At 42.5% G+C, this 72,089-nt stretch overlaps 1 pseudogene across 1 annotated transcript; it reads left to right on the forward strand.

Annotated features, from left to right (window-relative positions):
* Window positions 1-8,561: 8,561 nt before the first annotated feature.
* On the forward strand, window positions 8,562-37,374 carry LOC147883987 (uncharacterized; annotated as a pseudogene). Its single transcript, XR_015543620.1, has 9 exons — window positions 8,562-8,642; window positions 19,159-19,218; window positions 19,430-19,599; window positions 34,862-34,949; window positions 35,144-35,523; window positions 35,942-35,975; window positions 36,345-36,526; window positions 36,757-36,816; window positions 36,924-37,374. The product of XR_015543620.1 is annotated as an uncharacterized LOC147883987 (transcript).
* The last annotated feature ends 34,715 nt before the right edge of the window (window positions 37,375-72,089 follow it).

Raw genomic sequence — 72,089 nt, forward strand, 5'->3', positions numbered from 1 at the left:
AAGTAATTACTAGCATTATCAATCCAAGAGGAAGCAAGCCATCATAACCTCCTAATGAATCGACTCCTTTGTCTCGTGGGGGTGGAGGAAGCATTATCAATCCAAGAGGAAGCAAGCTACAAGCAAGCGACATGTACAAAAAAACCTACGTCGACACCTACAAAGACTGAGATGCAACACAACTCACACATCAACACACATAGGCATCTCTAGGTTCTTCTTCTTCTTTTGGGAGAGAAAAAGAGCGTTGTTTTATTGTTGGATTAAAAAAGAGTTCATTATATACACCTCCTTTGAAAGGAGTAAACCAAAACTATAGAAACCAGTGTAGCCAAAGTAGAATCAACTAGGAAACAACAATACTAATGTCAAGGGAAATGCTAAACATAGGACCATCCAAGGGGGGGTGCTTTTGCAAAAGGATCAGCCAAAGTGAAGGTCTTCACAAAACATTATGAGGTCAACAAGCAAGCACCCATCAGCCTTTCTCTTCTTCCTTGGGGGGATGGAGTATAGTCTCATGCAAGTCCTAGTAGCAGCAGGTTCCTCACTTTTTTTGTAGTAGCCACATGTTCACAAGTAAGAGCCACATCTTTCCTGACATTATCTGTAAACTTGTCAATGACAATTGCTTCATCATTACAATTGAATTCTCTGAACAAAAAGCCTAGGGCAACAACAAGTAAATCCCGATATAGACATGGAACATGTGTATTCTGAGACATTTGAGAGGCGTGTATCTAGAGACATTCAAGTATCAAGCACATCCTGAGACTTTCATGGAACTTCTTCTTTAACCATGAAAAGAGGGGGGATGTCCTAATTTTACAGATATTCTGATAGACCTTTGCAGTTGCTAAAACCCTTGCAATGATCTTCTACTTCTTCCTGCAAGTGGGCAAGTGCTTCATTGTAGTTGTATATATGTTGGTCAATTAGGCACTTGGCCTACTCACATGATAAGCAGACATATTAGTAGTCATTACTTTTGAAAGAGAGAACTATTTTTTCCAAATCAGCATGAGAAAGAATCAAGGGCATTGATAAATTCATTCTGAAACTGATAGACATCTATTTTTTGTCTCTCGTCTTGATTCCAAGGATATATGGATCATCAATATATAAAATTTCTTTGAAATTTTAGACTAATTTCTTTTGCCCCAAAAAAAGAGCATGCTTCGTCATGATCAAATTTTTGGGCCAAACTAGTGCACAGTGAGTTCAGTAGCATCAACAAATTGGCCTAAACATTAAAGATGTTCTTTGAAACTAGATAAACCAAAACAATTGACCCCCGTAGCCTCAAGGGGAGTCTCCAAGTACGATGAACAACTAGTTTAGGGGAAAGAAGGCAAAAAACATTATAGCCTTGTTCTAGACTGCCGGAGAAAGTATGCAATTCAAGAAGAGGGGGGAGATGTCTTCAAGGGATCTTTGAGCCCTTTCCGCTATTTCAGCTCCTCTAGCACCAATCCATACCGCTTTATGAATGACAAGCCAAAGAAGGCAATAATGCTTCTCTGGTATGTCAAGGTCCTAAATTATGCAAAATCACTTCTTCCAAACATCCTGACCATCATGTCTCATCCATCTTTTGTTTAGAACTTGTGCTAAGTTGATTGGATGGAGAAAAACCTATAGTATAGGGAGAAGTCTTTTTTACCTTTCCAATTAAACTTGTAGAGGTAGTCTATTTGTCTACCTCCCATCCAAGTTAATGAGTCACTTCCTAGACCTTAATTCTCTCTTTGAGAAGAGTAAATCAAAGCAATTTCGACGATAGCCTTGTAGTAAAACTTGGTCATTTTTCAAATTCTGTGCTTCTCTATCCCGTAAGGCATTCCAAACATGTATTCCCTTTTTATTTAACTGTGGAGCATGTTTAAAATTTCCATCCCTTAAGGGGGAGTATTTCAAAGTAACAAAAAACCAAATAGAATCATTTGAGGCAAAAGTTCATGTTTTCCTAGAGAAGCCCTTCCATATGATCTTAGTTTGAGTACCTCGCTATTGTCTTCTTTTTCTCTCATTTCCAAGGTCTGAGGGTGTTGGTCACCTAGCATAGCTGTTCACAAGTTAGCATAGGTCGACGGGTTGTATTCCGGGGAGAGGTGTAGGCTAAAGCATGGAAAATGGTTCTACCAAGAGCTAGGCGAGGAAGAAGAGTTGATCACATGGAATTGTGGAGGTTTTCTCCTCCATGGGAGTTCAAGGGTTTAGAAAAGGGTTTGCAGTGTTTAGAAGAAGGATAGGGTTGAGGAAGCTAACTAAGGGTTCTAGGGTTTAGAAGGAGTCCACGGTTGAGAGAGGGTTGCAGGGTTGAGGAGTGGAGAGCTAGTCTCCTTCACTGATTCACAGGGAGGTTTAGAAGGAGGTACCAGGGTTCAGGAGGAGGAAGGGAGGAAGAAGGGAGGAGGAGGCGAAGGAAGGAGGAAAGAGGAGGAGGGAGGAGGAGAAGGGAGGAGGTAGGAGGAGGAGAGAGGAGGAAGAAGGAGGAGGGAGGAGGAAAGAGGAGGTGGGAGGAGGAGAAGGGAGGAGGGAGGAGGAGAAGGGAGGAGGAAGGAGGAGGAGGGAAGAGGAAAGAGAAGGAGGGAGGAGTGCAAGGTAAGAGCATGCTTGAACACAATCATGTGAGAAAGCATGGACACTTGGAGACTATTTACGCAAGAACACCAAAGTAGTACCGAACACAATGCCACTCAAGAGTGGGAGCTTCATTCGATAGAGAGATATTTATATATGAGGGTCCCTTCATTGGTGAAGGTACTTTGTGAAGGTACTTGTTGTGATGGTACCTTGCGAAGGTACTTGTGAAGGTACCTTGTGAAGGCACTTGTGGAGGTACTTGTGAAGGTACCTTGTGAAGGTACTTCAAAGAGTGAAGGCTTTTAGTCTTTCTCCCTCTAGATCTTGATTTTACAAGTATGATAAGATCGTTTCTAGAGAGGATTTTGGCTATCCTCATCCAACTAGATTTCTCAAGTTGTATTCCAAGCTCAAGATATTACAAGTAGAACTTTGATGCTACTCCACACATGCATTGATTAGCCCTTGGCGCCATAAAGGCAACATTCCCACCCTCTCCACATTTCCTTTCAAAGTCCAGATTTGCTAGTGACATAATTTTCCTATCCTTGTACACAAGGAAGGGCTATAATCCTTGCCATTGATGGAGCTTCTTTTTCATCTTTGAAGCCCCCACTCCCACCTTTCATAAATATGTGGAACCCCATAGGAATACCCAACAGCCTAAAGGAAACACCCTCAGCTAGCTAGTTGCATCTTGCATCTTTAAGTGCTTGAGGAATAGGGCCCTGGGACCATATACCCCAGTCTTGGAATATGGGAACATGTGGCTTGGTAGAAAGTTTCTAGACATAAACAATATGTTTCCCACTGATTTGTCTTCATTGTCCACAGTGCTATTCTTGTCTATTAGATCTCTTCACCATAGAGTGTTCAGAAGCTAAACCTTGACCTCCACCTTGGCTCAAGCATTAATTAGCAGAGTCTCCACAAATTTCTGGAAGTTGGGACCAACCCCCATATCTTGAAGGGATTGAATGATGAAGCCCCATTCCATCCTATCATTGGCTTTGTTGAAATCAACTTTAAAGAAGCAAATATTCTGGTTCTCTTCATGTGCAAGTTCAAGGACCTCCCAAAAAGGTGATGATGTCCTCAAAGATGTTCCTTCCTTTGAGGAAGCATTTTTGTTCTTCTGGAATCCACCTCTGCATTTTGTTTTTTTGCCATAGGGCTAGGGCTTTAGCTATGATTTTGTAGCTTCTATTAAGCATTGCCAAAGGCCTCCAATTAGAGATGAGGACATAGGTCCACCTTCAAGGATGAGTTTGATCATTCAAACATTAACCTCTCCCCCCCAATAAACCCATTTCCACTGATTCTTCCCACACATCCACCAAATTATGTCCCACCGAGTAAAACTCCACTGGAAGTTTGTCTTCACCGAAAGGTTTCCTTTTGGCCATCTCTAGCTTCTTCTTCTTCTTCCTTTTTTTCTTCCCATTGCCATCTCCTCCACTTAGCTCTCTTCCTTAACCTCTTCTTCATAGCAAGCCATGTAGCAATTAGCCACATGGTAGATCAGATTAACCTTCTCCATGTAGCCTTACCATCATACATGGATTCTAGATGGTAGATAAGCCACGTGGCATATTGGATCACACATAGGGGCAATTTCTGGCTACCACATCACCTTATCCTCCACATGGTAATCAAGCCACGTCAACAAGTATACATGGCAATAGGCCATCAACGCCTACTATGGCACTACCATATCATCATCAACATAGTCAGCTACCATGTTATCAAGTAGCAAGTGGTAGTGCCACATCGTTAGCTATGACACCTCAACACTACCATATCAACAACTACCTCATCTGCTAACTCAACATCCACATGGCACACTATACCTCACATAGTGCCACCTTAGCACATTGTGCTACACATGCATACTTTTGCTTCAACAGATGCATACATAATGCCACATCACCATTTTTAGTACTCTCTTGGATAAAGTTTGGCAAAATCTTCAAGTTGCCACAAATCTCGCCTACAAAAAGCAAAAATGCTTAGGTGGTCCACATGTTAGATATGATTTCTAACATCCACATAGTAGAATTTCATTCATTCTTATCTCACTGGAAGCACTCACGATTCATTTTAGCCTCTCAAAACTAGCACATGAAAGGACAAAGAAAATGAATCTTTTGCTCCACTTCTTGTACCAACGTGTAGTCTAGTTATAGAATGACATATCTTTAGAGGAGATTGAACTCCACAAGGCTAACTAAGCACTTGGTGGAATAATTTGATTAGTCCCTAACAAAGTCAATCCACTCTAGAATAAAATCTTTTGCTAGATTTCTAGTATTGACATGGAGTAGCAACAATTAAGACTGAAGGTCTTTAAGGCCTCAATTGTTTAATAGCCATAAAGGTATGAAGTGGACGGAGATTAAATCTCTGCCATTCGTTGTGGCCACTTTCATAAACGAAAAGTGGCTTCGCAATGTTAACCAACTGAACTAACCCAATAGAATCGTGCATAATTGGGTCACACCCAATGTTTAAATCACCTCTCGCAATTAAGATTTTCACCCAAGGTTAGTAATTTAACCTCTCCCTCCAGTTGCACTTTCCTAGCTAGAAACTGTACCACTACCCACACTTGTGCACTCTTGTTGATCCTATTTAACAAGGAAAAATTATTCTCATATTCAAGTTTCGCTTTTGAGGGTTGCAAACTCAGGTTGGGTTCACACCACCTGCTTGCCCATGAGGAGGAAATAAAATTGAAGGATGGCTGTCGGGTATGGTGGTTCACACAACCAAGCTTCTAATTTATGTCACTAACCTTTGATTGGTGTAGCAGTTGGAGGAGATGGAATGGGCCAATCGTGTAGTAGCTGGAGGAGTTGGCCATGGAGTGGGCGGCCTTCATGTGATGGACACAAATCAACCTAGAGGGAAGTTTTCCTTTTATGAGCCCTCATTAAGTTATGTGTCTTAATTCTAAGCGTTGATGTTTATGAGCCCACATTAAGCCATGTGTCCTAATTCTAAGCGTTAATATTTATGTTGATTTGTGATGGACACAAATCAACCTAGAGGGAAGTTTTCCTTTTATGAGCCCTCATTAAGCCATGTGTCCTAATTCTAAGCATTAATGTTTATGAAGATCGTTCTAAAGAAATATAGGTGCACATTTTAGTAAAGTCGCGCTTTTTGCGTTGCTCTTACTGTTCTCCTTGATCTAGGTTTCCCTTCTCGTCCTCGCTATTAGACTTGTCTTTCTCTAGAGTTTGTCTGCATCTTGTTCAAATCCTACATTTCATGCTGTGCAATAGTTCGGCCCTATATGGTTTGTGTTTGTGTGCGGGCCCATCCTTCCTATTATCTTACTCGGACCCATCCTTCCTATTATCTTTTTGAAATGTTTTTTTTTTGTTTTTATGGGGAAATTGAAAGTGCCAATAGTGGTGCCCCATATGGGATGACCAAGATAGAATCCAGAGCTGCGCCCGGGGCATGAACTCTTGAAAGTGCCAATAGTGCCCCATACCGATGACCAAGATAGAGCGCCTGGGACCGGCAAGCGGCCAGAGGGACACAGCCCATTTAAAGGCCGAGCTCCATCAATAGATAGAACAAACGGTGAGCAACAAACAGAAGGCGGCAGAGCGAGATAAAAGCCAACGCTTACTAATAATAAGCAGCCCTAGGAAGACAACGAGCTGAAGTCTCATATACATATTTTTTTGTTTGGCTGTGTTGCGGACCTCGAATGGCGCCCCCTTTGAAGGGGGAAGTGAGGCGATTGGCGGATGCATTTCCTTTGGCTGACGCGGAGAGGGCCTCCCAGCATGTCCAGGATGCTCTGCAAACTCAGCATCACACGCTTCAAACTCTGACCGGTTACCTTAAGGACAATCAAGAGCTCTCAAAGCTTACAGCATAGAACACTGTGTCTATGCAATAGATGTTGAGAAACAATACGCCTTATCTGAGTCTCTGTTCACACTCCTTCTTATATATAAAAGTTTGAAGCAGAGATGCCAGGCCTTCTGGCTACAAGGATTTGCTGCTTTGGAAGAGTCAACTACACTCGTGCATACAATCATGGCTGCATGCTCTGGTTTATAACGGGCCAAGCTCTGCAATCTTGCACCTCGGTGTGCTGTTCTTTCTGAGTTTGATACGGTTCTGAACTTAGCATCACATGCTGATGAGCTACGCCCGCTAGCATTTAGGTTGGTCCCTATTACTGTTGGCTTTCATGCCAATTCTAGCCAGCTGGTCTGCCTGATTGAATAGGCCTTCCTCCTGCTTCTTATGTTCTGTTGCCCCGCTAGGTGCTTGCATATGGCTTGAAATTACCTTTGGGCCCCTGCTTAGCTTAAAGACAGGCTTGAGAATCCAACCATGCAAAGGCTCTGTCCACATAGTGTGCCACATGCACCACTAGCCTTTTAGGATGCATTGACATGACGTTATTTTAATCACTAGGAGAGCATGTTTCTACGCAGGCAGAATACAGGTACGCAAGGTTCACTTTTGTCGTTACCCAATTCTGGGACTCCAGGACATCTACTTCATCGTACGGCTAGAACAGTGGAAATAGCAGAGCGTGAAGTACAGCATGGACCTGGGGCTAGAACAGTGGAAATAGCAGAGCGTGAAACACAGCATGGACCTAGCTGGCCTGCACCAAAGGAGCATTAATTATCAGGCAGCAAGGGGGCAGTTGTTGTCATGGGCATCCACAGCCAGCGGCCATGCTGGACTGCCACACAGGCAGCCAGCTCAGCACTCGCAGTAACAGTCGCAGCAAAGGTGCCACATCAGCAGCATCACGTCAGCAGCCAGTCAGCTGCCACATGGACTGGTCGGTGCCACATCAGCAGCCGGTCATCCATGACAGCCCAGTCGGTGGGCAGCAGTAGGGTCGGCCATTCTGTGTTGAGACTGACATCTCCAGGGCGCACACCAGCTCCCACGCAGCAGGGCCGAAGCAGGGGGACAGAGGGGGTAGACTGGCCGACCAGCCCCTGGCCGACCAGGTCATGGCCGACCAGCCCCTGGCCGACCAGCTGGTCGGTCCAGTTGGCTGACCGACCAAGCTGGTCGGTCTAGGCCAACTAGACCGACCCTCCTGGCCTTCCCTATATAAGGGCCCTCCCCCTTCCTCATTTTACTCACCCACTCCAGCAGCTCCTCAGGGCTCCAGTCATTGCCTGCTCCTGGTCGTCCCTACCTGAGCCCCTCAGCTGCCCTGTTGGCTGCCCACGCTCCCTCTGCAGATCCCTCCTCTTTCCCAGGCTCCTGCCTCCTCGCTCCAGGCTTCTTCAGTCTCCTTGTTCCCAGGCTCCTGCCTCTTCGCTCCAGGCTTCTTCAGCCTCCTCGTTCCCAGGGTCCTGCCTCCTCGCTTCAGGCTCCTCTAGCCTCCTCGCTTCAGGCTCCTCTAGCCTCCTCGTTCCTAGGCTCTTGCCTCCTCGCTTCAGGCTCCTCCAGCCTCCGTGCTCTCAGGCTGCAGCCTCCTTGTGCCCCTATCCTCTACTTCAGTTCAGCCCCTTTTGCAGCTCCTGTTTCTCATCCTGTTCAGGACTCTTTGTATTTCAGTTGCTGCCCTGGTTTATGGGCTGAGTTACAGCAGATCTGTTTGTGGCACATCTTGTTGTCTCTAGTGTTCTCTGTGTGATTCTGTAGCTTCAGTTTGCTTGCATCTTCCGCTGCCACTTTTAATATGGTATCAGAGCACCAGAATACTCTCTGATCTTGGAGCTCCTGTATTGATGAAGTTGAAGGAGCTTGTCCTCGTCGGCAACTCTCTTTCCCGCTGACTACAGAGCTCTCTTCTTCCCCTATATATATATATATATATATATATATATATATATATATATATATATATATATATATTTTTTTTTTTTAATTTTTTTTTTGCTGCCTGTCGGCAGCCCCGTTCTAGATTTCGATCTGCTCACCAGCCCCGTTCTCTTCAGCCCCTGGTTGCTGTCCACTCCTTGGTTTCAGTCATGGCTGCTGAAACAAAGGATTCTGCTCTGGATCTTCGCGTTCCCCCTATGTCCAGCTTCTTTCAAGAGTCTGACAAGCCTGTACGCATCCCCACTCTTCCTACATTTCCAGATGCTGGGTAGTTAGATGGGACCAACTATTCCCTTTGGAAAATTCAGATGGCATCTGTATTGGAATCTTATGATCTTGCGGAGTTTGTTGATCCCGGGATCCCTCGTCCGTCTCCTGAGGAGGATCCACATGCTTCTCTTATCTGGGACAAATTGAATGCTCGTGTGCGCTCGTTCATCTTTCTCAATTGTCAACCAGGGGTTCTCAATCATATCAAGCACCTTACTTCTGCACATGCTATTTGGGAATTCCTTGATGGCATGTACCTTCGCGTCACTCCCATGAAACGTATCTCCTTGGAAGTTTAGCTTCGTCGCCTCGATCCGGCTACTTCTCCTTCCATACGGGACCACATCAATAAAATGCAGAGCATGCATCAGGACATCCTCCATGCAGGCAAGGCTATCTCCTCCGAAGATATGGCTATTACTCTCTTATCTCATGTTATTACTGACAGTCGATACTCCGCATTCTATTCTTCTCTTATTACCTCTGGCCGCCTCAGCACCATCACTTGGGAGGAACTTGTCCCCATGATGATGGATCAGGAGGAACAGTTCATTAAATCCTCTGATGGTTCTCTGAGGCTCTTGCGGCCCACCATCAGTGGCCCATTTTTCAAATGGACGTCAAATCTGCGTTTTTGAATGATGGTGATCTTCAAGAAGAGGTATATGTGGATCAGTCACCCGGCTTCATTGATTCTCATTCTCCTTTCATGGTCTGTCGCCTTCGCAAGGCCCTCTACGGTCTCAAGCAAGCTCCTAGGGCCTGGAATCAGCGTATTGATACCTTCTTCTGCCGCCAAGGGCTTCATCGCTCTCTGGCTGATCCTAATCTTTATCTCTTTCATGAGGGACAGCTTCATACCTTCATCATTCTTTATGTGGATGATCTGATTCTTACTGGGAGTCATACCAATCATATCCTTGCCATTAAAGTTGGTCTTCAAACTGAATTTGAGATGACGGATATGGGCCTCCTTCATTTTTTCTTGGGTCTTGAGATTTGGCAGACCAAGAGGGGGTATTTTGTCTCTCAGCAGCGCTATGTTCACGAGCTCCTCGAAACTTTCCACATGGCTGACTGTCGGCCCATCACTTCTCCCATGGATCCCAACTCTAAACTCTCTGCTTCTGGGTCCACTGCTTATCTTGATGCCTCCCTCTACCGCCAGCTTGTTGGTTCTCTTATCTGGCTACTTAACACTCGACTGGATCTCGGCTTCTTTGTCGGCACCCTCAGTATCTTTATGCAAACCCCTTCGCTTTCTCATTGGCAGGCTGCTCGACGTCTCCTCCGCTATCTTCAGGGGACCTCTACTTTCGGGCTCCTATATACTGCCGGTGGTTCCTCTCCTTCCCCGCTCACTCTCCGAGGTTGGAGTGACTCTGATTGGGCTGGCGACCCCGATTCTCGCCGCTCTACCATGGGCTATGTTTTCTCCTTTGGCTCTGCGGCTATCTCCTGGTCCAGTAAACGCCAACCCACGGTCGCCCTATCCTCCACCGAGGCTGAGTATCGTGCTATGTGTAGTGCCACCTGTGAGGCTGTGTGGCTTCGGCGCCTTCTTCTCAATTGTGGTTTTCAGCAACCCGCTCCTACCACACTTTTTTGTGACAATCAAAGCTGTATTGCCCTTGCTCGCAATCCGGTTTTCCATGCTCGGACAAAACACATCGAAATTCAGTACCACTACATGCGAGAGAAGGTTCTTGACGGTACCATTTTGCTCCTCTTCAGCACCACTACCGACAACGTCGCCGACATTTTTACCAAACCTGTTTCCTCTCCCCTTTTCCAGCGTCATGCCAGCTCTCTGGGTCTTGTGCCACACCCTGGACTGAGAGGGGGTGTTGAGACTGACATCTCCAGGGCGCACACCAGCTCCCAGGCAGCAGGGCTGAAGCAGGGGGACAGAGGGGGTAGACTGGCCGACCAGCCCCTGGCCGACCAGTCGGCCCAGTTGGCTGACCGACCAAGCTGGTCGGTCTAGGCCAACTAGACCGACCCTCCTGGCCTTCCCTATATAAGGGCCCTCCCCCTTCCTCATTTTACTCACCCACTCCAGCAGCTCCTCAGGGCTCCAGTCATTGCCTGCTCTTGGCCGTCCCTACCTGAGCCCCTCAGCTGCCCTGTTGGCTGCCCACGCTCCCTCTGTAGATCCCTCCTCTTTCCCAGGCTCCTGCCTCCTCGCTCCAGGCTTCTTCAGTCTCCTTGTTCCCAGGCTCCTGCCTCTTCGCTCCAGGCTCCTTCAGCCTCCTCGTTCCCAGGGTCCTGCCTCCTCGCTTCAGGCTCCTCTAGCCTCCTTGTTCCCAGGCTCCTGCCTCCTCGCTTCAGGCTCCTCCAGCCTCCGTGCTCTCAGGCTGCAGCCTCCTTGTGCCCCTATCCTCTACTTCAGTTCAGCCCCTTTTGTAGCTCCTGTTTCTCATCCTGTTCAGGACTCTTTGTATTTCAGTTGCTGCCCTGGTTTATGGGCTGAGTCACAGCAGATCTGTTTGTGGCACATCTTGTTGTCTCTAGTGTTCTCTGTGTGATTCTGTAGCTTCAGTTTGCTTGCATCTTCCGCTGCCACTTTTAATATTCTGGTCGGTCAGTTTTGAGGCCTAAGGGGGCCTATAAAAAGCAGCCCCTTGGCCTTCATTTCTCATCCCACCTCAGGCCTTCCAACCTTCAGTGAAGCAGCACCTAGGCCTCCTTGCAGCAGACCAGCAGGGTAGCCTCAGCCTCTAGTGAGGATTCACCTTCTCTAGGTAGTCTAGTCCTCCAGTTTCGCAGTGAGGGTTTCAGCCCCTTCATACAGTTGTATTCAGCCCTTTGGGCATTCATTATTCAGTTGTATCTATTTCCTCTTCGGAGGTCCATTACATTCTCTCCCTCTGATTCTCTCACTCACATCCATAGCATCACTTTGTGTATTGAGTGCATTATCTTGCAGTTATGTATCTATTTCCTCTTCGGAGGTCCATTATATTCTCTCCCTCTGATTCTCTCACTCACATCCACAGCATCACTTTGTGTGTTGAGTGCATTATCTTGCAGTTGCAGTTAGTGAGCAGGAGAGAGAGTGAGGATAGTCTATCTCTCGCTATAGTTGTGGTCACTTCTAATACTCCCCTAGGATCTACAAAAGCTGGCCTTCCCCAATTATGTTGCTAGGAAAGGAAGAATTTCGGTTTTATTCGAACATGATTACTAATTTCAAGATATGAGACAAGGACATGGGACAAAATCTTTTGGGAGGAGGATACATAGCCAATGTGTGAACAACGAGTAGAAATGGGCCTACTCCAAGTGTAGGGAAAGATTCAGTAAGGGCCTGCTCCTTTTTTGGTATTTGAACTTTCTTCTTGATAAATCTCTGTTTCCTGTCATCACAGCCTCATTCATTGTCAGGACCACCTTGAGCTTCTACCCTGGCCACGGGCCCAGATTTCATGTATTAGATTTGATATGATATGATTTTGTTCAGTTCATTGTGAGTGTGATGCCCAATTAGAGGCTCCACCCTTTCAGGTCATTGTATTAGGCTTCTTTTAGTCTCATACACGCTTCGATCTTTTGAAGACTTTTAATAAACTCTCTCTCTCTCTCTCTCTCTCTCACACACACACACACACACACACACGCACACACACACACACACATATTTTGGTGAAAATTTTGATTGCTTTATATTACAAGATAGCTATCCCAAAACTGGGAAGTTGAAAGATTACATCAAGAGAAAATCTCCGTGTAGGATAAATATACGTCATAGTCTATGTTGTGAGTTTGTAGACAATTGAAGAGCGATTGCTGCAAAGAACGACAAAAGAAAAAAAAAGTAGAAAAAACAGGATCACCAAAGACTCTGTGGTCTATCTTTCCAAAGAGTCCAGAGTGCCCAGTACGAACCCAGGTAAAGAACAACAAAAAATCCAGCCGTCGAGGATAGATCCCAAACAGCTAGAAAAGCTTTCCAAAAGAAGCCTTAGGAAATCTAAGTCGCAATCTCTGCCGAAGGATGCCCAAGAAGCTCCGTGTCTCGGGGCAGTGCCAAAAAATATGAGATACAGATTCCCTCGGAGCCAAACACCTATGACAAATAGCTGGAACAATACGTATGCATGATAAAAGCTGTCCAAACGGAACTACCCCCAATAGAACACACCATAGAAAGACCTGTTGTCGTAGAAGGACCTTGGAGTGCCAAATCTGTTTCAATCTTTTCCTTCATCATTTGACGAGCCGATGTAAACACCAAATCTGATTAGCCCTGTCTGATGCCCAAGGTGGAGACAGCAGAACTTTATATAATAAAGATGAGACTTTATATAATAAAGATGAGACTGTAATATAAGACAGCTTCAAAGGATGAATGGACGAGTGTTTTGGAAGAAGAGTCCAATCCTAAAGCCTGTCTTGAAGTTCTAAAGGCGGTATTGGCTGAAATGGCTAAAGCATCCGAGTAATGACCTGCCATACAGGACGATAATGCATCCCTAAACCATATTTTCTAGTAGCCAAAGGAAAGGATAAAAGAGTGCCATCATTTTGAATTGACATCTGCGACAGAGGAGATCCCTTTTGAATTAAGAAAATGTGAGCATCTGGGCTCATATAAAGCCAATGGTGGAGAAAAAACCCATGACCAGTGGATGCTCTTAGCTCTCAATTAGTTACCCTGCAAGGAGTCCCAGCCATGCCAAGCCAAATGCGAGAGAATATGTTTCCAATCCAAAAACATTTGAGAAACAAGAGGGCAACCTTTAACCTTGCCTTCGATACTGCCCAACAGAAAATCCCACTGAATAGGTTGCCAATAGCCAAAATTAGTAATAGTAAGTTGAAGAAGTAAGTAGCGCATCATAGCAGCCCAAGGGTAATCACCATGTAGGAATTGCAGCATCATTTTCCCTTTATGAGCCCGAATTTGCACATGAATGTTGAGAATATTCAACCCTCCATGCAATTTTGGTGAACATAGTTGCTGTACTGGAATCAAGCGCAAGCTTTTCCTACCATGCTTTGAACGCCATAAAGTTTCCATGATGGCGGACATAAAGGATGTAAGATCTCCTTTCTCAAAAAAGATCAATGGCAGATAAAATTGAATCTAGGCCACCAAAATAGATTGAAAAATTTTGAGCCAGAGATGCAAAGGCCAAGTAGCTAACTTCCAATATTCCAGCTTTTTCTTTAATTTGGCAAGAACCCAATCAATCTGTTGACGACGGGTAATTGACCAACCCAAAGAATAACCAAGATGACGTACCAGCTGATTGGGTGGGACAATTTCCCCCGGCCATACTAGACTATGCCAATCTTTAGAATGCAAAGGCAACAAGCGAGATTTCTGAAAATTGAGATGAAGGCCAGCAGCCAGCCCATACAATGAGAGAGCTGCATAAGCGAAGAAAGGTCCCTTTCAGTATTCCGTGGCACCAAAAAGGAATCATCCGCATAAGCCTGAGCAACCAGAGGGCTACTTCCAAGAACATGCAAGCCATGTAACATGGTAGTCACCACCAAATGGTCAATATATTGAAGCATAGGATGTGTGGCTATATTATATAGAATAGCACTAAGAGGACAGCCTTGGCGAACTGAAAACGGAGTGTCCAAGATTTAGAAATATCCCGCGACAAGTTGCATGCAGCTTTGCTGTTACTGTAGAGCCAAAAGATGATATGCTGCAATTTCTGACCAAAACCGAAAGCTCGCATGGTCTGAGCTATAAAATTCCATTGGATGGTGTCAAAAACCTTTGCAAAATCTACTTGCAACTAGAGAATATCCTATTCTGTATACTTGGCATAATCAATCCCAATATAGGCATTTGTAGTTTTGTCAGTTATATGCCTACGAGGAATAAAACCATACTGCACCGGATGAAGGCCATCATGCAAATATTCTTTGATATGATCAACCACCATTTTGGTGACGATCTTATAAATAACAGGCATCAGAGGGATAGGCCTCCTATCAGCCAGGGATTCAGAGATTGGCTTCTTGGGCAGAAGTTTTACAAGAATCGTGCATGTATTGATGTTGCCAAGCACTATTTATCATTTGCAGCAAAGGAGACTTGAGAAGATCCCAATATGCCAAGAAGAATTCCCAAAGCATGTGTTGGTGAGAAAATGGGAGTGACATGCTGTAATAATCGCTGCCTTGCTGAAATAACATGCTTTCGATGAACATCCTTTATCCAAAAAACCCCTTTGCCGTGCCCATGTCTCCCATTTAGAGATTTTTCCGTTGTCATTGCATTGCAAACAATGTTTAGCTTGGCATAAAATCTGATTTTCTTCCATAGAAAGATTTTTTATACGACTCAGCTCAGTCAAGGATTAGCATGAGCAACATTCTCTCTCAAAGTCTTCATGTAAGCTTTTCCATAATTGCGAATAACTGCTTGCATTCTAGCAATGAAAGCTTCCCAAGCAATGCCAAAGCGATATTGTTGTGATAAGGGGTGGACAGCCTCATAAACCATGGCCTTGTATGCATCATGTGCCAAATAACTATTATTGACAATGAGTAGCCTTCTTTGAATAAGCCGATCATCAAGCATGTCATGAAGAGAGATCCTCAACCACAAAGGCGCATGATTAGAATGCGTAAAATCATAATCCATCCATAATTTAGCAGTGAGATAATCATAGTGCTGAGGATTAACCCTGTACCAATGATCTAGACGAGCCCGATAATCATGTACCAATAATCATAGTGATGAGGATTAACCTTGTACCAATCATAGTGCTGAGGATTAACCCTGTACCAATGATCTAGACGAGCCCGATAAGAAGATTGAGCATTATGCTGAAAAGTATAGCCTGGCAACATTGGCTGTGATTCTTTCCAAAGGTCAACAAGATTGAGCTGGAGTAACAGATTCGACCAATGATGGCGTTCAGAAGCCAACATGTGAGTATGGCTAGAAGTATTATCACCCTGCTGAGGAGGATTATTAGAACCCCCCCCCCCCCACAGACACACACACAGAGCGCTCTTGTTTCCTCCCTCTTGCCTTCGTTTCCACTTTGTTCTTCTCCTGATCCTAGCGGGGTCGACCATGGCCCAGTTAGTTCTCAGCTATGGAGTCTCCCCTCCCTAGCAAGCAAGCCCAAAGGTTGCCTAACGCTGCTGTTGACCTCTGTGCCTCACTCTCACACACCCTGCCTCCTTCAGCACCTAGCCTCAGTACAGTCAGGACTGCTTATCAAGGATGCTCACGCCTCAGCAACCCTTGGCCACTTCAGATCCTGCTGCCAGGAGCCTCGTCTTCAGCAGAGCAGCGACAGATCAATGTTGGATGTTATGGATGGCATACTTTTTTGCATGCTTTTGTTAGTTTAGTGGTGTTTGCTTTGTGTTTTTGAGATTTGTGCCTCCAAGATATGCTTATTCAGCATTAGACTGAATATCAGAGATGCTAGTAAGTATTTTGTTGATGCATATTTAGATTTGATCTATTTCTCTTGTAATGCTCAGCCTCCTCCTTCAAATGGCACACAACGTGCTACTCTGCGCCGGGAGCACTCGTATTCGAACGGCTTCAATCCCTCAGCTCACATGGATGCACCACTGATCCACAAACCTAAGATGATTAACAGGTTTGCTTTTCACTCTGCAATCTCCTCTAATCTGTAGCATGATGCTCCACACATGATCGTCCATGCTCTACCAATGAACCCTTCCACTCAGTACTCAATCTGCTTGACAGCCTTTGCATGCATCACAGATGGTCAATCCTTATCGATTTTGCACTTGGCTAGCTTTTGATAAGCTATCTGAATCTCGCTCGGATTTTTTGTGGTACACTGTCTCAGCTTCAGCCCCACAATCTACTTGTTAGCCTGTTCCAGCCTTCCAGGTCACCCTGGAACTACTACAAGTAATTCTGAACCATTGGTCGTCGTTCTGAGGATCACCTTGCAATGGAACCTCCACAACACCACCCAAACCGCTTAACCAAGAGTGTCACGCTCCAACTCACTTTCTCCAATCAAAACCATTCATAGGCTTCCGAGACTAAGTCACCACCCAGCCGATTGCAATCTATACTCGCTCAATGTAGGCATACCCTGAAGTGGGCATGTCTCTCTCTTTTCTTTCCACCTTTGCATGAATCAGATCACCCCATGATCCCCAAGAAGGTTCATTACCTAACATGGTGAGTTACCATGTGTTCACCCAAATGCACTAATTTTCTAGCCCTCTTGGGTGTCCACATTAATTTCTAGCCACCTCTTTGCCCCTCGGCACATGACTAGCAAATCACCCCAAACAAATCTATTAAATCTTCTAGTCGTCTCGGAACCTCTTGACATACAAATCCTTTACTGTAATTATTTCAACACACATTATAACCACCCATTTACATTTATATGCATTACAACGGTCTCTCTAAGGATTTTCTGTCACCGATCTATTACATTCTAATTGGAATGTAATAAACATGCTAGGATGCACAACCATTAATCACACTTCAGCATGTGCACACAAGATAGATAGAAGACATTCAGAACCAGGAGAGAGAACACTGAGATGTACAGCCAAAAGACCTCATATTTCGATGTAGAAACAAAGTACAAAACCTATCCAAAATATGTACCAACACTTGCAGCATATGCTGGAAGAAGTAGGCACCCTGTATGCTGCACTATCTTCTGCAAACTCCCCCTGAACGTCTGTGTCTTTATAGTAGGCTTTAGAGTTGCTCTGCTCTAGGCTGAGCCCTTTGCTACACTACTCATGCACTCCCGATTGCTCTCCAACCTAGTCTGCACACTGACTAACTGAATTGCCCCTCAAAAAGGGGCATTTATATAGGGCACAAGGCCCTCCAAGTACTAGCCGACCAGGGGCCTGATCTGGCTGACCAGTCTTGGTTCTGCCAACCTCAGGCTGGACCTTCTGTGGGCCCTGTCCAGCAGCCAACCTTGGTCCATGCCTATAAATGGCCCAACCCCCCCAACCTTTGCGAGTGCCTATTGCTGGGGGTTGTCCTAACCAGCCCTAAACCAGGGCCTAATGCCAGCCATATGTGCTGGCCAGGGTGTCCGTATAGGACAATAGTGTGCTGCCCATGTTGCATCCTCCTACATATGGCTATGTGGCACCAATATCACGTGCACCTTCTACACCTATCATGCTATAGGTGTCAAGCACCTTTGTCCTCCTCATATGGTGGTCATAATTAGGGCATTGAACCTCGTATTCCAACACCCCTTCTCAATGGCATACTGTGGTCTGATATCCACTCTGTCGAAGAGAAGCGCGTTGTCAGGTCCATGAATGCGTACCTGGTCTGCATCCTGAATAACTGGATCCAGTGCACCAATATCACGTGCACCTTCTACACCTATCATGCTATAGGTGTCAAGCACCTTTGTCCTCCTCATATGGTGGTCATAATTAGGGCATTGAACCTCGTATTCCAACACCCCTTCTCAATGGCACACTGTGGTCTCTACCCACTCTGTCGAAGAGAAGCGCGTTGTCAGGTCCATGAATGCGTACCTGGTCTGCATCCTGAATAACTGGATCCAGTCTAGAACAATGATACCATCCTAGCACCACATGCCAGTGGCATTGCCCATCCATGTCACGAGCATGCCAGAATCTTTCAAGATACTCAGGCACCAACATGTGTCCATCTGGTCAATCTGGGAATAGGCTGGATACTATAAGGTATCAAGCATCCTGGGTCTATTTAAACCTGATCATCCTCCAGCCGCATCCTCAACCTCAATCCTTGGAACTTGTGAAGTGGCTGCTGCACATATCTCTCCACCAATGAGTCTCTTTCCAGAAGCTCGGGAATTGCTCCATGCTGCCTCCGAACCCAAGCTCTTGTTGACCTCCACTCAAGCTCGAGAATCCTGAGCCTACAAAGGTTACGTGTAATCCCTATTGATCCCTCTTCAGTAACATGCACATGATCCCTCTTGGAGAATCCTCCTTTTCACATGCATTTGTCAGTATCTCTATCCTTGCAAAGTCCAAGATACTAACATCTTTAGAATACATGTAGACAGCTCTGAATGCCTCTGTCTTGAGAATTTCCCCTCTGTATGTCTGGAAGGCTTTCACCCTCCACCTGCGTAAACATTGTGACCATAGCATGCATTGGATTGTCTCATGTCACTGGATACATTTCCCAGCATATCCTCGAGGGAGTGGTAGGGTCAGCAAAGGAAACAAGAGTGATCTGTGTTGTTTTGAACTTCATTATGTGTTTTATACATTGAATTTCCATCAGCTAGTGATCTGCTATTTGTTTGCTTGTTTTTCTTTTTTAAGTTTAATTGTTCAAATGATGTCAAGCAATCTACCATATGAATATCACCAGATACATGAAAGCTATTTTGCAACTTGTCGATATTATGTGTGGCTGCTAAATCGGACAGGTCTATTTATGTTTCTAATGCGTTCTTGAGTCCCTCGTTCGGTGACAAAGAAGTAATTACTAAGCAAAGAGGCTTATGTTGCCAGGTTCCATTTGGGAAGGCAGCCTTTTTCCCGGGACGATTGGTGCACACAAATGAATTCCTGGTATTTGATCAGTAAGAAATTTATTAGAGTGAAATTTTAGGGTGAAGCTATAGCTGTAACTATAACTATAACCATTGGGTCTCTGGTAAGACCTTTTTTAAAAAGGAGTTTGAGTGCTCGATTTCAAAAGGATAATGGATTACATCCATGGAAAAGTAAGACCACATTTCAGAAGATTATCTTGATTTAGATCGTTGAATTATTCGTGCAGGTTCTTCTTGGTGAGGGCTACTATGCAGAGTGCACTGCAAAGCAGAGACTGTGGAGATACTAGACAGACGTGGAACCTTTCTGGACTCCAAAATTGCTGGTATTAATTCAGAAATTGCAGACCTCTAGGCAGAGTCTCGCTTCTTCAATGACACTCTTGCTGAAGTTGCCGTAAGTTTCTATTGCGCTCCTTGTAATAAGGAAAGGAAGATTAATTAGCTCACTATATGCGGTAAGTAGAAGGCAATACAATTCATACTTCTGCTTGATAAATGCTCTTTCACTTGTCTTCCATTTGAACAAGGCAGGCTGAAGGATAACCATCACATGTTTTTTTTCAACCTTCTTCACAGCTTGAACAAAGTTTGCTTCATCAGGTTATGGTAATCTTGTGTATCAAACAGCCATTTTCGAACTCTCATGTCGCAACCTTGTTTAGTTGTTCAAGTGGCCTCCATCTAAGCTAATCGCAGCAGATGATGGGCTGTAAGAACAGTTGATTGCGCGTGAATCTGCTGTGAGAATTCACCAGCTGAGGAAAGGTGATACAGCTGGTCAAGATTCAATCACCACGAATTCTCTAATCCATCCTTTAGCTCAAAATTACACATAAGCAATTGCAACAGGCAAACAAAACATTCGAAGCTCTCGAATCAAGAAGATAGTTTTTGCTCTGATACCAAAGGAAACAACCCCTAAGCTAGGGTTCTTGGATCTCCTCTTTCTTCATGTGAACCTGCAAGCATAGACTAACATCATAATACAAACCAAGGGACACTTGTGGTATCGGCTAGTATGTCACCACCCAGTCGTAGATCTCTTAGGATCACCCACAAGCTAGAGGTTGTGCAACCTCCAATCGTAGTCCATCTCGGGTAAGTCTATGCGTCCCATACCAGCAGCCCCATTTGCTCTCAACCCAGTTAGGTATTCTCAGGGGACCCCACTTGTATGGATGCCCCAAATGAGCATTGGCTCTTGTTTATATAGATGTAGGGTGTCTTAGGTGTCTCAAGCCTAAGACTCCCTTTAGTGTACCAAAGGTACCATGTGTCCTAACTATCCCATGGTTAGGACACATGACCATAGGTCAACCTGACCTCCATAACACTAGCCTAGTTATGTCCATGCGTGAACATAACATACAGGATGTGTACGGAACTGTGGAGCATCAACATGGAGCTGTTGGTAGCAGAGTTGATGGGCAGAACCATACTGAACAGGGGCATGCAGGTTTGGGCTGCCACACATCAGTCAGGCGTCATCTTTGGGAGGCTGCTGCAGTCACTAGAGGCTATTGGAGACACTGGTACAGGTGGCGCACTAGTACGGACAATAAGTTGTAGCTCTGGACCTGGAATAGGGCTGAAACCAGTCGGACAGAAGAGGGCTGTTGCAGAGTATCCACATGGCCAGGAAGGACTGGAGAAAGGGATGCAACGTGCAGACCCAAAGGTATTATATAGAGCCCAACCAAGTCGGCTGGTAAGGCAGGTTGGTTGGCCAACTAGGTTGGCTGACTGGTCTATGAAAGTCGGCCTGTCTGTGAGGCATACGGCCCTCTATATAAAGCCCCTTTGGATGGGGCATTTAATACATTCATTTTGAGCTCATATCTTGGGCATTTCAGCCACTTCAGAGCAGTCCAGCCCCCAGGGTGGATGTTCTCGGGAGAGGCAAGCAAGAAGATATCTTAGGATTGCGTCTGCTTCTTGGAGCACACGAAGGAGCAGATCTATATGGAGTGGAAGAGCTGGATCATGATTGTGTAGGAGCAGCAAAAGAAGACAACTTTCGAGGTGACTTGTGCATTCAGAGCAGCAAAGGAGGCTAAGGAACCACAACAAACACTGCATGGGGCACACGCACACATACGTGGCCCACTCAAGCTCTAGGAGAGCACTGTAGGCGTAATATTTTGGAAGTGTCAAGGAGGTAGGAGAACAACCTTGTTCCACATCTCGTTAGCACTTTGTTTATAGAGGGTGGGACATTGGACATAGTTTTTGTATTGCGTCCAAATTGGACAGAAATATATTTTGCTGGCTCTACATCTCTCTTTTGAGCATTGTCTATTTACCTTTTGCACATCTATGCATAGTACACATTAAGGAAAGAAGTTTTGGATTTGAATATTACCATTGTGCGAGTTCCTGGGCTCAATAACTCTACTTTAGGGTTAGTTTCCAATCTGCATACCCTTTGTTGTATTTTCTAAAATGATATCGGAGCCTTGACAGAAGTTCTCAAACGACCTTGGGAAAGGACAACCTTAATCAAGTTCTACGTTTGAAGGAGCAGTGTCCTTGCGAGGAGGGTGGCTCAGATTCAGCCAAGTGTATGAGGCTTCTATCTCGGACAGCTCCTTATCATGGCCGCAAGATATCCACTTCCAAACTTTGGGGAAACGGGCAAGTTGGATGGGTCAAATTATCCTCTGTGGAAGATGAAGGTCAAGAGCTAGCTGGTATAGAGTAGAGTTGATGCCGTAGTCCACGACGACTTCGGCCACTGCGACTGTGGCGGTGGTTATTGTAACGGCAGATCGTGTAGCAGTGAAGACTTGGTGACGCGTGATGTGCAAGCCCCGGCCACTATTATTGGCATCACTACGGATTTGGTGCTCCCACACATTCAGTTTGCAGACACTTTGTTGTGTGGACCTATTGAAGAATATGTGCAAGGTGAATAATGACGCAAGGATTCTAGACCTCGAGATGGAGTTGTACGGCATGACTGTGGAAGAGGGGGGGGTAGTACAGGACCACATCACCAAGAGAAGGTGGGGAGGGACAAACTCTCAATAGTTGGTCCCACAAATTCAGCGAGGATGGGCTAGGCTTTTGCTCGGCATGCTTCCTAGGAGCTTTTTGACAACAATGATAGCAGGCCAGTGGTCGCCCCTGGTTACCTTTGAGGAGCTATTGCCTTGGCTTCTGTAGTAGAAACTTAAGGAAATGAAGTATGACGGATCCAATGAAAAGGCCTTTTATGGCAAGGACAAGGGCATGCCTAGCGAGACGGCAAGCCCGTCAAGAAGAAGAAGGAGGATGTCAAATCTGACGAGGATGGGGATACTTTTGATGATGAGATTAAGAAGAAAAGAAAATGTCAAAAGAAGCGCTTCTATTGCGGCCAGCCAGGAACATTTTGCAAAGGATTGTAGAAAGAAAGAGCAGATCAAAAGATGGACTTTGATCAAGATCCAAAGGAGACAAAGTCAACGTCAGCACATGTAGTCTTAGAAGAGCTTTCCTTGGTGACATCTCGATGCATTACCAAGGTAAGGCATGTAGACCCCGGTGTTACAATAAGAATGTTTTGGAGAACACTTGTGAAGGTGAAGGACAGCATTGAGTGCTTGTATTTCTCTTGCTTGGCTGGTATCACTAACATGAGGGAGGAGTCTTTGGAAGGACCTCTGGTTTCAAGGTCAAATGATTCCTGTGACAAGCAAGTGGATCATCTGGTATGTGCATTCCTTGTTTAGTCATTTGAACCTTAATAACTTGCTTTGGGTGGATTCTGTGCTTTGCATTTATGTGCATTCCTTGTTTTGAACCTTAATAACTTGCTTTGGACAGATTCTGTGCTTTGGATTTCTCAGGCGTTGAGAGATTGGAAGGTATATGCCTTCCTTGGTGTGTCTCCGAAGCTCGGAAGCAGAGTGCACTTGTTGAAACCTCAATGTTGAAGACAGCAGGGACACCTTTAGGAGGATAGAGTGTCTTGAAGCCAGGGTGCTTGAGAGCTCATTGGGAGCTTATGGTCCAAGTATTCTGGAGTTCTATTTTGGTTGGACCTGTGTACTAGAATGGTTCTTTTGTGGAGGACTGGACATGGAGAAGCAAGAGTCACTGGTTGAAAGAACAAAGGACGACGATAACTCTGAGTTGTTCCAGAGGGCTTCCTCATGGGAGCTGATAGAGTATCTACATCTACGTGTTGGGATTGGCCCATGATGTGTTGGTGAAGGGGGTGTTGGAGTATAGATGGTCACCTCCTCATTTGCGAGCCCCCAAACGAGGAGTACAAGGGGGAGGTGGACCAGGTTAGGGTAACTGACATGTGGGCAGTGTTTGAGCCTACCACATGGGCAGATCTAAGTGATAGAGCAAGACTGCCACATGGACAGCACATGGGCTGCCATGTGGGCAGCAAGCAAACAAAACAAAGGGTATAGGGCTGCCACATGGGCAGCACATAAGCTGCAATGTAGGAAGCACCCACACAAGGCATATCTGGCTGCCGAAGTGTACAGGATCTGTACAGAACTGTGGAGCATCAGTACGGAGCTGTTGGTAGTAGAGTTCATGGGAAGAATAGTACAGAATAGGGGCGTGGAGGTCTGGGCTTCCATGCAGCAGTGAGGCGTCATCTTTGGAGGTTGCTGCAGGTTGGATGAGTCACTGGAGGCTGCTGCAGATACTGCTACAGGTGCCGCAATAGTATGGACAGTAGGTGGCAGCTCTGGATCACCTTTGGACCATGCATAGGCCTGGAAGAGGGCTGGAACCTGTTGGACAGAAGCAGGCTGTTGCAGGGTATCCATGTCGCCAAGGACCGGAGAAGGGGCTGCAAGGTGCAGACCCAGAGGCATTATATAGAGCCCAACCAGGTCGGCTGGTAGGGCAGGTTGGCTGGCTGCTTGGTTGGCCAACCAGGTCGGCTGACTGGTCTGTGAAAGTCGGCCAGTATTTGGGGCATACAGCCCCCTATATAAAGCCCCCTTGCATGGGACATTTGATACATTCATTGAGCTCAGCTCTTCGGCATTTGAGGCCACTTCAGGGAGCAGTCCAGCCCACAGGTGGATGTTCTAGAGAGAGGCGATTTGCAGTAAGAAGAGATCTCAGGAGGATCGTGGAGCACACAAAGGAGCAGATCTACACGGAGTGGAAGAGCTGGATCGTGGTGTGTAGGAGAAGCAAAAGAATACAACTGTGGAGGTGATATGTGCCTCAGCTTGGCCCGCATTCAGAGCAGCAAAGGAGTTCAAGGAACCACAGCAAACACTACCTTGGAATGGGCTGTTTATTGGTGCAGCAGCACTCCGCTGATAGAGGGTGGTACACTGGACGTATTGTGTCCACATTGGACGGAAATATATTTTGCTGGTTCCACATCTCTCTTTTGAGCATTGTCTATCTATTTATGCATAGTACACTTGAAGGAAAGAAGTTTTGGATTTGAATATACCAGTATGTTAGTTCCTGGGCTCAATAACTCTTCTTTGGGGTTAGCTTCTGTTGTGCATACCCTCTGTTGTGTTTTCTAACAAAGACAAGGATTGCTTTTTTGGGCTTTTAAGAAAAGATATCTAAAAGCAAAGCGTTCCCAACAGCAGCCTGCTTTACGGAGCTTTTAGGAGATAGCCTTTGGGCTGGGCTAGTAGCTAAAAACCCCACACCTCTCTCTTGTTATCAGTCTATGCACCAGCCCTTTCAATTGTTACAGCAGACCCAAACGAAAGAAAAATTGCAAATCTAAACAGGGTGCTTACTAAGTGGTTTCCATTGAACACCTCCTTAGACAACAGCGAATCAGCTTCGCTCCACTTCGAAGTCCGAGCAGAGCTGATGCTAGTGATTTTGCGGTTTTTGCAACTTTTTTCCAGGAGGAGTGACTTGCAGCTTTTGAGAGTAAAAAGCTAGATGATACTCAGATTCGGAGGCCCACTGAGGGGAAGGAATACCCCAAGCCACAATTGTGGGGGTTAAAGGTCACTGTGCCTTTACCCCGGTTATGTACAATACTCAAACACATATATAAATGAATGAAAAAAAGAAGATTAGGGTGGTTCTGCACCCACCAAAACTTGTGTGGCTCTTTGTCTCTCTCTCTCCTTCTTCCATTCTTGCTTCTGTTGAGAGTGCGGTCACGTACGCATTGAAAAGTTGGAGACATTATCTATGTGGAGCCAAGTTTGTTGCATTGATGGATCATGAATCTATCAAATACATATGTGATCGGCCTGATTTAAGGGGAAGGCAGGCAGGGTGGGCTGAACTTATGCAAGACTGTAATATATAGATTAGATATTGGAAGGGTAGTTTGAATAGATTGCCGATGCTTTGAGTCGCATGGGTGAGGTAAACTCTTTGAGTTTTACCAAGATAGGATCTCACCTCTATGATTCCCTGAGAGGGCTATGTTAGGATCGACAATCATTTTGTGTTAGAAAACATGGTTAAGGGAGGTGAAACAAAGCTGACTCACGGATAGAAGTGAGGCATCAGTGAAAGAAAAAAACTAAAACTCTTCCATTCCTTTCATAAACCGTATACATATTTACATATTTTTGTACCCATAAGGGAACCTCCATCCACATCATGGCTTAGCTCACTTTGAGTAGCTCATGCCTTACATCACTTGATCTTATCCAATATCACTTACTTTCAAACACACATACCTATTGCACACATATTTGGTGCACACATTAACAGTAACACGCACACATACCACTCCGAATGCCAATAAAACCCCCGTTTGAGCGAAGGTGGTGTGACTAAGAAAACCTTCTTCAGTTCTATGAAGGTCCTTGGAATGTACCATGTCTAGAACTAGACATGTCTCCCATGCCAACTCAGAGGCTTTCGTTTGAGCATGGTTCAGAGGTTGAACTAAGCATTCTCATGGCTTTATGTTCAAACATGACTTAGAGGCTCCAAGTTAAAGCATGGATGCATGACAACTCAGAGGTCTAGGAGACCACGGCATAGCATCTTGGAAGTGCCCTTCCAGGCTTGATTCATTGGAGCTGCACTTGTAGCAACTATGTACATTGGTTTTCCTAAACAGCCCCCCTAGCTTTAATTGGGATAAATAGATAACACAGAGCCTTTTATAATTGAAGGTGGTAAAACTAACACGACAAGACAAACATTTATAACTTTCACTTTTGAAGGACACCTTGGGTAGAGAACCCGACTCAAACATATATTAAACATAAGACATTATGTTTGTTGATGTTGGGAGAGTTTACATCCTCCCTTGATGTCGATGATGTCACCTTTTTTGGTGTCATCGTCAAGCAATGGAGGATTGGTCCGTCATTTTAGCTTGAGGGCTAGGGTAGAGGACCTGAAAGACCCTCAATGTATTGGTGGAGGCTTCAAGGTGATGCCGATGGTCCGATTTTACTGATTTCGATCAATTTAGGACAAACTCCCAAATTAATGCACTTTCAGGCCTTCAATTTGTTGATTTTTCAAAAAATTAATGTCGATTTTATGTTGATGTGGTATAAAAACCTTAGTAAGGTTTATTAAGGCATAAAGTAGGCAAGGCCAACAGCGGTAAAAAGGTCGTGCAGAAAGTCATTCACCAGCAGGTTCTCATGGCGAGCTGTAGACAGTGATGCGGTCGAAAACATGGATTCGCGGATGTGTCTATTAGAAACGAAGCCATGGCAGCACCCCCCACAGTGTGATAGCAAGATTGTGCATTTGGGCCTGCATATTTGCATTAGTATACCAAAGAGTCTTCGTGCAAAGAAAGCCTTAAGGTCTTTAAACCGAGTCACAGATGATGGATGCTTCTTTGAATTTGAGCTTTTAGATTATGTGTTCCACTCTATGTAAGGAATTGAAGCCCGCAAGCAGTTCCCTTTCGCGCCCCCTTTCGTAGCTGGAAACAATCTTGCACATGTCTACCAGTGGATGGCACGAGAGGAAGCCAGACTCGGACTGCAAATGCAAGCTGTGCATGGAAGATGAAGGAATCAAATATTATGGAGAAATGCGGCTATTAAAGAACACGAGTAGCCAAGCGGTGGCTGTTGGATCTGATCATTACTAGTGCACAAAGTCTGGATTGGAGATACTACTCTGGAGTCTTCGTTGCTGTGTCAGCAAAAGATGAACAGCGGCTGAAGCAGGTCGGGCGCCTCAGGAAACAACTTGCTATAAAACGGGCCGCTCCTCCAAGGCTACACTTTCACAACCCTCACTTCCTCTTCATCCAATTCGGAAATGCCTCTTCGCTTGGCTCTTTGAATCTCCCAAGAGCTTACTCGTTGCTCTTGCAAATCCAAATTTGCAAGCTTTTGCTCGTCTCTTCAGGAATATCTCCCATGGATCGAAAGTTTACCCAGCAAGCTATGCTGGCTAGAAAGGAAGTGGAGAGGCTTGCTGAGTCGACCAATTAGAAAATGACAGTAGCAAAAGGAACAAGACTGCTTTGTGAGAGTTTGGGGAGAGAGAGAGCAAGAGAGAGTGAGCTTGAGAGCTGAAAGCTTGATAGCTTGGTTGCAATTGAAGATTGTTAAAGAGTGTACAACTGAAAGAGTTAGAGATAAGGTTTTGTCCTAGTCACTAACCATAGTTAGTAAACTAACTGCGGTTAGAGGGAAAAACCTCTTAAAGAGGGAAAAGTGCCCCTAACTAGCTTATTAAATTACATTGGTCACTGCTGAATTATATCTATAATTCTAACACCCCCCTGCAGTGCCAATGTCATGTACAAGGCTGATCAATCACCAAACGGATATAAGTTTAGGGCACTGCGTAGGGCACTGCGAAATGCCTCAAACTTTTCACGCGGTAGTGCTTTGGTGAAAATATCTGCAACGTTGTCATGTGTGGACACAAAGATCATACTAATCTCTTCTGCATGCAACTTCTCTCTGACGTAGTGATAGTGAACCTCAATGTGCTTCGTGCGAGCATGAAACACTGGATTCTTTGCCACTGCAATGGCACTCTGACTATCAGTGAGAATTGGAGAAGGACCCTCCAAAGACAGATGAAGATCAGCAAACAGACGTCGCAGCCAGACACATTCAACTGTTGCTGTGAAAGCTGCCCTGTACTCAGCTTCACATGATGAGGTAGCCACTGTAGATTGTTTCTTGCTCAGCCAGGAAATGCAAGATTTACTAAAAAAGAAACAATTGCCACTAGTGGACTGCCTAGTGTCATAATCACCAGCCCAATCTAAATCACTGTAGGCATGCATCTGCAAGTCACCCCCCCTGGGAAATAACAAGCCAAAAGACTTCGTGCCCTGCAAATAACGGAAGATGCGCTTAACTGCCTGCCAATGCATAGTTTTTGGGCTGTGCATATACCTGCTCACCTGAGATACTGCAAACTGAATATCAGGTCTAGTGTTGCAGAGATATATGAGGCATCCAACAGCCTGACTGTAAGATGTGGCATCAACTGATTCTCCTGCATCATGCATTGTGAGTTTAGCCCCGGCTCCATGGGAGTGGCTATGGGCTTACAATCATGCATGTTAAATCTGTCCAAGAGTTTCTGCACATACTTGGACTGAGACATAACACTGCCACGTCTCTCTTGAGAGAACTGGATCCCCAAATAAAAGTGAAGCAGCCCCAAATCTGACATGTCAAAGGTGGTCTGCAAATCAGCTTTGAAATATGCAATTTTATCTTCATTGGACCCTGTGAGCAGTAAGTCATCGACATAAAGAAGGATGACTAAAATTTCCCCCCCATCCATCTTGATGTAGAGGGTGCTCTCAGTAGGACTATTGTGCAGCCCCTTGCTGGTCAAAAAGGCATGAATCTTGGCATACCATGCACGAGGGGCCTGTTTCAGCCCATACAAAGCTTTGTTTAGCTTGCATACCTGAAGTGCATTTGCTGTAATTGCAAAGCCTGGAGGTTGTTTGACATACACCTCTTCCAGCAAGTCTCCATTTAAGAAGGCTGTTTTTATGTCCAACTGATGAACATTCCACTCAAAATGTGCAGCCATTGCAATAACAGATCGGATGGTGGTCATCCGGGATGTAGGAGCAAATGTCTCCTCATAATCTATGCCCTTTTTCTGAGCATAGCCTTTAGCAACCAGCCTTGCCTTGTATCTGTCAATGGAGCCATCTGGCTTCCGTTTGAGCTTGAAAACCCATCGTGTGCCAATGGCATGTTTGCCTAGTGGCAAGTCTACAACATCCCAAGTCTGATTTTTTTCAATGGACTGCAGGCTCCTCCTCATCAAGAAGAGTACCTGCATATGCTGATTCCACTGAATTAGCACCTTCCATGTGCCTTGCTGCACTGCGAGTCCTGCCAAGTAATGGAGCATCAATCTTACTCTCCCTGAGAGTCTGTAACAGCCAGTTTGGGACTGTTTTTGCTGCATGTATGTCTGCAATTTCTTGCTGCACCACCTGTTCCACTGCCTGTGGAGGTGGCAAGACATCCCGTGGCTGAACTAAAGCATCGGGAGGTGGCTGTAAATTCTGATTTGCATCAGAAATATTAGCAGGGGAACCCAAGGCAATGGGTAGCAACCCCTCAAAAACATCCTCTGAAGAAGAAGGCATATGAAATTCAGCCTGAATGTGAGCTGAATTTTTTGCAAATATCACATCTCTACTAACAATGATCTTGCGTGTAGCAAGATTGTAGAGACGGTACCCCTTGCTTTCTGCACTGTACCCAACAAATATGCACTTAATTGCCTTATCTGACAACTTGTGCCTAAATTCAACTGGCACATGAGCATATGCAAGGCATCCAAAGACTCGGAAATGATCCACTGAAGGCTTTCTCCCATTCCAGACCTCATAGGGAGTTTTTGTTTTCAAAGCCTTAGTGGGAGCCCGATTTAAAATGTAGTTGGCACACATCAGACCTTCAAGCCAGAATTTGTGAGGCATGTGTTTGCTTTTCAGCATACATCTGTCCATCTCCATAAGAGTTCTATTTTTCCTCTCAGCTTTGCCATTTTGCTGAGGGGTCAGCCTCACTGTGAGCTGATGCACAATACCCTTGCCTTTTCGAAAAGCATCAAAATCTGCAGACAAGTATTCCCCACCTCTATCTGTGCGCGATGTCTGTATCTTGAGTCCGGTTTCATTTTCAACCATGGCTGAAAATTGTTTAAACACCATGAACACTTCTGATTTGCGCTTCAGCCCAAAGACCCAAGTGAAATTGGAGTAATCATCAATAAAGGTAACAAAGTAGAGATGACCACCCAATGATGGAGTCCTCATGGGACCACAGACATCACTGTGTATAAGCTGTGATTTGCGGACAGCTTTAACTGAACCATCCTTTTTGAAGGGGAATCTATGCATCTTGCCTAAAATGCACCCTTCACAGGCATGTGGAGGAGGTATCTCAAGAGGTGGCAATGCATCAACCATAGAGTGCTTCTGAAGTGCCATCAAGCTGTTGTAATGCATGTGGCCATATCGGGCATGCCATAATTCTGCATTCTGCATGGCAGCAGTAGGGGTAGAAACTGCAAGAGCATGGGCTGCTCTTTTCTCAAAAAGATCAAGCTGAAAAAGCCCACGCAGCAGAGTACCAGATAATCTTAAGGCATAATCATTTTCCCTGTCTCGGATAGCACATTTGTCATCCTCAAAGATGACCTGAAATCCAGCTCTGTTAAGAGTGGACACTGAAAGAAGATTCTTGGTGATACCAGGCACATATAAGACATCTGAAAGTCTGAAAACTGAGCCATCAATGGCAGTAAGCTCAACTTCTCCTGTGCCACGTACTGAATATGACGAGTTATTGGCACAAGTGACTTTCTTACCAACGGGAGGTGGATGCAAGGAAGTAAAAAGATACTTCTTAGAAGTGATATACTTGGATGCACCGCTGTCAAAATACCAAGTGTTCAGTGTTTCATTGACACTGAAAGCAGATGCATCTGTAGAAGAGTCATAACTGCAAGTCAAAAATGCATATGTATCATCATTACAAGTGGCTGTACTATCCCGAGCATCTGGAGCAGCCAGCCTAGAATCTGAAATGCAAGATAAAAAGGCATAATCCTGTCCAACAAAGTTGGTTGCAGCATCCCCACTGTCAGATGCATGAGGAGCTGAATCTGAAACAGCCATACCGGAGCTGTTTTTCTTCTCTTTTGCAATCCTTTTCCTGCATTCTGCAATGTGATGACCTGGCTTTTTGCAGTAATGACAAAAACCCTTCTTCTTGGGCTTACTTGCATCATTTTTAGCCTTTTGTGAAGGTTGTCCTGACCCACTGGAAGGCTGATTTACTGATGTCTTTGCCTGTCCCTTTGTTTTTGACTTCAACTTTGAGAGCATAGCTTGTTCACCTGCACGTGAAGCCAAGTTTTTCCTGGTCTGCTCTTCCTGAAGCAAAAGTCCTATCAACTCATGAAAAGTGAGAGGATTTGCACCCCCCCTCAATGATAAGTTCAGCGAGGTATGAAAGCTGAGATAAGACTCAGGAAGAGAATTCAGAGTGGTAGTAATCATCTCTGAATTAGGAATAATCTCATCTATGTTCAATAATTGCTCTCTGAGATCCTGTAGCTTTGTGAGGTGGACTGACATGGAGTCACCCTCTTCCATATGTGTATTACTTAACTCTCTTTTCAAGAAAGATACCCTTGCATCATTCCGGGCTGCATACATGCTTTCTAAGATATCCCACGCTGCCTTCGAGGTCTTACACGACCGGATATGCGGAATGATAAATCTTTTCATTGAAAGAGAGATGCATGACAAAGCTAAGGCATCCCGTGAATCCCATCTCTTCTGCTCTGGAGTAGTGGCTATAGCTGCACCAACAACTTGTTCTGCAGCTGCACCCTGTGCACGACCTCTTCCACCTCCTTGCTGAGGAGGGGTATTAGGTGCCATACCTGCTGGTCGGATCTCACCCCCATTCACATAATCCCATAAATTGCGAGAAATCAGAATATTGCGTACCATAAAACTCCAGAGGGAGTAGTTGGTACCATCCAACTTGTCTTCCTGTGAAAGACCACCGAATTGGAAGTCATTCTGATTTTGCTGGGCCATATCTGAGAAAGAGATTTAAGCAAATACAAAACTGAATTCCCTTACTGGGAATGAAATGCACAACTCCCCAAAAAAAAAACACAGCCAAGCACTAGCTGTAAATGCAACTCAGATTTCTGCACTTGCACTGTTAGAAATCTGTCCAAGCATCAAAAACTCTCCAAAATCTGCCAAAAGTGCTGCAAAACACTTCAAGAAAGGCAGTATGAACTGAAAACTCCAAAATTGCTCTCCCAACACAAAAGTCCCAATTTGTGGCTTGAAATTGCAACCAGAAAGAGGCAAATGGTCTGAAAGCCCCAAATGTTGCACAAATTGCGCTCTATCTGCAAAAGCCCCAAATTTCACTGCGAAATTGCAGTGTAATTACAAAATCCAAATTTCTTCAAGAAATTGTATTGCAGAATTGAAAATCCCAAATTTCGAGCTTGAAATTATCTGCAAAGTCCCAAATTTTGCAAAATGCCCATGCCCAATTCAAATAATATGCTCAAATCTGCCCAAAAAACTGCTCTGCCAAACAATGGCTTCCTGCAAAGAAATGTCTGCCAGACGACCAACTGCAAGAATGCCTGCAGGAATGAAACCTGCTCAGAAGGCCAAATGCAACTGTACGGCTTGTACGGTGACTATACGACAGAGGTACGGATGGCCGTACTGTACGGACGAGCTGTCTGCTGTAGGTTGTACGAAATGTACGGATATGTACGGTGGGTACAACACCTGTACGGATGGGCTGCACTCAGAAAGTACGGAAGGTTGTACGGAACAGTACGGACGCCTTATGAACTGACGACGAAAATTACGCAGGAGCAGTACGGTCGACGCAGGTGTACAGCTGGCGACAACGAACCGTACGGAACTGTACGGCGAACCGTACAGTCTGGCGACGGGCTGTACGGTTGAAGGTCTGCTGTATTGTACGGATGGCCGTACTGTACAGACGAGCTGTCTGCTGCAGGTTGTACGACATGTACTGACATGTACGGTGGGTACAACACCTGTACGGATGGGCTGCACGCAGAAAGTACGGAAGGTTGTACAGAATAGTACGGACGCCTGATGAACTGACGACGAAAATGATGCAGGAGCAGTACGGTCGACGCAGGTGTATGGCTGGCGACAACGAACCGTACGGAACTGTACGGCGAACCGTACAGTCTGGCAACGGGCTGTACGGCTGAAGATCTGTCATACGGAATGGAGTTGCAGACTGTACGACGCTTCACTTGTACGGGCGACGAGATTGTACGACGACCACGTAGGTACTGTACGGGACTATACGGAATCAGTCCGTACATATCTATACGGACGATACGACGAGCTGGCACGGGAGCTTGTGGGCTGGAGTTGGAGGGCAAGAAGAAAGGAGCAGGGAGCAGGATCAACCTGCTCTGATACCAAATGTGAGAGTTTGGGGAGAGAGAGAGCAAGAGAGTGAGCTTGAGAGCTGAAAGCTTGATAGCTTGGTTGCAATTGAAGAGTGTAAAAGAGTGTACAACTGAAAGAGTTAGGGATAAGGTTTTGCCCTAGGTGACAAAACCTTAGTAGTCACTAACCATAGTTAGTGAACTAACTGCGGTTAGGGGGGAAAAACCTCTTAAAGAGGGAAAAGTGCCCCTAACTAGCTTATTAAATTACATTGGTCACTGCTGAATTATATCTATAATTCTAACATGCTTCACACAGCAAGGTGGTGGTAACAATAGAGGTAGACAACGGCCTGATGGCAGAAATGGCATGAACAACATAAAGCTACCAAGGCAAGATCTGCTGCAAGCAGGGGTAGAAATTGGCTTTGATACCTTGTTAGAAAACATGGTTAAGGGAGGGGAGAGGAAGAGGACTCAAAGGGGATAGAAGTGACGCATCAGTGAAAGAAAACAAAAACTCTCCCATTCGTTTCATAAACCATTTACATATTTTTATGCCCATAACTTATAAGGGCACCTCCATCCACATCATGGCTTAGATCACTCTGAGTAACTCATGCCTTACAACACTTGATCTTATCTAAGATCACTTGACCCTATCCACAATACGAAAGATTATGAGGAGTCCAAATACATTGACATCTGGTATCACTTCATTTGGCATTGTGGGGTGACCTAAGGACTGTTCAACAGTCCATGGTTTCTGTGAGGATCAGACAAGAGACTTGAGAGCCCTACCTCGTGAGAAGTCTGGCAAGTTGAACATTATCTATGTCTTTTTTATGATAAAATCTTCCAATGATGGGTGAGTGGTGATAAATGGGTCATTGGCTGGTCTGCACAATCGTACGTTTAGTGGATATGTGTTAACTTTGTGAAGTGGATTAGGGTTATTCTTTGAACCTTTATGGGAATCTAGGTACAATTTGAATACGTCTTTATGAAGTAGGGCAACCCTGCTAGGGTTTCTTATATTTGATCTTCTTGATGAATATGTATTTGCGTAGCAACCCAGCCTACTCCCACACTATTCAACACTTGGTTTACATGGAAACTTCATTGTAATGAGGATCTTGCTTCAACTTTTCAGCTTAGGAGTGCAGAAAAATATGTGCGCACATGCTGCATAGAGGGGCACATTCCTTTGAATTTAGTTTTATGTATATTTGCTTCAACAGGTTTGTGAATAAGCCTTGTGAAGAGGCTCCTATCAAAGTTGATTGTTTTATCAGGCAGGTGTTGTAGAGATAAAAGAGGATTTTGCTGAGCCTTCTTCCTGGGAATCACCAAACTTAGAAGCTGGTCCTTCAAAACTCTCAGGCAAGTCATATTATTATTGTTGTTTTAGGCAAGTCATTGTTGAGTTTCTGAATTTGTAAGAGTGAATGTATTGTAGACTCAGCAAGGTACATATATTAAAAGGTTCGACTCTACTAAAGTACAGGTTTCTTGCTAAGTAATTTTGTGTCGCTTGATTTATTTGTTGAATTGATTATTAGAGAACCATGCGACAGGAACAGTTCGTGAGTTGAAGAATATGCTGACGGAGCAAGATGTATCAACATCTGACAGTGAAGACAAGGAGCATGAACAAATTATGGCACGTCTCAGTGAACTTGAAGCTGCAGAAGCTGCCACAGAATTGGAGGTGAGCTACGAAGAGGATGCCAATTTGAGGTTGACTGCAAGGGGGCTTGGAAAAGATACGAAGAACTTGTTGAGTCGACCATTTGAAAAAAAAGAGGGAGATGGAAATCAAGAGCATATCAGTATAGAAGAGTTGCCTGAAAGGGGAAAACATGCAGATAGAATGCAACCAGAAGATTTAAAAACCTCTCATAAGCAGATCTTTGATCGGCGCCCAAGTATAAGAGGTCCAGGTGACTTAATACAGGTTAATGTCTTACTCTGCTAGAATTTCTCTAGTTCATTACTTGAAGGACTCTGGTGGGAAATTTTCGGCCTGTTTACAAACATCTATTACAATTTCAATCACTGTCTTATGACTGTGATCAATCTAGTTTTGTGAATATCTAGGCCAGTACATGTCTTCAGAATGCTCATTATTGAGAAGTTAATTCAAATTTGTCAAAACGTGCTTGGCTTTAGCAGCATTTTGTTCAAGGCTTCGTGCAGCATGCTTTTTTATTGCTAGAAGAAGTCTTGGCAGTGTGCTCGTTACAGGGTTTGCACAAGTACGATGTCTGATATGTAAAATCAAAATTTCTTAATGATGAGTTTCAACCAGAGGGTGGTTTGGATTGTGTACTTAAAGGAAAGGTTCTTTACATGGTTTGGCGTTTTGTATGCAGTTTGAAGAGTGGAGGAAGTACAAATCAGAAAAGGGTAAGCTACACTCTCTCTCTTTGTAACTCCAACTCCCCCATGCCTTCTTGCCCTTGGTACTCATATTAGCAACAGGATCATAGATCAGAGAATGCTGTTGGATATCATAATTCTAGCTGTTGCTCTCCCCAGTCCTCACTTTTCTGGGATTCTGTCTTGTCAAGCAATGCTGCATGTAAATCTGTCACATTTCCCCTCATCATCGGCTAGAGGATTATAATTTATCGTGGAGCTATCCTGTGCTCCTCTTTGGAACACACCTTACTGCGTTCAGTCCTTTTTATAGATGTTGTTCCTTTCTCATCAGAAGAGGGGATCAGCCAAGGACAAAGCTCATTTCTGACTTAACTGATATGTAATATTTCACAGAATCTGTGAGCACGTCTGTGCAGGAGATGCAAACAGCAGCAGATGCCCAGAGGCTAAGATGGGACGCAGAATCTCAAGCACAAAATGCATCTTCATTCCCTGCCAAGTTGGAGAAAGCTCCAATGTCACCTCCAGATAGAATGGAGACACGATGGTCCCCACAGAAAGCAGTGGCAAATAAGGTTTTCCTTTCCTTGCTGTTCTCTGCTCAAGCCACATCCAAAACCTTTCTCCTCAAGTGGAAAGTATCATTTATAGGTGTTTAAAATTATGGTTACCACTGGCTAGCACATAATCTTGTACTTGTAAGTTGTATAAAAGCTAGAAAACTTTTCCCTAATGTACAATGAGGTCTAGTCAACATGATTGTAATTTGTTATCAGTGGCCTTAAATAAAGATGTGTTGGTGCAGGCCTTCAGCGGTACAGTATTAGAGCGAAATAGACCAGATCTCCCTGCAGAGATTTCTCAGGTTGGAAACGTCGGATTTTATTTGTTAGTTTTGTAGTTTTCAAAGTTTTAAGACTTTCATATGCTGCTTATAATTCTGTGGATGTGTTATTTCACTCGCATGGACAGGGCTCGAAGCAGACACAAGCACAGACACGACCTGCTTCAAAGTTCAAAATGAGGCAAATGGAAAGGTGAAGAGGCTTATTTAGCGACTTCCCCTGTGAACCGTAGCAGTCCAACAACTGTGACGAGCACAACTGACTGGAACTCTTAGGGAGCCTTTCTTAGAAACTCCAATCTAGTAATCTTGTCCATTCCTCAGGGTACTAATTTTGTACGAGGCTTAATGGCATTGTGGAAGAAGGTTTCAATGAGCATGTGTATGGTGACCAGTGGTATATGGATTTGCTACAAATTCTAGCTATGCTGTTTGTCATCAAAGGGAATTGCTTTCAATTACATGCATGTATTTTTTACAACCATTGTGAGTGCAGGCACAAAATTATCAAGATAATCGTGAGTTTGTGGAATGTTAATTTCAAGCTTAACAAGGAGCTTGCTATATTTTACAATTGAGCACCTGAAAGAACACATATTACTCAGCTTTGTGACATGCGTAGTAGGAATCCCTTGTCGCATGGTCAACTTGAGGAATTTTGTTTTTCATTTAGATAGAGCAAGAATTCTGGTTTGCTTACTGTACCATACAACATTGCTTGCAGCAATATAAATTACTTTGTGGATCATTTGGTTTCACTCCACATACATCTAGTCTCACACACTTATGTTCACATGCTCATACATGACCTAGACTAAAAGCACTCTCTTCGTTCAACCTTTACTCCTCAAATTGATGGCCTCAATCCAAGCGGTAGCCCATTGGCCCTGACTTGGAACTCCCTCTAGTCGCATTAATAGTAGACTTATTTGACTCATTAGATCTAACGTGATCTCACTTTAATTATAGTCTATTGGTTTACAAATAGTGGGGGATAACAACATAAACTAGGATGAGCCTTCACCCTAAAAGACCCAATCATCTTCGAAAAAGTTGATCATATCAATGGCCTCAACACCATTAAATTCTTTTTTGTCTTCATTGTCCTTGATAAGGCTCGTCGAGAGTCTCTTCTTGGTGTAGCACTTTAGGTTCCCTTAAAAATGATGATCTCGTAAACGTCTTCTTGTTGAAGTAAGCTTTATTATAGTGGAATCCTTGTCATTGCTTGATCTTCTCTTCTTTCGTAAGTAATCCAAAGACGTCCACTAGCTTTAATAAGGGAAGATTAGTATAGTTACAATGTTGCCATATTCTTCTTGTGGTACAATATCTAAGAGTTGAGCAGTCAAACTCTTCATTTGATTTAACTTGAACTTGTAGAAGGAGACCAACCTTTGAACTTTTGGCTTGTGTACCAAAGAGCTATCTCCATTGATATGAGGATGAATTGATCATTCAATCCTAATGCTATGATAGCAAGAGCTTGCTTGCCTTTATATTGCTTCGGACTCTCTAGTTGAAGGCTTCTATGGGCAATACTTCATAAACGTTTATTCGTAAAAGTGAAATTTATCTTAGTTTGCCAAGTGTGAAAGGGATCTTCCTCAAATTTCTTGATCTTTTCTAAACTAGACATCATTGTGGGAAGGTCTTTTTTTTCAAACGGTTGTGTCTAATCCTATTACAAATTCGACTATATAAATGCATATTAAGAACACAGAAAAATCCATAGCGTTGGCATAGTTGTAATAATGAGACTCCGTCAGCTTAGTTTTCTTGGTCTTATTCTTCTTAATTTTTAAGACTATTTGAAGACTCATAGGAGGAAGGCATGGTGAGAGTTAGTCTTGCCTCTTGCTAATTACATAGGGGAGATCTCCATTGACTCTACCGCTCATAATTCTCTCCATGGTCTTCTAAATCACACCAAACTCACACACATGTAGTCACACACCTAGGTTCACATGCTCACACACACATATGACCCCTAGACTCTAAGCACAATATCCCAAATACATCAATTTGCCCACCATTCCCTGAATGATTTTGTAACTGCTTTCATTGTTGTATGATTGCAAATGAGTAAAGAGCTTGGTAGTGCCAACCTATTACACATCTCATCATTACAAGGTATTCAACAAGCCTTCTTGTAGCATATCCTTTGTAATGCAAATATGCAATGGTCCCTTATATATGCAAAAGAAAATATTACCCATGTGCAACGTCACTTTATGATGTCATGAGGTTGTATTGATACCTCGTTGACTACGTCAAACCCTTCTTGAGTTTACTTTGTACTTTTACACCTCAAAATGGGGCTATTGTGTAGAAAACTAGTTAATAATAAATTAACCATTGTGGAAAGTTGTCTTGATAGTTGCAAGAAATATAGAGTATTGGTGGTGTTCATCTTAGATATTGGAGCCAAGATATCCTCATAGTTAATGCCATTATCCTAAGGATACCCCTTCGCCACGAGACATGCCTTGTTCTTTTTCAATTGTTGCACCTACATCATCCTTGAACAAATTGGCTATTTCTATATGAGATTCAACCCAGTCTTGTGTTGAAACCATCTCCTCATGGTCAATATAATTATAATTACAAAAAAGAAATAATGAATTATTGATTTTTTCTTGAATAACACTTTCTTAGTTCTGTATTGCTTGAGCTTCATGTGGTGGGAGTCGCCCACAATGAGTGCTATGGGAAGTGACCTCACTTAGAAACTCTAGTAACTCTCTCCTGTATGTAATTAGATAATTCATTTCAGTAGTACACCTACTTTTTTTTTTCCTTTTCCTCCTTCTCTAGGCGCTTTTGAGTAGCAAACTACTCCTTTTCAGCTTGGGTGAGTGGAGCACATTCTCTCTTTCTCCTCTCTCTATTTGCCTCATTCTTTGCGATCCAAACTAAGGGGAAAAGAGAAAAAGTGTGGAAGTAAGGCTTGGGAGAGTAGAACTGTAAGTACTGGAACAGTGGAACTTCAAGGCAAGATAAGCATGAGGATAGGAGAATGGTGGAAGAAGCAACTGAGAGTGTGAGAGTAAGGCGAAGGAAGAAAAAAGTGAGAGGAAGGCTGAGGATAGGAGAACGACATAAGAAGGAGCTGAGAGTGTGAGAATAAGGCATGCGAGAGTAAGGCTAAGGATTGGAGAATGGTAATGAGAGACAAACTACAAGGCGAGATGGAAGAAGGAATGAGAGAGGATTTAACGATTCGTGGAAGAAGGAACTGAGAAAGGCGAAGGAAGCAAAAGAGCGAGAGTAAGGCTGAGGATAGGAGAATGGCGGAAGAAGGAGATGAGAGTGTGAGAGTAAGGCATGCGAGAGAGAGGAATTTTTTAAGGGTAGTGTGAAGTGACATGTGAAGAATCATAGTGTGTGATAATGCTCATGAGAAAGGTTGACATTTTGCTATAATGACGGTAGGAGAACACTCCACTAGAAACTGTGAAGTGATAGGTGCAGAGCCGTAACTTGAGATAAAAGATATCGAATAAAGTGAGTTAAAGATTTGAAATGAAATGATTGGAAAATGCTAATGAGAGAGGAAGTGCTTTCGCTATGATGAGGATGGGGGAACTCACTACTTGACAATGTGAAGTGAAAGATAAAGAACCATAATGTGAGACGAAAGATTTTGAATAAAGAACCTTAATGTGCGTTAAAGATTTACAAAGACCAACTCTGATATCTCTTCTAATATTTAAAGAACCATAGAATGAGACATTTATATAATCAAATAATAACACACATGGAATAAACATCATAAGTAAATATCCTCATGTATTGTAACATTTAACATAAGTAACAAAAACACCATCATGAGTGAACACAAACAAGGAAAAAATGTTCAAGGACTCATGTTTCTAAGGTCATCTACATGCTTGACAATGGACTGGAACTTGATGAATCCTCTTGAGGGTGTGATGTTGTAAGAGTACATTGAGTCTCTACTTTCTTATGCAGATGGTGTACACTGAGTTTCTACTTCTGGTGCAATGTGTAACAATTTTGAGGTAGACTCAATCTCTTCTTCCTTTAGTCTCTACTTTTGGTGCAAGTTGTAATAATTTTGGGATAGACTCAATCTCTTCCTCCTTTGCAAGATGTGCTGATATAGATGCACATTGAGTCTCTATTTCTTATGTAGGAAGAATGCATTGTGTCTCTACTTCAGGTGGAGAATGTAATGCTTTTATAGTAGAATCATTGTCTTCTTCCTTTGTAGGTTGCAACTTTGAGGATCTCTTGTGTTTCTTTGGGTTACTGAGTGGACTCTCCCTGAGGGACATGCTATTTCCCAATGGTAGTAATTAGGTTGTGAATAGTCTTAGCCATAAAATCTTGTAGCTCAAGCTCTGTATATGCTTCTATTGAGCATGTGTGGCCCGTTCAAAAATTTCATTGAGGAACAACATGAAGTTGTAGGCAACTCTCCACCCATAGCTAGACTCGTCTTTCTACTCTACTGTGATACGTGTCTGGAAATTTCATTGGTCTTGATGCTACTTGATTTTTCTAATAGTAGATACTAACTTGTTTGTAAACCTGTCAATCATACATATGAAAAAAGTGAATGTGTGTATTAAGTAGTAAGATGCATATCCATAATGATATATTGAAAGAACACTTACTTGAAAACCAAACCATGAAAGCCTCTAAATGAATTGACAAACCAACAATCATTGACATCAAGATCCCATACTACTAGACTCCAATGTGAGCTACATGACTGATAAAGAACAATTATTAATTGACACGAGAGACTAAAGAACAAAATATTGATTGACACAATATTGCAAATGAAAGAGTAAAAGAAAGGTTGGGATGATACTTCTCAGAATTATTATGCCCTAAATATGACTAGCACGCCGTCCAAATCTAAAGGTTGTAACCATGTACTGTTATGGATAAAATTGTCTAAGGAAAAAGGCATTAATATGTATGTGTGTTTGTATATGTGGCAATAGTATAATCAAATATGGTGTGCATAGGGCCCAAGGTTGAGGTGGCAAGGCATGACCATGTGCCACCCTTCCATGTAAGAGGACTCATAAGGTGTGTTGTACATAATCCATAATAGGAATATTATAAAATGCAAGGTGGCATGGCTCCTCCATGTGCCACCCCTCCACCTAGGATGCAATAATTGAGATATGGCTCAAAGTCCATGGGAGAAGCAATATAAAATGGGTGGAGATGGCTATTATATTGAGTTATTCCCTCCATATGGGATAGGCCCATGTGGGGGAGGTATAGAAGGACAAAGAGAGCTAGTTAAATAATGGGGAAAGTAGGATGAGGTGGCAAGATTCCTTGTGCCAACTCTCCACTTGTCCTCCTAGAGGTTTGAACCTATTATAAAATTGGAAAGAGACTAGGAGTATCATAGACTTGAGATATGGGGCTTGATTTATGTGGAAAATTGAGGCAAAGGGTTGTCGCATACAATTGAGAGTGCGTACCCACCTAGCCCACATGGGAGACTTTTCCACACACACCATGCATGTGGGAGGATACATTAATGTGGAGAGACCCCCTCTTTTGGCTATAAAAGGAAGGGACAATTCCTTGATGGGACACGCTCATTCTTGTAAAGCCACCTAGCTAGTATTTTGATATTTCCCTCTCATCCCTTCTTTCCAATAAAGTATGGTTCACTTCCCTTGATGTCTACATCTCAACATTCCTCTTCCTATCATGTACATGCTTCTCTTCCCCCTCTCCCTTTCCCCTTGTGTCATAGTCTCCCTTTTCCTTCCCTCCACTTCTAATTCCTTATTCACCCCTATGACATCCCTTCGCCCTCGTGATCTCCTTTTCTCTATGGCCTTTGAGCGTAGCCATACTTAGTCTCTAGCCTCTGATCTCGAAAACTTTTCCGGCTAAAAGTTTTGGTGTGGCTGCTGGGATACGAATCTCCACGGCTGGTGGCGAATCTTCTATTCGTACGGGTTACATCAACAAAACTATACCATCTGTGCTCTTTCTAAGCTACTGCGCGTGCATTCGCTTCGTGTGTCTCCTGCAATTCAGTTCTCTGGACTGCTGCGACTTCTGGTTGCGGATAGTTTTCTGCGCTTCAGTTCTCTGGACTGCTGTGATTTCTGGTTGCGGACAGTTTTCTGCGCGACAGTTCTCTAGACTGCCGCGACTTCTGGTTGCGGACAGTTCTCTGGACTGCTCTGGTCACGAACTGTTTCTTGAGCCCCTGCAAAAGAGTAACAGCAGATCCCGCGCCCCCCCTATCTCTTCTTCTTCTTCTCTTTCTCTTCTCCTTCTCCTCTCCTCTCCTCTCTTTTTATTAAAGAGTAGGATTGGAACCCAAGACCTCCCCCTTCACAAAAGAAAGTCTTATCATTGGGCCAACAAGTTGGAAGTGGTAAAAATGTAATGATTTTTGTTCATATATTGAAATTGCGGGAGCTGTAACTCTCTAACCATAAGGAGTTTGCTCTTGTTGTAAAAAGCAAAAATATTTCATTTTATGTTCTCTATCCACTTCTCTTGCTAGATCGCCAATTCAAAACTTCTCCAAGCCCACTTCACGGACGCACGCCTCACGAGAAGGGTGGACATTTATGTCACTTCTCGACGCGTTTAAGGAATTGGTGCCTGTTCCTCCGCACCTTACGGCTACCAATGCACGAGATGTATTCCTTGATCTTCATGTCGACCTTCAACGGCTGATTGTCCAGTGCATTATTGATGGTGATGACGGGTGGAATGACACACCGTGGATAATTCAGGGTGACAAACTACTGATACGCTGGGAGGATTTTGACTTTACTTCTACTCATTGTGCAGTGATCGAACTACTTGCTACTTCAGAGGTAATCAAAACGGTTTCCTTCTTCGAAGGGTGGGATGCTCCCCAAGCTTGGGGGGAGATTTGGCACATCTGCTTGTTGATTCCTGTGGAAAAGCTCGTCCTGAATGGTTTATTCACAATCTCATTACAAAGGTTTCTAGGCCTTGGCTATGGTTGGTAATGTTTCGACCAAGGAATCCATTTGTACCTAATCAGCCATTTGTGCCTCATTTTGAGCTTCAAATTGTAATTCTTTTTGGGCTTAAGATAAACTATCAACAAAGAATTGCAAGTTTATTTGGTGCTGAATGTTTGGCTCAAGTGTTGAATTCTCCCCACCCTCTCCTCCTACCTATTTTGGACTACCGAGAAACTTGGGATGTCCGAATTCTCGTCTTGGTGTGATGACATCTTGGATTCTTCAATTTGATGGAGCTTACAAACCTTCGACTAAGGCGGCTGGCGTGGGTGTGAAGCTCACTTCACTGGGTGGTGAGGAGTTTTGTTACAGCAAGTCTTCGCCCGCAAGTACTTGCAATCAAGCTGAGTACTCGGCGCTCATTTTTGGGCTACAAAAGGCACAAGAACATCAGGCCAAGCAATTGGAGGTGCAAGGAGATTCTCAATTAGTGTGTGAACAAGTTAGTGGAAGGTGGAAGGTGCGGAGCAAAGGCTTGGTTCCACGACATCAACAGGCCTTGGAACTCTGCAACCAGTTTGAAGAGGTAAAAATTCAGCATATCCCTCGAGCTCGAAATCTTGTTGCTGATTTCTTGGCACGTGAAGCTTGTATTTCCATCACGCATGACGCGAGTGGAAGCGCCTCCCCAACAAAGCCGCAAGCCACGAAGGAGGGTGATCGTTTGTAAGGAATGCAAAGGTTGTGGTCATCATGAAACTAAGTGTTGGGCCTACTTGATACGAGTTCACCGACTTCGGCAGACCATCAGGAGGGTTCTCAAGGACATTGCTCAAAAGAAGAATGCCAGACCGCACACCCCTTGAAGAAATAGAATGGCGACTACAAGAACTGGAAGAAGCTGAAGGTGATGTGCAAGCTCTCCAACTGTTGACATTTGTCATGGCATTCTTGTTTGCCTTGATGAACAACCTCATGCGACGCCGCACCTCTAACCCTCGCGTGTAATGATCAAAGTGATATCATGAGGATTGGTCCTTTTAAGATTGTCTATGTGCTATTCTATGCTGAAGATTCTTCTCGTGTAATATTTCACACTACTCCAGTCACACCCTACCCTGCCTATGTGTGCTTTTTGGATGTATCTTCACCCGATTTTCAGTTCAAGCTTCCTCTTACTATTGTTCGTCCATAGATAAGCCACTCTTTTCCATCTTCCAAGCATGGCTGACATTCCCGTGTTTTGTGGACGGGTAGAAGAAAATCCAAATGAGTATCTTGTGGCTTTCAAGCGCCGTTGTGTTTCTCTCAACTTTCTTACTAAAGACAGATGGCTATTGGTTCTCCCCACATTTCTAGAAGGTTTGGCACAAGTTTGGTATGAGAAGCAAACCGAAGATGTTCGCCAAAGCTGGCCAAGGATGACAGCAGCAATGATTGAGTATTTCGGCAAAGAAGAGGAGCCGGAGAATGTGTACCTGCAGGTGGCAAATTTGAAGCAGTCAGAAGGTGAGATGGCGCGTCGATATGTGGATCGAGCGGCCGTGCTCCTGGACCGTTTGATTGCCACACAGGAGGACAATGCCGGGTTTCGAGCTGGAATGACTCAGCATGTGCTGGGCTACCTTGTAGCAGGAGCGAGTGATGAATTCCGCCTCAAGCTTAAATGGGAGAATCCAGAAACTATGGTGCTAGCACATGAGATTGCTCAAAAGTTTGACAAAGTTCAGTCTGACCCCGCTTCAAAGAAGACGATTGTCCCTCTGCATCCCCCTCCATTCCTGCAACAACAACTTGGGGGGTCTAATTCAAGGGCATACCCCCACCCCTCAGGGATGTATCCACCGCCTCCACCTCAGATGTATGGTCCTCCCTTAGATGCTTGCCCTCAACAAGGTGGATATCCTCATCCTCCGCCTCGAAGATTTCCCCAGCCTCGCCCACGAGCCCCCCTCCTCTCTACTCCCTCGGCCCCTCCAACTAAAGAGGCCCCCCCTGCAACAGAACCTGGAGTCAATGACCTAGCCAAGGCCCTGAATGATCTTCGGCTTGAGATGGTGGGCATCAGAAATCAAGCCAACCGCCCTCCAAGAGATCGTGCTAATGTTGTATGCTACGAGTGCCACCAAAAGGGTCATTATCGCCCAGAATGCCCCAATATTCCAAGGGTGAATCTTCTAAGTGAGTCGGGCACTAAGGATTCTGATGTGGAGATCCTTGATCTCGGGAAAAGAACTCGTGCTACCTCGGACCCCTCTACAAACCGTGGACCGGGCCGCCCCAAGAAGAAGGTGTCCTTCTCAGAGCCCTTAGATGCTGAGATGGCAGACCCACCAACAGAGAAGACTAAAAGATCTCGCAGGAGTAAGTGGTCACCCTCGGATTTTCCCATCGGCTCAGGGCAAGAGGACTATTCGGTCGTTCAAGACCTTGCTCATCGTTCTTTGAGCATCACACTCCCGCAACTAATAGCATTAAGCCTAAGGTGAGACGTGAGCTGCAGCAAGGTCTCTCAACAAGGAAGAGCAAGAAAAAGGGAAAGGTACGAGAAGTATCTTCTATCTCTGAAGAAATTGATCGGCACCCACACACAGTAGATGTCATCATAGATAATTGCCGTGTCAAAAATGTGTGTGTTGATGGGGGAGCTGCATGTAATATCATGGTGCCCCGCATCATGAAGAAATTGAATTTGAAATGTACAAGGCGTTCCTCCACTCGAATCAAGGTAGCAGATGGTCGACGACTCGCCACCATGGGAGTCATTGAGGATTTGCCCATCACTGTCAACAGGCTGACCACCACTGTCAATTTCTATGTAGTGGACATTGAAGATACAGGCAGAAGTTACCCTGCCATACTCGGGAGACCATGGTTGAGAAAAAGTGATGCAGTCAGCTATTGGAAGACAGGACACATGTCTTTTGGTGCTTCCAAGGAGAAAATCCCTGTGCAACCTGGTGCCATGGAACCGGAAGAAGAAGAGGAGCATGACAGTGATACTCTCTCATCTTCAGTGTCTGAGTCCATGGAAGAATCAGACGGGGGGGAGGAATTCTCAGAGGAGGAAGTTTACATGATGGGGGTGTCTCCGACCCTGCCACCTGCAGAAAAGATAACAGCTAGTCCTCAACAGCTCGAATCAATGCTTTCTCCAGACCTCACTCCAGGTGAGAAAGATGAGTTTCTTGAAATGTTCAAAGATTTCCCTGACCTCTTTGCAACTAGCTACCACCACCTTCGCCATGTGACTGCCATAGAGCACAAGATAGAGCTGAAGCCTAATGCAAAGCCTGTGGCTCAGAAGTATCGGAGATTAGGGCCCCTACAGACCGACGCTTTGCGATCAGAGTTGCAGAAGCTTGTAGAGGCTGGGTTTATTGTTCCGGTTCACAATACTGAATGGGTTTCACCAGTGGTAGTCATCCCAAAGAAAAACAACAAGTGGCGGGTCTGCATCGACTATAAGAAGCTCAATGCTGCCACCAAGAGGGATCATCATCCTCTACCCTTTCAAGACCTCATTCTTGAGAAGGTAAGTGGACATGAGATGTATACTTTCTGTGATGGTTACTTTGGGTTTTATCAAATCAGAATTGCCGAGGAAGATGTGCTTAAAACCACATTTGCCACACCCTGGGGGACATTTGCATTCAAAGTAATGCCATTTGGCCTCACCAATGCTCCTGCCACCTTTCAAAGATTCATGCAGATGGTGTTTGCTCCTTATTTGGGGGATTTCTTGGAGGTGTTTTTAGATGATTTCTGTATATTCTCATCACGTAAGGAGCACATCATGAAGGTTAGATTGGCCTTCCAAAGGGTCAATGATGCAAATGGCAGTCTCAACCCTGAGAAATGCACCATTGGAGCCACTCAAGGGAGGTTATTGGGACATGTTGTCTCATCCGAGGGCATCAAGCCTGACCCCAAGAAGGTAGAAGCCATCCTCAAGCTCTCCCCACCTACAACCAAACGTCAGGTACGCTCATTTGTCAATCTAGCAGGATACTATCGCCGCTTCATTGATCAGTATGCTGCTTTGACACGACCCATGACTATGCTATTAAAAGATGGGGTTGATTTCTCTTGGAATGAGGATTGTGATCATGGGTTTGCACAAATCAAGAATGCTCTGGCTTCAGAACCCATTCTACGCAATCCAGACTGGTCAAAGACCTTCTATATCAATCCTGGGTTTGGAGAGCACACTCTGGCAGGTATTCTTCTCCAGCAAGGGGAGGACCGGTTCATGTATCCCGTTCGATTTGCTTCTCGACAATTGCTCGACACTGAGCGATGCTATTCAGAGGCCGACAAGCATGCCTTGTCTTTGGTGTTTTGCATTGAGAAATTTAAGCATTATGTGGCTGGACGGTCCTTCTTTATACTCACTGACACTGGTCTTACAAAGCAGGTTCTTCAATCACCAAATCCCATGGGCCGGTTGGCCAAATGGTTGGCAGTTCTACAAGAATATGATTTTTCTTTCAAAATTGTAAAAGGGGGTTGTTCCAACTTGAATAATGCTTTGATTGATTTAGAGGAGTGCCTTGATGTAACCCTGGTAGCAGCCATAGAAGTTGGGGATCCTTGGTATGGTGGTATATATAAGTTTTTGACCGCTTTCTCCTTTCCTTCAGAAAGTACAAGCTATGAGAGAAAGAAGATCCGTAGAGATAGTAGGCGTTACACCCTCCTTGATGGGGTGTTGTACCGTCAAGGCATGGATGGGGTACTCAGACGGGCCATTGATGCAGATGAAGTGCCTAAGGTATTGAAGCATTATCATGATGGGTTTTGTGGAGGCCACTATGCCAGTGACTATACAGCTAAGAAGATTTTACATGCTGGATACTATTGGCCGACATTGTTCAAGGATGTCACTTTGTATTGCAAAACCTGTGAACCATGTCAATTCTTCGGTAGGAAGGATTTGCGTCCCGGGCAACATCACCCAGTGATGTCCATCCATCCGTTTCAGAAGTGGGGAATAGATTTTGTCGGGCCCTTGCCCATGACTGCCCGCAAAAAGAAGTATCTTTTGGTAGCCACTCAGTATGTCACTAAGTGGGCTGAAGCTATCGCTCTCTCTGCTGCAAATGGCAAGGCAGTTTCAAGTTTCATATTTGAACGTATCTGCACAAGGTTTGGGACACCCATGGAGATAGTCTCTGACCATGGGAGTCCATTCTTAAATGAAGCAGTGGAGTTACTCATGGATCGCATGGGCATTGATCATCACACTTCTAGCATCTATTATCCAGCATCCATGGGTCAAACAGAGCGGACCAATGGCCTCCTCTGTAAAACCATAGGAAAAATGGCCGCAGGGAATAGGAACCAATGGGATCAGAAGGTCACTGAAGCAGTGTGGGCTTACAACATCACTCATAAAACATCTACAGGTCACACCCCTTTTGAGTTGGTGTATGGTACTGAGGCAGTTTTACCACTTGAGATAGAGATTCCGGCCTTGAGATTGGCGCAGGAACAGAGGATGACAGAAGATGAACATGTAGAGGCCAGATTGGTACAACTTGAGAAGTTAGATGAGACCCGACGCCTTGCACTACATCAAACAAAGATCCAAAAGAATCGACAAAAGGCCCGATTGGATGCTAAGATTCGCAAGGGATGGGTAAGACACTTTGCTGAGGGGGATGTTGTGCTATGCTTTGATAACAGATTGGACCACCAAATGGATAAGAAGTTTCTGCCACTGTGGGTTGGTCCATACAAAGTCATCAAAGAACGTAGCAATGGGTCTGTACAAGTTCAGGAGCTGCATGAACCATATGGCAAGAAGGTGATCAACAAGTGCTACCTCAAGCCTTTCTTTGTGCGTGATGGTCCCAGGCATGGAAATGCGGTGCATTCCCTGCCTGGGGGGGGGAACTGTTATGGATAAAATTGTCTAAGGAAAAAGGCATTAATATGTATGTGTGTTTGTATATGTGGCAATAGTATAATCAAATATGGTGTGCATAGGGCCCAAGGTTGAGGTGGCAAGGCATGACCATGTGCCACCCTTCCATGTAAGAGGACCCATAAGGTGTGTTGTACATAATCCATAATAGGAATATTATAAAATGCAAGGTGGCATGGCTCCTCCATGTGCCACCCCTCCACCTAGGATGCAATAATTGAGATATGGCTCAAAGTCCATGGGAGAAGCAATATAAAATGGGTGGAGATGGCTATTATATTGAGTTATTCCCTCCATATGGGATAGGCCCATGTGGGGGAGGTATAGAAGGACAAAGAGAGCTAGTTAAATAATGGGGAAAGTAGGATGAGGTGGCAAGATTCCTTGTGCCAACCCTCCACTTGTCCTCCTAGAGGTTTGAACCTATTATAAAATTGGAAAGAGACTAAGGGAGTATCATAGACTTGAGATATGGGGCTTGATTTATGTGGAAAATTGAGGCAAAGGGTTGTCGCATAGAATTGAGAGTGCGTACCCACCTAGCCCACATGGGAGACTTTTCCACACACACCATGCATGTGGGAGGATACATTAATGTGGAGAGACCCCCTCTTTTGGCTATAAAAGGAAGGGGCAATTCCTTGATGGGACACGCTCATTCTTGTAAAGCCACCTAGCTAGTATTTTGATATTTCCCTCTCATCCCTTCTTTCCAATAAAGTATGGTTCACTTCCCTTGATGTCTACATCTCAACATTCCTCTTCCTATCATGTACATGCTTCTCTTCCCCCTCTCCCTTTCCCCTTGTGTCATAGTCTCCCTTTTCCTTCCCTCCACTGCTAATTCCTTGTTCACCCCTATGACATCCCTTCGCCCTCGTGATCTCCTTTTCTCTATGGCCTTTGAGCGTAGCCATACTTAGTCTCTAGCCTCTGATCTCGAAAACTTTTCCGGCTAAAAGTACAAACATCATCTATCGTCTTCTTGCTATCACTAAGTACAGCTGAAAGGAGAGAATCGAGCATATACACCCGATTCTGTACTGATCTAGGAAAGTGAGATATAACTGTACTATAGCAATATGATGAGCAAGAAAGAGGATGAAAATGATGAAAGTGATGGATATGATAGTGAGGATACCAATTATAGTAAGGAAGCCGGAGACGAAGGGGATGGATATGACACTGATCTTGCCTCATAAGGCTACATAAAAAGATCATGAAGATATCTTGAAGTATGAAACCTTATACTTAATTTTCTTCATTTCTTTAATAGTCTTTTTAATTATAATTAATACAAATTTTAATTCTCATTAATTTTTTTATCTATTTATAGGAGGAGGAGAAGGAGTAGGATGAGGAGGACATAGCTGTAGTAGAGAAAATAGGAAGCTCATCTCAAGAAAACAAAGCTAATCTTGTTGTTCATCAGATGAATCTAGAAAATAATCATACCTTGCAGCAAAGGGGAAAGTCATTTCATGTTAGGTTTGAAGTTCGACAACAACCTCTTACTTTTCTATTCGATGAAGAGAAGATTTTAACCTCTTAAACCCCAATGACAAAGTAATAATAACCATCCTGACACAAACTTTTTCTTGACTTTATGCTTTTGTATTTTGATTGAACTAATATTCTTTTCTTTTTATTGCAGTATGATTTTAGTACAGCTTCCTCTATATACACAAAGATGCGCATATATGGTCAATCCTCTTGTTTCTAATGTACTTAGCAACAAGCAAAAGACCATAGACGATGTTTGCAAGTGGTTGCAACCTATTGATTTGATTAAGGCAAGAGTTATTTTTATTGCATATTACAAGGAGTGAGTAACAATCCTTAGCTTTTCTCTTACATTGTGAAGGATTATGTCAAATAATAATTATTCTTAATTGATAATACAGCTCGCATTGGAGTTTGGTGACTGTGGACATCTTAGCCAAGCAATGTTTCTTTGTCAATTCAATAGCATCTATCCATGGCAGTGTGTCAACATAAGTATAACCTACCTATACTACAATTACTTCCATGAGATGCATCATATGCAATACACACATTCATTTATGTTATCTATTATGATGTGCAGGTCAACTCAAAAATTGGTAGGTGCTATAGATGCAATTATGCAATTGGAAGGTGATTTAGCATATCAAATAGCGTAACATGCCCGGCAATGAAGTAAAATGATGGCCATAGTTGTGGGTGGTGAGTCGTATATAATTGCTTATTGCTCCTTGCACCAATTTTAATTTGTGCGGGGGGTGAAACCTCACTGTCAACATATATAGACTTGCATCTACATGCATTTATGGCATCTACCATTAAAGCACTTATTGATAATATTGTGGAGTATCTAGGGGGAACATTGGCTGCTACAAACATAAGTTACCTAATATAATTGTTGTGGAGGAAATGGGTAGCTCTTTTGATGTCAGGGTTTTGACATTTGGTAGTGAGGAAATTGCAATCCTCTCCGAACCTTTAAAAAAGGTTAATGACAAAGTCATGATGGCCATCCTCATGTTTGATATGAACTTATCTTGGCTTGATACTTCAATATTTTGATTCAATCTGCTAACGTTTATCAAGGTATTCCAAGAAGGCATTGCTCTCAATAATATTTATAGGATATCCTTTTCTAATAAGAGCTTTAAACAAATGTCCCATTTGACACAAGGTGACTTCCCATCCGAGGGGCAGCAAAAATTCCATCATACTAATTAAAAGATCAACACTTTTTGGTAGCCTTTCATAGTGATTGGCTTTGCGATGGAGGAGACTTGGAGCTTCATGCTCTTCTAGCATTAGTCGCAATCTCTTTACACTCCCTCTTATGTTATTATGTGGGGGCTCTTCATGCATAAGAAAAAGGTTTCAAGACTCTATATTTTGAGACCACATTCTCTCTTGTCTCTCTTTCTTGAGTACACACCATTGTAAACCTTAAGTTCTTTTCCATATTGTCTTTCTAGGGTAGCAAACATTCTTCCTTGTCTTCTTTATCAACAAAAATGACAATGTTACATAGTCCCACTCTACCAATGGTAGTATGTAATATTCTATCAAGGAGTTGACAAATATCGTCGTGTGATATTTCATAGACAAAGAAAAGTTGAGGCCTGTCCCAAGTTGTGTCATCGGATAAGATGTCATTCAAGGAAACTCACTTAAACTGTACACCCTTTCTAGATTCTAAAATTCTGTCATGTATGAAATAAAAGCCCCTGTTCAAAGTTTGTGCTTTTCTGAGAGTGTGCTCATTGATGATTTTTTGTACATATGCATGCACATTTTCTAGAAGGAGTACTTCTGACCCATCCTCTTCTACCTTCACCCATTTGTGTGCCCAAGCCTTCGGGATCTTCTCCTCTATTTGGGGTAACGGCCTCCATTTATTAAGCGAGTGGTGCATATTGCCTCCACTTTGGCTACTCGATTCTCAAGAGAAGAGGTGTCAAATTGTGTCTTCAATGAGTCATGCTGGGATGATGCAGATTTTTGCCTCAAAAACAAGTTTCTTGGTTGGGAATCTTCCCATTGAATCCTCCTCTATTCGAGACATGTTTGGTGATGCTATCAGATGTGGCAAAAAGATAGGATTGTTATTATTTGTGCGATGAAAATAGAACATGTGCATTACACAAATTCTGATGCTCTCTCTAGTTACTTCTATGTTCTTTTTTGGACTCTCCGTACTTCTAAGGGCCCTGATGATCTCAGGGAGCCGAGACATAAAAAATTCAAAAAATTAGACTAAACAAAGGTTTTAAAGGTATTTTTTATCTCCTTACTCCAATTTTTAGGTTGGTAGAAAGATTCATTCGCATTCTTTTTATGCTTTAGGTATTGTGATGCTCCAGCCTTTATGTGAACGTCTTAAAGAAGTACTAAACAAGCATATAGGTGAATGGCTTTTGATGGAAGCCATGAAACTAGCTTGTTTAATATTATGATGCATAAAGATATGCATGTAGATTCTCCTCTCACACTAACAAGTGATTACATATTAAATGTAAATGCCATGTACTAAATGCAGTTCTAGTTACCAAATTCAAATTGCTATATGCTAATTGCAAAATATTATGTGATCAATTTAAAGTGCTATGTGCAAAATGCAAAATGCTTTCCAATTATCTAACACATCTACTATCATTTTCAATATTCACTTTTAAGCTCACCTTTGAAAAGTGCTAAGAATCAAAGGAAACCAAATTCGTTGGTCTTAAAGTTTTCACATTGGTTATGTACTAAGTGCAAAGTGTTATGGTCTAAATACAAAGCATTATGAGCCAAATTCAAATTGCTATGTGCTATATGCAAATTGCTATGCAAATCGATATGAACCCAAGGAAGGCACGTTCCTTTGTCTGATAATTTTTGGAGAGGAAGTGTCCCAATGCTCCCATCCCCACATGTGTGGTTATGTGCTAAATGCAAAGTGCTATGTAGAAAATGCAATGTGCTATGTGCCAAATTCAAACTGCTATGTGCTATATACAAATTACTATGTAAATCGATATGAACCCAAGGAAGGGCATGTTCCTTGGTCTTATAATTTTTGGAGAGGAAGTGTGCCAACTCTCCCCCCACACAAATGTGTGGTTATGTGCTAAATGCAAAGTTCTATGTACAAAATGCAACGTGCTATGTGCCAAATTCAAATTGCTATGTGCTTTATGCAAATTGCTATGCAAACCAAGGAAGGGCATGGTCTTAGCTTTGACCAACATCTTTAAAGTGGAAGTGATCTTTCAGAGCACATGAATGTCATGATTAAATCTTTCCGACTTAATCAAATATTTTTTCTCATTTTTGAAGATACAAATGCTTGCAGAATAGTAGTGGAATTGAGGCACATTTTTGAAGGTGTCATAAGTAATTTCTCCTTTATTGTATGTCTCTCTAGAATGCTCATTACAAGAATAAGCATAGTGCTGACCGTCTATGGGCTCAAATATGCAGTGAGCTAAGAAATTTCTCTTGGCATCCCTTATATGTCATTTTGGATCCTCCACTAAACTTTGTCCTTCTTAAAGTGAGGGAACTTGTTTTCCAAGGAACTTAGTGAATTCTATCTCAAAATATTTGGGCTACTAGTAGAAAGAGATGGATTGACTAGAATCTCCTTTGATTGGCCAATATGCCCTTGGATGGATAATCACATTTTAAACTATTGGTTTTTTCCCCATCATGGGAGAGAGAGCGGGGGAAATGGAAATCTAGGGAGGAAGGGAGGGAGGGAGGCAGGGAGTGGAAGTCATGTGGGGGGGGGGGAGAGAGAGAGAGAGAGAGAGAGAGAGAATAAAAATTCTTACCAAGGAGGAGGAGCGACGACTAAGGAGGGAGTGACGATCAAGGAGCGATGATAGAGCAACGATCGAGGAGGAATATTAGAGGAGCGAGGTTTTGATCGAGGGATGAGGGAGCAACGATCAAGGAGGGATATTAGAGGAGAGAGGTTGAAGGAGATTAGAGACGATGATAGATATAGGAGTTTAGATATTAAAAGAGAGAGACTAGAGGCGACGATCGAGGAGGGAGATAAGAGGTGACTAAAGAGAAGATAAGAATGACTAAATGTCAAAATTTGAATAAACAAAGCTTTGTGTATTGAAATATAGCATGTACCTTGGTGTGTAAGAAGACAAAACGTGTCGAAAGTAGAACTTCATAACGAGCAAATGTACTTTGTGTCAGAATATAGAATGTGTCTTTGTGTAAGAAAAGACAAACTTGTGAAATATAGAAGCTACTAGTAGAAGACAAACTTATGGAATACAATAGAAAAACAAATGTACTTTGTGTTCGAATGTAGAACGTAGAATTTCAAATTTCCTACCTTTTTAAAAAATGTAAAATTAGTTTCACCTACACTTTCAATTTACTAGTTTAATTTCTCAATTAAAAATTTAAGTTTATCACCTTTTTTTGAGAATTAAAATTTCATTTTACTTGAATTTTAAAAATTTTATTTTAAGATTTATTTTCTCAATTTCAATTTTGATTTTTCCTCATTTCTCATAAAGTTCAATTTAAATTTAGTTAAAATTTTAATGTTGTGATTCAAACTAATAAGAATTTAGAGTTCACATTAATAAGAATTTACTTTGTCAAAATTTCAACTTCTTATTAATGTGAATTTTAAATTCTTATTAGTTTTAAGTGAAATTAATTTAAATAAAAAAAATGTTGTCTCGTTTTTTTAAATTTTTTTGTAAAGATTATTGCTTTTAAATCTTTCAACTCACGATTTATTTTTCTCAATTTCATTTTTTATTTTTTTATCATTCTTCATAAAGTTAAATTTAAATAGAATGAGAGGAGGAGGGTGGGTATATAAGAAATGCTAGGGTTTAAGTGCTTCTCTCTCATTGGTCCCTACATCCCATTATCTCCTCTCCCGTTGGCCCCTCCATCCAACTATGTCCTCTTCCATTGGTCTCTCATCCTACTCCTCAATGGGTCCCTCCCACACTGCTACCCTCCATGGATGATTTTTCCATGTTACTTTTGTGAAGAAGTGAAACTTTTATATTGGCATCGAAAGTTTATATACCCTAATAAAAGTTAAAATTTGAAACATTTGCCAATATTTAAAACTTTTATGCAAAGACTTTAAAAAGTTTTGTGAGGGTTTACATTTTTAACTTAGAAATTCAAAAGAAAATATATGAAATCATGCTATGTTTTTTCAATGTAGTAAAACTAAAAAAATGTAGTGAAATCATACTATGTTTTTTCAATGTAATGAGACTAAAAAGTTAGCTTGAGAAACTTTCATCAAGATTTCATATTAATATAAAAGTAGAGCTTCGATAAAAACATCCTCCCCTCTCCCACCACCCCCTCTCCCACCACCCCCTCTCCCACTCCCACTCCCACTCCCACTTCCACTCCCGCTCCCAACCGACCTCCCCCTCTCCCACTTCCACTCCCACTCCCACTCTCACTCCCATACTCCTAACCTCCCACTCCCACTCCCATGCTCCCACCTCCCCCTCTCCCTCTCCGACATCCCTCCCTTCCTATCTCCTCTCTCGCTACCACATCACTCTGTTCCCTCTCCCTCTCTCTCTCTCTCTCCCATTCCCATTCCCACATCCCTCCGTTCCCTCTCCCACTCCCACTCCCACTCCCACTTATCAGTCCGAAAGAAAACTATTACATAAATCAATGATATTCTCTACATGCAATATTAATTGTTAATTATTACTACCTCTGAGAAAGCTCAAGCACACCCAATGCCAATACTATTTCACACACACACACACACACACACACACACATTTATATTTGTATTTATATGTTTATATATTATACATATAAATATATAAATATATATATGACATGCATAATATATATAACACATATTATATAATGCATACATATATTATTTAATATCTAATTTAAGTCTTATGCAAAGTACGATACCCATTTGATATCATTTGCATGCATAGCTCCTAGTTCTTTACCAGCATCAACATGTTAAAAAATATACATTTGAATTGTGCTCCTATTCTACATTCTTATCACATCGATGGGCATACCTTCTACTTTTCTATCACTCATGTTAAATTCATGGTTGATATAGTGCTTTGGTAGGGTTTAGGGGTTTACAGTTTATGGGTTAGGGTTTAGGGTTTAGGATTTATGATTAAGGTTTTAGGGCTTAGGGTTTAAAGGGCTAGGGTTAGGGTTTAGTGTTTAGGGTTTAGAGGTTTATGCATGAGGGTTAGAGTTTAGGGTTTAGAGGGCCAAGGATAGGGTTTAGGGTTTAAGGTTTAGGGTTTAGGGTTTAGGCTTTAAGGTTTAAAAGTTAGGGTTTAGGATTTAGAGGGCCAAGGTTAGGGTTTAGGTTTTAGGGTATAGGGGTTAGGGATTAGGGTTTAGGGTTTAGGGGATTGGGTTTAGGGTTTAGGATTCAGAGTTTAGGTTTTAAGGTTAGGGTTTAGGGGTAAGGGATTCGGGTTTAGGATTTATGATTTACGATTAAGGGTTTAGGGTTTAGAGGGCCAGGGTTAGGATTTAGGGTTTACAAGTTTATGGGCTAGGTTTAGGGTTTATGATTTACGATTAAGGATTTAGGGGTTAGGATTAGGGTTTTGGTTGTAGGGTTAAGATTTAAAGATTTACGATTAAGGGTTTAGGATTTAGAGGGCCAAGGTTAGGGTTTAGAGGTTATGGATTAGGGTTAGGGCTTAGGATTTAGGGTTTATGATTTATGATTAACGATTTAGGGTTTAAAGGTTAGGGTTTAGAGTTTATGGTTTAGATGACCAAGTTTAGGGTTTAGGTTTTAAGGATAGAAATTAGGGTTTAAGGTTTAAGGTTTATGATTTACGATTTAAGATATGTTGTTTCAGTCTTTTGCATCTCCTCGCTTGCAAGAAACATGTTCTCAGGTTCGTTTACATAATGATTGCATAAAGAGTCACCTTTACTCATTCTGGTCACGCCTTGGTTGCTAGCTACCTTGTTGTTGATGTGTAGAAGCTTGGTTGCTAGCTCCCTTGATGAGCCTTACTCAATGTGTAGAAGCTTAGGCTAGAACTTAGTTGGCTAGAATAGTCTCTCATAGAATAAGATGTCTCTAAAAGGTTCTCTTGCAAAACAGTGAAATCACATGAAGCATAATCTCTCTTTTTCAAAACGATAGAATGGAATAAAAGAACACTCAAAGACTCTCTTTCTCACAAGATCTCTCTCTCTCTCTCTCTGAATACAAAGAAACATAATACTAAGAAACACTCTCTATCTCTCTCTCTCAAATGAACGGAAAGGGACGAAAACTTTCTATCAACATGAATGGAAGTTTCTCACGGAAGAGAACACTCAAGAACTCTCGATCTCTCAATCACTCTCTCACAAAGATGGCACCTCAGTAGAAGGTACAAGGGTTTAGGGTTTAATAAATTAGGGTTTAAGCTTTAAGGTTTAAGGGTTTAGGGTTTAGATGTTAGGGTTTAGGGTTAAGGAATTTATGGATTAGGGTTAGGGTTAAGGATTTAGTGTTTATGGTGTACAAGTTTAGGGAATAGGAATAGGATTAGGGTTTAGGCTTTAGGGTTAGGATTTAGGGATTTACGATTAAGGATTTAGGGTTTAAGTTTAAGGTTCAGAGGGCCAAGGTTAGGGTTAGGGTTTAGAGGTTTACGAGTGAGGATTAGGGCTTAGGGTTTAGGGTTTATGATTTACGATTAACAGTTTAGGGTTTAGAGGTTAGGATCTAGGGTTTAGGATTTAGGATTTAGACGACCATGTTTAGTGTTTAGGGTTTAAGCTTCAGGCTAGATTTAAGATGGGTTTAGGGCTTAGGATTTTAGCATTTAGGTTTTAAGGTTAGGACTTAGGAATTAGGGTTTAGGGTTTATGATTTACGATTAAGGGTTTAGGGTTTAAGGTCTAGGAGTTTATGGGTTAGGGTTGAGGATTTAGGGTTTATGATTTACGATTAAGAGTTTAGGGTTTAGAGGCTAGATTTTAGGATTTAGGGTTTAGAGGGCCAAGGTTGGGGTTTAGGGGGTTTGGGTTGCGGTTTAGAGATGCGGGTTTAGGGTCAAGGGTTTGAAGATTTATGATTAAGGATTTAGGGTTTAGGGTTTAAAGATTTATGATTAAGGGTTTAGGATTTATGGTTAGGGTTAGGGTAGATAGGTTAGGGTTTAGAGGTTTATGGTTAGGGTTAGGGTTAAGGTTTCGAAGGTTTAGGATTAGGGTTTAGAATGGTTAGGTTTAGGGTTTAGGATTTAAAGGTTTATGGTTAGGATTAGGTTGGGTTTAGGACTTAAGCTCTATAGGTTTAGGGTTTTGAGGTTTGGGGTTAGGGATTATAGGTTTATGGTTAGGTTTAGGATTTAGGGCTGAGGTTTATGGTTAGGGTTAGAGTTAGGTTTAGGAGTTCGGATGTATGGGGTTAGGATTTAGGGTTTAAAGGTTTATGGGTTAGGGTTAGGGATTAGGGTTTAGGGTTTATGATTTACGATTAAGGGTTTAGGGTTTAGAGGTTAAGGTTTAAGATTTAGGGTTTAGACGACTAGGTTTAAGATTTAGGATTTAAGGTTTAGGGTTTAATATTTAGGGTTTAGGATTTAGGGTTCGGATTTTAATAATAGGAATTAGGGTTTACGGTTTATGATTTACAATTATAAGTTTAGGGTTAGATGTTAGGGTTTAGGGCTTAGGATTTAGGGGTTTATGGGTCAGAGGATTTGGGGTTTATGATTAACAAAATCCTAAACCCTAAACCCTTAAGCCTAAATCCTAAACTAAACCCTAAACCCTAAATGATTGTGATCATGGGTTTGCACAAATCAAGAATGCTATGGCTTCAGAACCCATTCTACACAATCCAGATTGGTCAAAGACTTTCTATATCAATCCTGGGTTTGGTGAGCACACTCTAGCAGGTATTCTTCTCCAGCAAGGGGAGGATCGGTTCATGTATCACATTCGATTTGCTTCTCAACAATTGCTCGACACCGAATGACGCTACATAGAGGCTAACAAGCATGCCTTGTCTTTGGTGTTCTACATTGAGAAATTTAAGCATTATGTGGCTGGAAAGTCCTTCATTATACTCACTAGCACTGGTCTTGCAAAGCAAGTTCTTCAATCACAAAATCCCATGGGCCGGTTGGCCAAATGGTTGGCAGTTTTTTAAGAATATGATTTTTCTTTCAAAATTGTAAAAGGGGGTTGTTCCAACTTTTAGAATGCTTTGATTGATTTAGAGGAGTGCCTTGATGTAACCCTTGTAGTGGCCATAGAAGTTAGGGATCCATGGTATGGTGGTATCTACAGGTTTCAGACTACTTTCTCCTTTCCTCTAGAAAGTACTAGCTATGAGAGAAAGAAGATCCGAAGAGATAGTAGGCGCTACACCCTCTTTGATGGGGTGTTGTACCGTCAAGGCATGAATGGGGTACTAAGATGGGCCATTGATGCAGATGAAGTACCTAAGATATTGAAGCATTATCATGATGGATTTTGTGGAGGCCACTATGCCAGTGACTATACAGCTAAGAAGATTTTACATGCTGGGTACTATTGGACGACCTTGTTCAAGGATGTCACTATGCATTGCAAAACTTGTGAACCATGCCAATTCTTTGGTAGGAAGAATTTGCGTCTTGGGAAACATCACCCAGTGATGTCCATCCATCCGTTTCAGAAGTGGGGAATAGATTTTTTCAGGCCCCTGCCCATGACTGCCCGTAAAAAGAAGTATCTTTTGGTAGCCACTCAGTATGTCACTAAGTGGGCTGAAGCTATCGCCCTCCCCACAGCAAATGGTAAGGTAGTTTCAAATTTCATATTTGAACGTATCTGCACAAGGTTTGGGATACCCATGGAAATAGTATCTGACAATGGGAGTCCATTCTTAAATGAAGCAGTGGAGTTACTCATGGATCGCATGGGTATTGATCATCGCACTTCTAGCATCTATTATCCAACATCCATGGGTCAAACAGAGTAGACCAATGGCCTTCTTTGTAAAACCATGGGAAAAATGGCTACAGGGAATAGGAGCTAGTGGGATCAGAAGGTCACAAAAGCCGTATGGGCTTACAACATCACTCATAAAATGTCTACAGGTCACACTCCTTTTGATTTGGTGTACGGTATTGAGGCCATTTTACCACTAGAGATAGAGATTCCGGCTTTGAGATTGGCACAAGAACAAAGGATGATAGAAGATGAACATGTAGAGGCCCGGTTGGTGCAACTTGAGAAGCTAGATGAAACCCGATGCCTTGCCTTACATCAAATAGAGATTCAAAAGAATCGACAAAAGGCCCGCTTGGATGCTAAGATTCGCAAGGGATGGGAAAGACACTTTGCTGAGGGGGATGTTGTGCTATGCTTTGATAACAGATTGTGGACCACCAAATGGAAAAGAAGTTCCTTCCATTGTGGACCGGTCCATACAAAGTCATTAAGGAACGTAGCAATGGGTCTGTATAAGTTCGGGAGCTACATGAGCCATATGGCAAGAAGGTGATCAACAAGCGTTACCTCAAGCCCTTCTTTGTGCATGATAAACCCAGGCATGGAAATGCTGTGCATTCCCTGCCTGGGGGGGGGAACTGTTATGGATAAATTTGTCTAAGGAAAAAGGCATAAATATGTGTGTGTGTTTGTATGTGTGGCAATAGTATAATAAAATATGGTGTGCATAGGGCCCAGGGTTGAGGTGGCAGGGCATGACCATGTGCCACCCTTCCACGTAAGAGGACCCATAAGGTGTGTTGTACATAATCCATGGTAGTAATATTATAAAATGTAAGGTGGCATGGTTCCTCCATGTGCCACCCCTCCACCTAGGCAGTCCCATGCCTGCATTTAGTGAGATATGGCCTAAAGTCCATGAGAGAAGTAATATAAAATAGGTGGAGATGGATATTATATCGGATTATTCCCTCCATGTAGGATAGGCCCATGTGGGGGGGATATAGATAGTCCAAGGATGCAAGTTAAATAATGGGGAAAATAGGATGAGGTGGCAAGATTCCTTGTGCCAACCCTCCACTTGTCCTCCTAGAGGTTTGAACGTATTATAAAAATTGGGAAGAGACCAAGGGAGTATCATAGACTTGAGATATGGGGCTTGATTTATGTGGAAAAATGAGGCAAAGGGTTGTCTCACACAATTGAGAGTGCATAACCGCCTAGCCCACATGGGAGACTTTTCCACGCACACCATGCATGTGGGAGGATGCATTTATTGGGAGAGACCCCCTCTCTTGGCTATAAAACGAGGGAGCTATTCCTTGATGGGACACGCTCATTCTTGTAAAGCCACCTAGCTAGTACTTTGATTTCCCCCTTCCCTTCCTTTCAAATAAAGCATGGCCCTCTTCCCTTGATGTCTCCATCTTTACATTCCTCCTCCCATCATGTACATGCTTCTCTTTCCCCTCTCCCTTTCCCCTTGTGCCATAGTCTCCCTCTTCATTCCCTCCCCTTCCAATCCCTTTTCCCCACCCATGATAACGTTTCGCCCTCACGTTCTCCTTTCCTCTATGGCCCTTGAGCATCGCCATGCTTAATGTCTAGCCTCTTGTCCTGATTTCTTTTCTAGGTAACAATACCCATGCTATGCACATCTATTAGGAATTGAGGTACAATTTGGTAATTAGGGGCATACATATGTTGTTTGTATAAGGGTTATGCTTGTATAAGGATAACACATATTTTTAATGACAAAATGCCTCTAAAAATTTAAGAGTGACATTTTTTCTAATTATTTTTTATGTAGACACTAAAAAAGTAACTAGATAAGTTGTTTTTGCAATAGATTAATCTTGGAGTAAAATATGTGTACATTTTGTGAATACTCATGCATGCAAAAGTAAAAGGGATGCACATGGGACATACATAAAATAAGAATTGAATTTCTAGATCAACCTTGTAGAGTACAATATGTGCACATTTTGTGAATACATTGTGTGGCTCTAGCTCATTGCACTGTATTTTTACTTCCATGTCTTGTGTTCACATTTTTTATATATTCGTCATCAAAAAATTAACAATGGCCATTTTTGAAAGGAAAATATGAATGGGAAGATGATTTATTTTTGGGAAAATTTTGTATGAGAGAGTTGTAGCCTTTCCATTAGGCTATAGTTTTGATACTTTGTAATTTATATGATTCAACCGTTTTGATGGGAAAATAATGCCCAAAGATCAGGAAAAGGCACTTTGGACTATTTTTTAAGCTTGGATTTATGTGCATAATACTAAAATACAAATTTGAGGCCTAAGATGGTGCATTTTGATAGAACGTGATGATGACCAAACTTATAGGGAATCAAAAGTTACAGTGATGATTATTTCCAGGTTTTGCACCATTTGGAAGATACGCGCCTCCAAACAGGGATGTTTTTTTATAGTATTAAAAAGTAAAAAAAAGAAAGAGAACTTGTTAAAGATTTTTGGAAAGCAGGGTTGGGGAGGAGTTAGGGAGGGGTTCCAAAACAGAAAAAGAGGCAGTCTAATTTGCCCATTGTCGTCTTGACCATTCCTCATTATATTTTTGGTTTTTTTTAATGGCCTTAAATGGTGCCAAATAGCCAGTTCCCACAAATAATTTGAAAAAAAATGACCATCTGGACATATGTATGCACAAGCGCACATATGGGCTAGATGCCTGCGTGCTCGTGTGCGCATAGGGCCAGATGGCCATTTTTTTCAACTTTTTTTTGGGGGAATGTCTATTTGGCACCATCCAAGGCTATAACCCAAATTTAAAAAAATAAAAAACAACCATCCAGACCTATGTGCACAAGGGTGTGTATATTTGCCAGATGACGATGTTGTCTAGCCTATATGTGCGCCCACGTGCACATAGGGCCAAACGGCTGTGTTTTTTTTAAATATTTTTTTGAGAAACGGCTATTTGGCACCATGTAAGGGCCATTTAAAAAAAAAAAGAAGATAACATGTAAGGCCACACACACACACACACACACACACACACACATCCATACAATTCACCCATTCACAATTATACACATTCCCATACAATGCAAAGTTTGTTACTGATTTTGCATTCTTCTTCAAACCTAGATGAAGTGGTTTCCTTTCTTCTTGGCACAACTGAATTTTGGTATAGATGTGTGGCTAATGGGGTTTATTGGTGCTCATTAAAGAGAAACTTTAAAATCACTATGAATCCTTTAACAGTGACTAACTAGGGGCAAAGTAATGGCATAAGCCACAGCAACAAAAAAGCCTTCCGACCCAGATGTGCACATGGGTATAAATTTGGAACAAATAGTTTTCCGTTTTGGAATGAAAGAAGATCGATTGCATTAGAAAGGGAAAGTACAAGAAACCTCCATTTGGGAGCCAATTATAGTGTCTACAAAAGGGCACACTATAATAAAATAGATGTTCTCTAAAGGACAATAACACCTACAAGGTAGCTATAATATAGATAGGTTTAGTTGTAAGTGCTAAAGAATGACTACTTCCATTACATGTCTACCTCAAAAAATTGTGAATACCATATAAGATTCTTCCCGCTCCCTTTGATTGCCTAAATGTTTTTATTTATCAACGCTCAAGATTCTCGAAATCCATTCGACATTTCCCCCACATGTCTGAAATTTTTGGATGATGTTCATCCAACAAGCTGCATGGAGAATGTAGCTAAGAATCTCTAGAATTTAGCCCTCATGCACCATGTATCTTCTGCCCTATGCTTGCTTGCTCCACCATGAGCAAGCTGCTGGCAACACACAATTTCACATATTCTTGTAGGCCTAGAGAGGGAGGCACACTGTTTGGACCACCAATGCCTAGGGAGATGTACTTTTTTGGACTCATATGGGGGTGAGGCGACCCTCTATATGCCTTGTTAGTTCTCCATCAATTTTTCACCCCATATGAGGTCCTTTTTGAGTCCAAAATCCCCCTAATGCTCATTTTTTACATTTCCCACGGCTTCAAGTATTTTGAAGCTTGCTTGTCTATACTCTTCCATCTAGTACTTGCAGTTATCTAGGTCTTCTGATTACCAAATGTTAACAATCTTTTTCCTTGCTACTCAGGTACTCGATGAATGCAACCTATGGATTGTGTTTTTCCTTGCTACTCAGGTACTCGATGATGCAACCTATGGATTGTCCTTTGTGCTAAGTGCTACTACTGATGCTATGGATAAACTAGATATTGAAGAAAATGCCAAGTCATATCAAAACAGGATCAAAACTCAGGGGCTCTAGCATGAGTACGAACATCCGAGGGTTGCATGTGCTAAGTATTACCTATGTGTGTCGATACACCTTTCCACCTAGTGTAGTAGGGCAAAATACAATCTCTTCAAGATTTCTATCTCTCTTTGGGTCTAGCCCACACTATGTCATCATAACCACTTATAACGGGTTTGCTTGTGTGGAGTTTTCCTTTCCCATGATTAGTCTACTATTGCCTACACCTACATCTTGAACATATTGTTGTGTGCTAACGGTTCTTGCTCTCAACTCTTGCATGCCACTCATTTTCCATCTCAACCACATCCAAGTATCCTCTTATTACAAGTCTCCTTGCGTGGTTGCGGGGTCAACAATAATTCACATGCAGATACATTCTCGAGTAATATGGAGTAGCAAAAAAAAAACCCCAGAGCCATTACAAAATCAAGACTATGTATGCTTGATGAAAACAGAATTTCAAGGCCATATTGGAAGAAGCTTATGAAACAATAGTTACTGGATGAATAGAAGTCTCAATACCATATTCCAAAAGATGACACCAGAAGAGACATTCATAAGAACTAAGACCTCACTTAATCATTTGTGAGTATTTGGCTCTCTAGCTTACACACATGTTCTAGATGAATTAGGAATAAACTTGATGTGAAATCCATCGAATGTGTCTTTGTAGGATATTCAAAAGAATTCAAAGCATATAGATGGTATCACAAAAGAGGTTTAATCATCTCTAGAGATGCCATTATTGATGAAACTTGATCATACTTAAATTAGCCTACAATAGTCTTTGTACCTACTACGTCATCATCTCGAGTAATTCAACGAATTGCTTTGACAACACAATCAAATAGTGCCAATCCACAATGACCAACCACACAAAGTAAAGGCGAGCTTCCTTCATAAAAAAATTTATGGAAATTGATGAAGCTACATCTTTCCAATAAGGAGTTCTAGTACTTGAATGGCCTCATCCCATGGATGAAGAGTACTTTGCCCTCATAAAATATCAACTTGGCCTTCATCAAATCTTCTAATAGAGAAAAATACCATTGGATGCAAGTGGGTTTACCATAACAGAACTTTCAAATATGCATTTTTTTAAATTGCAAAGCACCTTTTACTTATCTAGTGCAATTTAAGAGGGCATGTTGAGAATAGTGTAAATTGCACCAGATATAGGTTCCATAGGACTGATCCTTATCCCTTCAGTATATATATATATATATATATATATTTCAACTTTCTTTGTAATGCGAGTGGTGTATAGTTAGCTCTGTGTGTGTGTTCATGGTTTCGCATCTCCTTTGGTTTTGCCCTCATTCCAGATATCTTCTGGAAAGGATCTCGAGCTATTTGCGCCTTTGTTTCCCATCTCATAGATTTGGGAAATTCTTTTGGATGTTTGGTCAACTCCCTACTCCACTATCCCAACATTCTCTACTTCTGCATTGGGTGAGATTTTGGGCTTTGTGGACAATATGGACACAACATAATCGTGCCTTTTTGGGTCTGACACTACAATAGCCATATGAGTTTTTTCGGGCCTCCTTGCAACAATCGATATATGATGCTTGTCATGGGGGTGCTTTACTAGTCTCTTGCTTACAGTTGTTTTTCCACTTTTTTTGAGTTTGGACTCCACACTACTGGAGCCAACTCTTCTTGTACATTTCTAAATTCATAATTTAATTCCAATGGTCTTACAAAAAGAAAAGTGTGTGTGTGTGTGTGCGTGTGCATTCACGTGCAAGGAAACAAATGAGCTTTCCTATTGATAATGCAATTTTGAGATATTACAAGATTGATCTCAGGATATCATTGCAAACCAGTTAATCTAAGAGACTAGAGAGCCAAAAGATTCTCCCTCTTACCATTCTTTTTCTTGATCTTACTAAGTGGACTAAAGTTGAGGGTTTGACTATTACACTTGCCAAACCTTTGAGTGGTCTCAATCTCTCATAGAAGCCAGTAGCTTAGTTTGATCATTCTCTAAGGTCCCTTGCTTGTCCTTTCCTTCCTTGTCGTTGACAGAAGCTAGTAGTTAAGCTTGGTAAATCTCCTCATCATCAGCAACAACGAGTGCTACCTCTAGAAATCCTTTTTCCTAGCTAGATCTGTCCTATCTAAAAATTTCCATGACCTCCAAGTCCAACTTTTCATTGTTATGATTTTGTGACCTGGACATTACCTGAATCTTCATCCTCTATATGTTGTAGGACACTGAACTTGTTATTACGAAGGAGATTAGGTGCTTGCTCACCTTGAACCATTGATTTGCTCTTAACAACTACTTTCTCTCAGTCAAGGTCAACTACATCCCTTACTCATTTCTTATTATTCAAAGATAGCCAATATGAGGCATAAAAGAAGTTGCAGGATTTGAATTGGCAGCCTGCACATTGACATTGACTAGTTTTTTGAATGGCCTATTCATGTGAACTAGGAATACTTTGTTGATTTGAGGAGGGTGGGATAGTAGCCCCTTGAGTAAATCTTTTTCTATTAGGACATTCTTTAACTCCATGCCCTACTATACCACATACAATGTAGGAGTTTGGAAAGTTCTTATACACAAGAGATTGAGCTCTTAGATAAGGATAGGACTTGAAATAAATCATGAACTTTTTATGGAAACTCCTCTACCAGGTCCATCGGAACACAAACCTCCTAGATTGATAAACTACCCTTTTTAAACATGTAGAAAGCTAACAAACAATTACCTAAGTAGGAACCTTCAATGTCTAGGAGATTTAGGTCAAAGGTAGATGACCAATTGTCCAAGTACATAGGCTGATTCCAAAAGATAATAGAGGGAGATACTCTTTACTACCAAAGCAATTTTTGGCTTATCAAAGAGAAATGCAAGGTATCCCTCACATAGTAGATATCTGAAAAATTTCACAATCCATTCCTTTTTAACCTAGTTCAAGCAAATCCAATCATCTAAATAAGGGGCTAGTGGGTGTGGACCACACAAGAACCAAATGAAAGAGTGGGTTTCTAGCCAATGCACATATTTGCACAAGATTTCCTCATGCAAAACATCCGTGGCTAGCTTACCTTTTCTAGTACCCCCTGTTGAGATATCGAGCTCCACCCCACTCGCGATATGCCAGGGTGACTGTTGTGCATTTATGTCACCGACTTGTTAGCTGGAGATGCGGTTGGTACACTGTCCACGAATAATAGCTGGATGACAGCTATCCTTATCTACACTAGTTCGTGGCTCAGTTAGTATGCCACCTTAGTTAGTTGAGTTTGGTCTTGAGACCCACATATAGGGTTCTTCTATTTCTTTGTACTAGAGTTCTTTTGGCTTTCACAACTAAGAAGAGGAAAACTGTTTTCAGCCTCCACCTTTGTGTGTATTCCCCCATTTGTGCATGTGAGAAAGCCTCAAGTGAGACTCCTTCCCTCTCTCCCACTATCTTCACACCCCCTATCTTGGTAGTAGATTGATCTTGGGAATTTATTTCTAGCACTCTTGAAAACCCTCGATTTTTTGTTTAGAATCTTGTAGCTACAAACAAGTGATGTGGTCCAGAGGGAAAATGGTTATGAAGTACTTTTAGGATTGAAATGCTCAAGGAAGAGAACCTACAAATGGTGGAAGATCACAAATGGAATGTAGCTCTAAAATGAAACGTGGGAGAGAGAGCAAGACTAAGATCTTGTGCAACTATAATGTTTGGATTCATTTCCACACCACACACTCCAGTTACGTGTATTCTTATACCCTATGGATTGGGTTCCTCATCCCTTAATCCACTCACCCACATCTAATTGGTGCATCCTCACATGCTTAGTCGAACCCACACACCTTACATTTTTTGTTTCCATTACATGGAGATATTCCAACATCCCCTCTCAATGCCAAGATGTGGCATCACATGATGAGCATTGCATATTCATCTTCAATACATACGATACTACATGTGTGGAGCACATGTGTTTCAAGACCCAATGATTCATGCTTACATTCTTCTCTTTCCACTTAGAGAAGTACATGAGAGTTTCAACAGCATCCCCTCTTGTTATATACACGTGCCTATTGCGATTGGAGGATTCCATCAACTTTACGTCCTTTGCATTCTCCAGATCATAAAATTCTCTCGTAAACATATGGCAATGCACTCTTTGCTATTTTTAAAATACTTGTCGATGAACAACACTTCAGCCATTGAAGCCCAAAAATGAAAAAAAAATACTGCGAAAAATAAGGCATAAACACAACTCCCTTTCAATGCCTAATCCAAGGGAAGAATATATGAAAAATAAGCCAGTCAACCATATAATTGACCAGCACAAAAGGTCCCTTGGAGAGGTACTTAGCTTAAGAAAGAAATTGCTACCACATTTAAGAAAAGTAAGAACTTAGCCATAAATGTAGGACAAAACTGCTGGCTATTATTCCGCGTGCCTTTACACATTGGAAATCTCCTCTTAAGTAGCTTCAACTGCAACCAAGAAGAGACATAACCAGCCTTCCTTGGTAATGTTGATTCTTGAACAAATAACATAAACGTCTCCTAGCAACTAGTAGCTTTGCAAAAATAGTGGTGGTAGTTTGAAGGTTTAAAGAAAAACATAAACAAATAGCATAAAGAGCTTTTGGGAACCATCAAATATAGTTGTGATGGTGATGAAGTTGACGTGAGGTACTCTCCCATTCATGAAGATTGCTACAACCCTCTTGTCTATGCCAATCTACTACCTACAATCACATTGTCTAGTGCTGTGATGGTTTGTAGTGGCCTTGTCTACTCACACAACCAACTCCAGACTACTGATAAGAAAAAATGATAAAAACATGGGTGACAATAGCAACACCAAAGTAAAATACTCCTGGAAAATAAGGTGTCGAAGAAACAGAGTCTCTTCTAAAAAAACTTCCATGATGCTCCGTAGTCAAATCCAACCACTTTTGTAAAAACGACAACAACAGTAATAGATGCCTCCTTTGATAAAAAACCGTGACAATTCAATGAGCCATTAAGCTAGTGGCTCTAATGAAAAGCCTTGAGATAATCATGTTCAACCTTGACAAGAACTTTGACAACTTTTTCTTACAAAACACTCTTGAGAACTCTTCAACCATCATGCATTGATCAGCTCGTATGAAGAAGACAGTATGAGAATGTAGCATAGGATAAAATCTAGGTTCCACCAATAGAATGTCACTCATCCACAAATAGCAGTGCTAGCAAAAAAACTTACACCTATTATTGAGGAACACTGTCCATAGAAAACATTGTTGAAGAAATGCTAACGGCAAATTGTCGTAGAAGGAAAACCGAGCTAAGTAACAAACAATGATGACTAAAAAGTCACCCAAAATAATGTTTGTGCGACTAATTGCAAACAAAATAGCAATAGAAAAACAACAACCCATAGACAATCCTTCAGTCACCAAACCTTCAAACAATGTTCTTCAAAGAAACAAGGACGACAAGAAGGAAGGAGGGAGGAGTAAACTTGGGTCTAATACCATGTTACAAAGTCTAGAATCAAAGTGCTCAAGGAAGAAAAGCTACAAATGGAAAGAAGCTCTAGAATGAATCGTGGGAGTAGAGCAAAACTAAGAGCTTATCCAACTATAATGTTTTGATTTCCTTTCCACACCACACATTCCAATTGTGTGTGTACTTATACAAAATAATGGATCCAAGTACTCATCCCATAATCCACTCACCTACATCTCATCGGCTCATCCTCACATGCTTAGCCAACCCACAAACGCTTACATGTCTTGGAGATATACCAAAACATATTGAGTCAACTAAGAGTTATGTTTAGTGTCGGTGCAAAAAATTCCTTTGTTTGTTGCTTGGACAACACCTATATATGTCCTTTGTTTAAGTGCATTTGGACGAACAACATCTTGAGCCCAAGGAGGGGAGGACAGCTCAGTGTCAAGGCTAGGTGTCTATGGTAGATTTTGAGCAAAGAGCCCTAGGAAAAGGATGGACTTTGCACAAGGGATCAAGCGAAAAGAGGGAAGGAGGGTGGGCACAGGGGCACAATGAAAACATGAGAAGAAGGTCAGGAGGGAGCGGGAGAGGGGGAGAGCTTAAGAGGATGCCAATAGTCTCTCTCTCTCTCTCTCTCTCTCTCTCTCTCTCTCTCTCTCTCTCTCTCTCTCTTTCTCTCTCTCTCTCTCTCTCTCTCTCTCTCTCTCTCTCCTCCTCCTCCTTTCCTCCAACATCTGCATATGTGTGTGTGCACACACGTGCATGTTGTGTGTGTGCATGTACATAGGCAAGAGGGTGCAAAACAATTTGAAAAGCATGGGGATCAATACATGAAGGCCTTTACACCCATGTTGCTAAATCAAATTCGACCCAACCCTTGTACTTTTTGGCAGTCAATAAGAGTGGACCATATCAAAGGGTTTGGTACAAATCTCACCATTTTAAAGCACAACCACTTTACGCACTATGTTCAATAACACATTCCTGCACGTGTCACCTCTCAATTACTTTATATTCTAGGTTATCTTGTACGAAACATTTGTATTTTCTATTTCTTATGATTATAAGAAGAGATAGGAATGACAGTATGTACATTACTTAGCTTGTTCTTCATAGTAGCAAAAGGCATATCCTCAATCATGTAACATTAACTTTGAAGAGACTCCCTAAAGTGTATCAACTTTACATTTAATATGAGTAGATTTGAACATTGTTTTTT

The sequence above is a fragment of the Dipteris shenzhenensis genome, chromosome 27, assembly GCF_047967505.1.
Source record: "Dipteris shenzhenensis isolate YYH24624 ecotype China chromosome 27, Dip_SZ_1.0, whole genome shotgun sequence".
Lineage (NCBI taxonomy): Eukaryota > Viridiplantae > Streptophyta > Polypodiopsida > Gleicheniales > Dipteridaceae > Dipteris > Dipteris shenzhenensis.